Source organism: Oryx dammah, unplaced genomic scaffold (assembly GCF_014754425.2).
Source record: "Oryx dammah isolate SB20612 unplaced genomic scaffold, SCBI_Odam_1.1 HiC_scaffold_14, whole genome shotgun sequence".
Classification (NCBI taxonomy): Eukaryota; Metazoa; Chordata; class Mammalia; order Artiodactyla; family Bovidae; genus Oryx; species Oryx dammah.
Genome location: NW_024070198.1, coordinates 37,543,986 through 37,616,074, shown reverse-complemented (window position 1 = coordinate 37,616,074; position 72,089 = coordinate 37,543,986).

Genomic DNA, 72,089 nt, shown 5'->3' with positions numbered 1-72,089 from the left:
AAAGTACTGGAGTGGGTTGTTATTTCTTTCTCCAGGGGATCTTCCCAACCCAGGGATCTAACCCACATCTTTTGAATAGGCTCATTGGCTCAAAGCATATACCCCAGGAAATTGCTTATGAATCTCAATCCCCAAGCTCAGATAAACCATTCAGAAAAAAGATTCCATTCAGTTCAGTTCAGTTCAGTCGCTCAGTCGTGTCTGACTCTTTGTGACCCCATGAATCGCAGCACACCAGGCCTCCCTGTCCATCACCAACTCCCGGAGTTCACTCAAACTCACGTCCATCGAGTCGGTGATGCCATCCAGCCATCTCATCCTCTGTCATCCCCTTCTCCTCCTGCTCCCAAGCCCTCCCAGCATCAGAGTCGATTCCATTAGGCCAGTGGAATAATGGGGGGTTGGGGGGGTGGTCTATCCAAGCCATGCCAGGTCTTGAGCAAGATCATGACCATGGGCTTTGGGGTCAGATGAAGCAGGCTTGATATTTGTTTGGCAGCTTACAAGTCGTGTGACCTAGACCCATCCAGTTACCTCCATATTGGTTTTCTCACCTGTGAAAGGGGTAAAATCTTATGCACTTACGGGTTTTCTGGATAATTCTACATGATAATGAGTGCAAAGGGATTTGCCCTGGGGCTGGCACTCAGGAGGCTCTTGGGAACAGAAATTGTGACCAGACATCCGGGGAGAAGAGGGCTGCACTCCAGGTCTGGGTATGCAGACATGATGAGGTGGGAAAACCCAATGGGGGTGAGAAAAACTTGAGGGCAGAGGCATTTCTGACAGAAGAAACAGCAAAGCGAAGGCATGGATAAACATGAAGTTGGGTGCGAGGTGTTGGAAGCCTCCCCACAGAAGAGCCTCTTGGGGAATTTTCTAGATCTCAGGGACAGGTCTGGGCTTGGAAGCCTCAGCTTACTCTCCAGCCTCTGCACGGCTCCTGGTTAAATCCAGGCCCCTTTAGAATGTCAACAGAGCCAGGTCTAGATTAGATGGTGAACACTGCCTGCTGGCCTTGTGGATTTTGGGCACATCCACGCTGCTGCCATCCATATCATCTCCTTGATATGATGTCAGTGATAAATGCCAAGTTTGATTCTTGCATTCTTTTAGTAGCAAACCACTGACTTTTTTTTTTTTTTTAAAGCAATGACAGGCTAAAATCACCTCAATGCACTCTCAGTTCAGTTCAGTTCAGTCGCTCAGTCGTGTCTTACTCTTCACGACCCCATGGACTGCAGCACTCTAGCTAGGATTTATTAAGCATCTACTGTGTGCCTGGTAGGACTTGCCTGGTGGCTCAGATGGTAAAGCATCTGTCTATAATGCGGGAGACCTGGGTTCGATCCCTGGGTCAGGAAGATCCCCTGGAGAAGGAAACGGCAATCCACTTCAGTACTACTGCCTGGAGAATCCCATGGACAGAGGAGCCTGGTAGGCTACAGTCCAAGGGGTTGCAAAGAGTCGGACACGACTGAGCGAATTCACTTTCATGTACCTGGTGGGCTTCCCTGGTGGCTCATTGGTAAAGAACCTGCCTGCCAATGACTTAGCGTTGGAGTGTGCACAGGCACACATGTGCCTAGTATTGTATCTTAGACTGTGATAGGTGGGCTTAATTTATTCATGTTTCAGTTTATTCATCTCTTAAATCAAGCTGGAACTAAACAGCCTCTGAAGGCTTTTTTTTTTCCCCCCTCAGTTCTAAACTTAGAGGAAGTCCTTAAAGAGCTCAGAATTTTGCTGGATGGATAATTTTACTTTTGCTATGAGAAAAATTATATAAAACAAAATATGAATCTAACCGAAAAGACCCTGATGCTGGCAAAGATTCAGGGTGGAAGGAAAGGGGGTGGCAGAGTATGAGATGGTTGGATGGCATCACCGACTCAATGGACACGAGTTTGAGCAAACTCCAGGAGATGGTGAAGGACAGAGAAGCCTGGTGTGCTGCAGTCCATGGGGTTGCAAAGGGTCAGACACAACTTAGCAACTGAAGAACAAACAAATGAATCTAACCAAGTAAGTATGGGATACTAATAATTAGCTAAATTCTGAGTTCATAATCATAGCTGTTAAGCAGAGGTCAATAAGTCTGGTCACAGTATCATCTGAGTACCTAGCATGGAAAAACATTCTAGAATTGGGCTGCAAAGACAGCAGCTCCAATTCAGACCTCAAATCACACACCACTCTGAACTGTGAGAGGAGAGAACGTTGAGATGCCACTTTCCCTTTGAGAATCTGTGAACCTAGCATTTGCTCGACTTGAAATTATTAAAGGCGAGGTTTTTCTATGTCAGGTCTGATGGGAAGATTTCTATGTTTGGCGACTGTAATCACAGATGGATTGAGACGATTCGTTCCTGTTCTGCTGCTTATGAACAAGCACAATTAGAAGTTGACAGCAAACACGTTTCACAAAAATTATCACATTTAGTGTGATTCCCATAATAAAAACAGGAGTAGGCACAGGAGTCTTTTCAATTTACACAAAGAGCCCTGGGGTCTCTTGACAGTCACTGCCGCTCCAATGTTTCTAAGTAAACTTTATTAGGAAAACAGATTGAAAACTCCTGAGGTTTGGTTAAATCTTGGTTTAAAAAACACACGTGTGCGCGCACACACACACACATCATGCTTGCCCTCACACCTTATGTATTCTCTTTCTTTAGCCAAAGCATTCCCATTAATACCACCCAGGTATTAGAAGGGGTTTGGAGGGTTCTATTGTCCACATCTTATATGCCAAGTCTTGAAGGGACTCCCTAGACACAACCGGCTTCTAATCTCATTGTAATTAACAACACTTATTTGTATTCTTTTGTACTTTAAGAAACCTATTATATATGTTATCTGATTCAATCCTCATAACAAACCTGAGAGCTATAGATAGAGGAAGCATCTTCCATGTTTTAAAAAATTTTTTTCATCTATGTTGTTTTACAGGGAAAAATGGATGTTCAGAGAGGAGAAAGTAACTTCCAAATAACTCTATTAGGTGCTGGGGTGAATCTTGAATCCTGGGTTGGACCTTGCCTCCATATTCATGTCCTTGACTCTTTAAGCATCAGAAAAACAAGAAATGGACACATAAATTATGTATTCATTCTAAAACATTTGTGAGAGCCTTTGTTGTTGCTGCCTACTAGGTGGTCAATTCAGTGCAGTTGGAGTGGTGCTTATTACTGCCTTTTGTCTCATCATCACCCTTTGGGAAACTGCCCCTCACCCATTCCGTAAGAGTACTGTTCTCTCAGCTAGGTTTGATCAAGGCTGACTCTACTCTCCTACCACAAAGGAAGGGAGTGTCTGTCCTTGACTGGCCAATTAAAATACTCCACACACGCACGCCACTTGTGATTGGCTCAGACATAACATGTGACTTCAAGTGGGCCAATCAGAATCTGCCATAAGACTTTTCACCAGTGGTTTCAGGAAAACAGTTTACTTCTTTCTCTGAAACTTCCAGGGAACACCTTGTCTCCGTGGGGAGAAAAAGTATTTAAGGATGGAGGAAAGAAGAAGCAAATAGAGCTGAGAGATAGGGTACAAGAGTCCTGATGGTTTCCTTTGAGCTCTGGATTCAGCAATGCCAACCTAGACTTTCCAATCATTGAGGTAACACAGGCCCTGTTCTGGGCTTCCCAGGGGGTGCTAGTGGTAAGGAACCCACCTGCCAGTGCAGGAGACATAAGTGATGTGGATTTGATTCCTGGGTTGGGAAGAGCCCCTGGAGGAGGGCATGGCAAACCACTCCAGCATTCTTGCCTGGAGAATCTCATGGACAGAGAAGCCTGGGGAGCCATAGTCCATTGGGCCACACAGAGTTGAACATGACTGAAGCAACTTAGCAAGAATGCTGGCAGGCCCTGTTCTAAAATTTAATATAATTAGAGTGATTCAGGTGATGGACAAGACAGAGAGGACTCCTCCATTCTATTGGATAGAAGACTGGCAACAAACCAATAAAAGAAGTAATTTTATATATATATAAAATTTCAAAATGTGATATGTATTATGAAGGTAAACACAGGCAGAAAGCTTTGATTTGGACAAAAATGCTATAGCCAGAGGAAGGAACAGAAGGTACAGTCCAAGAAGGAACATGTAAGATTTGTTAGTGTCACTTACGTTGAAATTTGAATAATAGGAATAATAATGATGATAATGATCTTGACAATAACCATGACCTCAACAATTGTAACAGTTAATATTTATCGACTCAGTATATCTTAAATTATTTCATCTAATTCCCACAAATCCTGCAAGGTAGGAATTACTGTATCTGTGTTTTACTGATGAGGAAATGAGAACAAGACCAGTGAAGTAGCTTGCTTGAGGCCCATAGCTGGTAAACTGCATAGCCAGACTTGAGCTGAAGACTGACTCCCAAGCCCCTGGTTTTTAATTTCTATGGTGTGTTGCCAGCAAAGAGGGGAGTCACGTTCCAGATGGCAGGTACAATCCAGAAATTTTCCCTGAGAGGAACAGAAGGGGAAATCTAGGAATATACTGGGGCTTACATCAGCGCTGTTCTTTAATATCTTAGTATACATCTGTTGACACAAGCGTTTATCAACTGCTGGCACATGCCTGGCACTGGAATGCTGAGTACACAAGGCTCAGCCCCTGCCCACGGGAGCTCACCCCTCACCATCTGGAGAGAACCCAAACAATTGAACCCACATGCAACACTGGGCCGAATATAAGTTTAATTTCCCAACGGCGCTCCATATTCAGTCTTCTCCTCTGCTCTCTTTCCTCTTCATCACCCCTTATTTCTCATTTCTTACATCTTATTTCTCTTTCTGACTGGAGCTAAGTTGGAAATGGAACTTTAGTGGTGGACAATTAGACAGTAAATCCCCTTCGCTTATGTGCCACTCGATCCATCACCTGCTATTTTGCTTTCTGTGAGTTACTACGTGTGAATTACATATGGGCTCGATGTGAAAATCCAGCCCCATCAAATGCAGACCTTTCCCTGTTCACTTCCCTTCCCCCTTTGTTCCATTGGTCTTTATTCATTGCTACCCCTCACCGCCCCTCCTCCCCCAGGTTTGACAAAAGCAGATTCTTCAAAATTGTCCTTCTGGGACTGTCTATTTCATTTTGAGCTTGACACAAAATTACTATTTTTGACAGTTGAACTGTTCAGCATGCTTGATACAAATATTTTAATATCCTGTTACCTGAGCTGAGGGAGAGATAAAGTTTTACACCAGACACCTACAGTGGCAAGGGATTACGTTTTCTGGTGACTGATTTAAAGGTACAGTAATAGGAAAATGGTTAATGAGCTAACCATGCTTTTTAGGGCAAAGGTCAGCAGGGAAAGCAAGCCTGGTAACTCAGCCAGAGCTATGGGACTCACGTGAGGGAAGAAAAGTTGCCTGTCAGACAGTGTAACAGTTTTGCCCCAAGTTCATTCCCAAGAGGCTAGAAAGGGGAAAAAAAAAATCAGCTGACAAGTAGAATGTCTCCTGACTTACTCCAAGGGATGGAGGGCAGTTTGGGGAGAAAGTGGCTTGGGTGATAAGAAAGGAAGGTTCATGAGTGCTGGTGTGCTGGATGTGATGGAATGGCCATTGCTCTCTTTGAAGAAGTGTTGTGTGGTACGTCATTTGGGTAGAAGAATAGATATCAAAATATTGAATATTTATCTCAAGTCCATATGTTCAGCCAACCAAAAAAAGACGGAGAGTTAGGCGTGGGAAGGCAATGATGCTGGCAGGGCAGAGACTCTAAGAAACTAGAACTGATAAGCAAAGCTTCAGGAACCTTAAAGCAACTCTAGCCCATAGAACTTTCTGGAATGATGGAGATTTTTGTTTTCTACACTAAGTTGGTAACCATCCCTTAGTTATTGAGCCATTAGAATGTGCCTAGTATATCTGAGGAATTGAGTTTTTAACTTTATTTGACTTTAATTAACTTAACTTTAAATTTAGTCACCACTTGTGGCTAGCAGTTACCAGATTGGACTGGTGGGAACCTCAGAGGAACACTAAGATACTGGCTCAAGTCCCGTAATAGAACTCGGCTTCTCACAAGTTTCTTTTCTCTCTACTAATTGATGTCTTTGTTCTCTGTGACTCTTTTTTTTCCCACCCTTGTTTCTGCTCAATCCTAGCTTCTGCACCTTGATAATTCTGACTTACATGGACCATCTGCTCTTTATATTAACAGTATTAATTTTCTATTGTGGATAATGAAGTCACCCAAATCTTAGTGGCTTTAAATAATATCCATTGATCATCTCGTGATTTCCACAGCGCAGGAATCCAGGTAAGGTTTACCATGTCCTCTGCTTTAGGGCCTCGCAAAGCTGCAGCCTCATCTGCGGTTTGACTGGGGAAGGTTCAGCTTCTAAATGAATATGCTTGTTGGAAGAGTTTGATATGTAATGGGCTGTTGGACTGAGAAACTCGGTTTCTTGCTGGCTATTGGCTGGAGATTGCCCTCAGCTTCTTGCCTTCTGGGCTTTCCCAAAGGGTTGCTTGCTTCTTCAAAGACAGTAAGACAGAAGTCTCCTCCCAGGCTGGGTAGTGCAACCTCATGTAACGTAATCATGTGTGCACACACATACACACAATCACACACGGCTTGTCACGTTTGCTGTATTCTGTTGACTAGAAGCAAGTCACAGATCCTGCCCACGCTCAACGGGATGGGACTACACAAAGGCAGAAGTGCCAGGCGGCAGCATCCTGGGGCTACCCTGCAGCTGGTCCCCCACACCATTTCCAGCCTAAACTCATATTGCATTTGGCTTATTATCGTGGAGTTTCTGTGTTCAAGTTCCGGAAAGAAAGAAATAATTGACCTGGCTTATTCCTTTGCACCTGGCTATCTTACACATTCTAGCCTCAGGTTGGGTGGCCCACCTTGTTGGGTCAATCTGCCCTGACCAGGGGTGAGGTTACACACGGTGGGCATGACTGGGTCAGGCAATGACTGAGTCCCTTGTACAGAAAGTCAAATGGGGCCATGCCCAGCAATGTGGGTCCGTGGTGAGGTCACACCCTGCACGTGTAAAAGGCATATGAACTTCTACTCCTCAAGACTGATAGAGGCAAAGAGGTTTTCTTTATTCTCTTTTTGCTCACAGCCTTTATCTGAGGTCCAGGGAGAAGAGAGCTAGAGGAAAAGGGACCCTTTGAAACTGGATTTAGTTACATTTTAGACAAATGAAAGGAAATGCTACTTTACAGAGTAGAAAGTAACCTCACTGGAATGCCTCATTCCAAAACCAAAGAGGACTAGAAATATACATGGATGAAAAGATATAAATGACATTGTCATAAATTATGTCTATGAAAATAATCCAAATGATTAGCAGTATGGGAACAGTTAAACAAATTACAGCAAATTAACATCACGGAATGTTACACAACTTGTAAGAATGATTATATGGAAACTAAAACAATGTAGGAAAGTGTTTTTGATCCAAAGTTGTAAGAAATAATGCAGAATACAAAAATTTAAATATGAGAAATTATGACTTTGTAAAATTACATCTGCATGGAATGGAACATGGAAAATGTTTGATTAGAGAGTAGAAGTGTCTTTTTTCTCTAAGTATCCTTTATTGTCATTATAAAGCTTACTATGAAAAAAGGTTTAGAAGTAAATGATTAAGAATAATAGCTAACATTATTTGATGTGACTCTGTGCTAAATACTTTCCATGCTTTTAGCAAGGTGGTCCCAGTTATTACCTCTAATTTGCAGATGAGGAAACTGAGGCTCCAAGAGATCAAATAGCTTGCTCAGCCAGATGGAGGGACTTGAACCCAGGCTGACTGGCTGTTGAACAAGGGCTGTTTTAATCAATTTGAAATATTATGGGCAAAGCATGTGAGCCTGTAAACTCTTCAATGACCTGTAGAATATTTGAAACTTAACAAAGCAAAGCAGTGCATTTGGTCCAACTTCAAAGTCAACACTTACTAAATGCAGGATGACATGTCCATAGAACAGAATATTGTATTAACATGAATGTAAAGTTTAGGATTCACAACAATTAAAGTTTTTCATTTTGCAGGAATTCCTGATTGCCTGTGCAGTTGATTGTTGTAACATGCTAGCCAGTGATAGATCAAGTGAGTTGCTTTTGGCTACATGATTTCACCAGTAACAGAAAAATTATTCCCCAAATTTTTGCAGGGAGTATAGGGTGTGGTAAGTCTTCCCTGGTGACTCAACGGTAAAGAATCTGCCTGCAGTGCAGGAGATATGGGTTTGATTCCTGGGCCAGGAAGATCCCCTGGAGGAGGGCATGGCAACCCACTCCAATATTCTTGCCTGGAAAATTCCATGGACGGAGGAGCCTGGAGGGATACAGTCCATAGAGTTGCAGAGTCGGACACGACTGAAGTGACTGAGCATACTCACACGGTGCGGGTACAGTGAGAGATATTTGATATGGTGTGGGATCTAGAACCTGTGAAAGTCTAAGAACAGACCTGTCCGGAGCCCATGCTATCAATCAGCTTTTGTCTGTTCTGCCTCTTACCTACCCAGGCATGGCCCTTTGAGGAAGCGGGAGAAGTGGAGAAGGCATGGCAAAGACCTCGGAAGAGAGTGGGGGGAGGGACAGGAGGGGAAAGAGGCAGGAGAGGGGAGAGACAGCTCTCATCCTAAGAAAGTACCTTCCGTTCATCCCGGAGCTGACTCTTTAGGATAGAACACCTAAGTTTTTCTTCTGTTCTAGTGTGAGTACAAGCTTTGCATATGTGTGTGTGCATGTGTGTGTGTGTGTATGTACACACATGTGCACACACACATGCACATGTGGTATTTGTGTGTGTTGCTCAGGGGCTGTGTCCATGGCAGAAGCACTAGAGGTCGGGTACCCCTACCTTTCTCTGCAATGACAACTTTATGGGTCTTCATTTTTTAAGAGGTTGCAAACCCAAACTGTAGCACTCTCCAGAGCCAATCGTGTGATTTAGGGGAAACTGAATTGTGCACTGTCTCTAAATAACAAGCTGCCAGTTAACAGGCCAACCTGCCACGCTCCTGAGTGAGTGCTTAGTAAACTACGAGAACTAGCTTTAATCTTTGCAGCTTATCATACCCATGTTTGAAAGCAAGTTGTAACCCAGGCTTCGCTCTCTATGGAAACCACATTAAGGGGGATTTGAAGGGCTCATCCCAGCAGCATCCTCAGTTTTGGGGGTGCCCATCAGGCCACTAATGCTCTTTCCTAAAGCAAGTGACCCACAGGGCTTTGAATGTCAAGTTGCTTGAAATGTCATTAATAGGTTTTCCTCCCCCTTCCTTATCCTTCCCCCAGACTTCTTTCTCTACCAAATATCATTCTTGATTTACAGGTAGCCTTTGAATATAACTTTTCATTAAGTCACTGGAAGCGAGTGTATGAGAGGAGGCCTCTCTGCCCCAACTGTGAGTCATCTAGGGATCGAAGATAACATCTGGGGACTGGGGCCTCTTACATTTCTAGCCTTGCAAACTCATTTTTGATGACACCTTTTAAATAACATTAATGGCCATTTTTTTCCTTTCTGAGCAAGCACTGGGATCTCGCTGTGATAACTGCAAGCCGTATGTTACTTGATCAGGGTAATGTAGAATAATTACCGGCCATTGCACTTCATTACACCACTGTGATCAATGGCGGGTCGATGTTTCAGCTACAGCTGCTCTGAGATTTGAGCTGACATGGGTACTGTGATAGGTTAGATAGGGTGGGGGAGAGGAGAGTGGAGGCCCATGCAAATGGCAGAAATTAGCATCCGGCCAGTAGATTCTGAAATGCAATATGCAGCTCAGCCCAGGACACCTGCTTTGTGTCTCTCATTTTCTCTTGGATACAATGTGATGATCATGGGATAAATGAGTCCTTCAACTTGTACTATGCCTCATAAAAGGTCATGGAAATGCCAGAGAATGTTAAATACTACGGAAATGTTCGGAGAATAATTCCATGGCACATCATCCAATTGTTTTTGATGGTCAGTTTCGTGGGCTCAGTTGACACCCTGCTTCAGTCTAGATCAGTCTGTAGATGGCTTTTTAAAAACATTTGCCTGGTATAAAACAATGATCAACCATCCAGAGTGGCAAAAGAACTTTGGAATTACCATATCCTTTATCATCTGAAATAGGGCACTTTAGAGAACAGAACAGAGTGATACTCATAATTACTCTGGGACAGGGGCATGAACTTGGACTGTTCCCAGGAAAATGAGGCTTATGGCAGCCAAGACATAGGGCACAGCTGTGATCTTTGTTCACCACCCTTTCCCTTACAGCCAAAGCTAGTGTTACCTGGAGATGACAAAGGTTATGAGCTTGGCCCTTCTCCATCCTGGCTGGGTGAGAAACATCCCAGTGGCCCTTTGAGTTCAGCAAGGCTATATTAACATAGGCCTGGAGCTTCTGAGAGAAATCTAGGATAAATATAGAGATGAAAGAGTCACCCCTGCCTGTGGATATATAGGGACCCTTCATGGGAAAGCCCCACTTTGAAAAATATCATTATGGAAGTCATGGACTAAAGAAGGGGAGCCATGAAGGCAGGAGAGGGAAGAGTCTAGAGAAGGGAGGGAGGGCCAGTGCAGTGCAGGATTAATCGTGGGAGGTGAGAGAAGGGTGGACAGGCGTTCACTGGATCTGGCAAGAGGAGGGTATGGCAGCCAGCGCCCCCAGGTGGCCTCCGATGGTCCTGCCTTCAGGTATTCATGTCCTGTGTGGTCTCTCCCACACCACTAGGGACGACCTGTGTAACCACTAGGATGTTGCTGAAATGATGGAGTGTGGCTTTTGAAACTAGGTCGTTGAAGACATTGCAGCTTCCCCCATCATTCACATGCCATGAAGATGTTCAGGCTGTCCTGTGGTGGGGTCCTGGTGGGGTCTTGGTGGTGGTCCTGGTGAGGGCTCCTGCCGAGAACTGTGTAAGTGAGTCATTTTGGAGACAATGTGATTGCAAAGAGTATGTTCCTTTTAGATTTCCCACAAGCAATGTCCACCCGCTTCTTTTCAAGGAGACAATATTATAAGATGCCACTAAAAATATGATTTAAGACACTGTGTGCAAAAACCTGCTTTTTTACTTTATAGCCACGCTTTTTGTTTTCTAAGGAAATAGTTTGAGCCTCTTAACTTTTCGTCCTCCCTCCACATTTTTCTATAGATAAGTTTTATGGCATAGGATAACCCATATAAAATGTATCCACAGGAATTTCTCTAAGTGGGTCAGCTTGTTCAGCCCACCTGGGATTACTGGATGATGTCCAAAGGGCATAAACCTTTTCTGAAAGACAACTGCAGTGTCATGGTGTGACCTGAATCTGTTTGAAAAAAAGAGAAAAATGGAGGTGTGGCCGCGTGGCCCTGCCAGAGTGTCCTGACAATTCACTTCCTTTGAAGAGTAAAACTGTGCTTGGCATTTGCAGAGTGAGCTGAGTTTTCTCTATTAGCTTCGTCCAGACTCAGAGCCTCTCTTTGCCCTGTGCTTCCCTGGCTAAACCACATCCCTGATCTACTCTAAGTCATGAATTAATAAAGAACCCACCAACTGCCCTATCTGGAGGAACCTGTTTAATCTTTCATGGTTCCAGGAAGAATGCCCTTTGGATGGCTATTAAGAAATAGCCATTTTTTCCTTCATCCTCCTGAAGAGTTGATCAAAACAAATGATGTCTCTTTCTCTCTTTTAAAGGTAATTTAAAAACTACTTGGTTTTACGAAATGAGAAAGGAGGGAAGGAAAGGGAGCATTCGGGGCTGCTACGTACAGCTGTCTAGGTTGTGCACTGTGCGAGATGTACAGCAAAGGAGAGGAGAGTGGCTAAACTCCAGACCACACTTCACTTGCTCAAACGTGGGCCCTGGCCAGGAGGCGTATTCACTGAGAGGAGAGGCACCTTTTGGTGAGACACTCGGAGGCCTGTCTCGGCTAACACCTGTCCTACCAACATCATTTCTCTCCTCCTTCTTCTCTTTGTCTTCTCTCCTCACGTTAGCACAAATCCTATATGAAGTCTCTTGTAATTTGTTTTTCTCCCCGAGGAAAGGTTAATTCTTACAGCTGTAATTCATTTACAGGATGTTAGACACAAGAGTAGTTGAATGCCTGAGATAATTTGAAAAGCCCCTTTGAAGCTCTTTCTTTCAGGTTTGCTAAAGGGCCTTTCCCCAGCCTGAATTCCTGCTGAGGCCCCAAGGCATCACACAAGTGGGATCCCTGCGGTGAGACTGATATCCAAGGAGGGGCTGACTGAGGCAGGACAGCCATATTAGGACGTTTGGGGGAAACTAGACAGAACTGGGGTTTAGAATCTACTCTTCTCAGAATTCCCTGCTCTTCTCATCTACAAACAATTCCTTCCAAGGGTTTTTTTTTTTTTTTTTAGTGTTTGTGACTATATATGCCCAAACCTGAACTTTATTTCATTTTATTTAAAAAAAATTCATTTATTGGCCACACTAGGTCTTAGTTGATATACGTGGGATCTTCTTTGTGGCCTGCAAACTCTTAGTCTGTGGCATCTAGTTTCCTGACCAGGGATTGAACCCAGATACCCTGCACTGGGAGCTCAGAGTCTTAGCCCCTGAACCACCAGAGAAGTACCTCCAAGGGCTTTAATCAAGCTTTTTAATGTTTGATGTCAGCCCAAGATGTTGGGTCTTTTTTCATATTCATTTGGCATCCCTGTCTCCGGGTGGTCTGAACACCTGGGACAGAGTTCTGAAATCCACAGATCATTCTAAAGTACTTGATGAAAGAAAGTTTTCATTTTCTCTCTCCTAAATTTTTTAATCAGAGCAGACACAAGCCATGGAAATGATACGTTTGAGTTTTATCCTGGTCATTTTCCATCTCTTGCCATGGTGAGCGCCATGGGCTAATTTAGGAGGGTTGCTATGTTTTCTTGTCTTTGTGACATTTTGCTTTCTTCTCCTAAGGGCGGTATCATGTAGGATGGGCTGGAGTCAGTTCCTCATTTTAATTTCTCTTAAAGGCTTGGAAATGCAAAGAAGCTTGACAGTGACCAGGTGACAGACGCCAGTAGCTCCCAAATGGGAATCCAGGCCTGCCTCTCTCCTAAGTCTAGCCCTGATCTTGTCACCAAGCAGAAAGCAGACTCGAAACCCCTGGTGGTGGTGCTGTATTTTGTGTGTTTAGTCAGCCCCTTTCTTCCACTCTCCTGTTTTCCCCTTTGTGACCAGAATAGCTCTGAAGACAGGACCGCCTTCATGACGTCCTCACTGTCCTTCACAACACGGACAGCAATAGTGATGAATGACTTATCGAAGGTTGGACTGGGTCCAAAACTTGCTTTTGGGGCTAGCATTATGAGTTTCTCATCTCTTTTCTAAACTGGAGGGGAAATTATTCTTACAAGTTCTCAAGGACATCCAGACAATGGAGTTTTATTCAGTTTTATACAGCACAGAGGCACTTTGTGGGCTGTAGTCCAAGGTGGTCTCAAAGAGTCGGACACGACTGAGCAACTAACACCTAGAGTGTGTAATACCAACAGTGAATCCTAATGTAAACTTTATGAACTTTGAGTGATTATGAGATATCAATATTGATTCATTGTTTGGTTAAAAAAAAGTGTAACCTATTGGTGAATGGTCTGACAATGGACCACACTACATGTGTGCAGGTGGAGGTGTATAGGAAAGCTCTGCACCTTCCTCTTCGTTTTATAGTAAGCCTAGAACTACTCCATAATTTTGTCTTAAAAGTATTCAAGGAACTACAGCCGAAGGCCTTCTCCGCTGGAACTCAGCCGCGTTTGGGTATATGATGACAGAAGTAAGTGCCCGTATCCACAAAACGCTCATAGAAACTTGACTCATAAGAGCCAAACGCTGGAAACAATCCAAATGTCCACTGACAACAACAAATTGTGCTTGATGTGCCATGGAATACCACACAGCAGTGAAAAAGAACAGATCACAGCTATAACCAGCAATGTGGAAATGTCTTGCAGACACACTGTTGAGCAAAATCAAACAGACACTGAAGAGTCTACATCATATAATTCCATGTGTATAACATTCTAAAGCGGAGAAGGCAACAGCACCCCACTCCAGTACTCTCGCCTGGAAAATCCCATGGACAGAGGAGCCTAGTAGGCTGCAGTCCATGGGGTTGCTAGGGGTTGGACACGACTGAGTGACTTCACTTTCACTTTTCACTTTCATGCATTGGAGAAGGAAATGGCAACCCACTCCAGTGTTCTTGCCTGGAGAATCCCAGAGACGGGGGAACCTGGTGGGCTGCCGTTTCTGGGGTCGCACAGAGTCGGACATGACTGAGGCGACTTAGCAGCAGCAGCAGCAACAGCAACATTCAGAAGCAGATTGAAATGATGAATGATGGTTCAGCTCAGTTCAGTTGCTCAGTCATGTCCGACTCTTTGCGAGCCCATGAACCGCAGCACACCAGGCCTCCCTGTCCATCACCAACTCCAGGAGTCCACCCAGACCCATGTCCATTGAGTCAGTGATGCCATCCAACCATTTCATCCTCTGTCATCCCCTTCTCCTCCTGCTCTCAATGTTTCCCAGCATCAGGGTCTTTTCAGATGAGTCAGCTTTCTGCATCAGGTGGCCAAAGTATTGGAGTTTCAGCTTCAACATCAGTCCCTCCAAAGAACACCCGGGACTAATCTCCTTTAGGATGGGCTGGTTGGATCTCCTTGCAGTCCAAGGGACTCTCAAGAGTCTTCTCCAACACCACAGTTCAAAAGCATCAATTCTTCGGCGCTCAGCTTTCTTTATAGTCCAACTCTCACATCCATACATGACCACTGAAAAAACCATAGCTTTGGCTAGATGGACCTTTGTTGGCAAAGTAATGTCTTTGCTTTTTAATATGCTGTCTAGGTTGGTCATAAGTTTCCTTCCAAGGAGTAAGCGTCTTTTAATTTCATGGCTACAATCACAATCTGCAGTGATTTTGGAGCCCAGAAAAATAAAGTCAGCCACTGTTTCCCCATGTATTTGCCATGAAGTGATGGGACCAGATGCCATGATCTTACTTTTCTGAATGTTGAGCTTTAAGCCAACTTTTTCACTCTCCTCTTTGACTTTCATCCAGATGCTCTTTAGTTCTTCTTCACTTTCTGCCATAAGGGTGGTGTCATCTGCATATCTGAGGTTACTGATATTTCTCCCAGCAATCTTGATTCCAGCTTGTGCTTCTTCCAGCCCAGCGTTTCTCATGATGTACTCTGCATATAAGTTAAATAAGCAGGGTGACAATATACAGCCTTGACGTACTCCTTTTCCTATTTGGAACCAGTCTGTTGTTCCATGTCTAGTTCTAACTGTTGCTTCCTGACCTGCATACAGATTTCTCAAGAGGCAGGTCAGGTGGTCTGGTATTCCCATCTCTTTCATAATTTTCCATGCAAAGGGCACGAGGGAGACTACAGGGTGCTGGGGATGTTCTACATCTTGATCGGATGGTGGTTACATACATGCACATACGTGTAAAACTCCATCACGTAAGGTGTGCACTTTATGTACATTATACTTCAATTTTAAAATTTAATTAACCCCCCCTCCCCAAACCACTCAAGGACGTGGGGTTGTTGGGAGTGGATGCTGGTCCTGCTAGTTGGCCAAGGTCTCTGAGGCTGCCCATTGCAGAGCCCTTCCGCTGTGTTGTTTATCCCTTGGTCCATCAGGAAAGTATGGAACCAGTCACAAGGCTCGGGGTCCAGGACCTGGAGTGTCTGTGGCTCGGTCTTGGTATCTTCATGCCCACTGACTCCTTCCATGCTGCTCATGTCCTCTTTTCTCATGAGCAGACTCCCAGTGGGCTTGTTGCTTTGCCTTGCACTTGAGCCTTCTTGAGGCACTGATGCCATCCCTTTCTGTTACCAGCATCTTTCTCCCAGGGCTCTGTGTCCCATTTTCCACACCCACAGTCATGGGGCATCTTATGGGCTGGTCTTCTTGAATCATGTTGGTGGGACCTGCCTCTAGAACTCCCCTTACCTGGAGCCTCTTATTGTCATGTCCATTGTTTGATGGACCCTCTGATTATTGGCAGGCCCCTCTGACACCATATGTCCGTATATTGGACTTCTGGGCCTCTGAAGAAGCAGCCCTATAGTTGAGTCACTTCATCTGTATACTGTCCCCAGCTTCCTCTCATTCCCCTCAGTCCGTCTCATTCGGGGTCATATGGATAAGCCCCTAACCACACAGCACACTCCTGCAACTCAGGATGGGATAATTTACTAGCCTTAGCTGCTGTGTTTCTAATATGCCCGTATCATTCAGAGTACTAAAGAAAACCCAGATCTTTCTTTAAACACCGTAAGACCCAGAGTGTACAATGAAATGTATACTGACACTTTCTTTTGAGCTCTTTCTTGTGGCATTTCTTTAGAGAGGAAAAGCTCCTTTGTAACTGCCCATTAACCACGAATGATTTGAGGCACGATGAGAGAAAGGATAAAGGAGAAAAAGATAAAAGGATAATGCCCGAGAGAGAGTCCACCAGCAAGGTTCACCACGACGTGAATGGTTTCAAACGGGTTCGATCTGTCTCTATCATTTTGTTATTCATGAGACATAAAGGGAGAGAGAGAGCAAAGTAAACACCGCCACTTAGGAAATGGATGGAGCACACAAAGAGAAATGAAGCCACAAAACACAGCAAAAGAGTAGAGCAGTATAGGCGAAAAAATTACATCTGGATTATTCTGCTTAAATAGAAGAAACATAAATCACACCGAGAGGCTCAGGGCAATGTGCACTGGTGTGATAATGAACAGAACAGCCCCGTCTGCCTTCTCTCTTCCTCGCTGAGTCGAATCTTACCCCTCCTGTGTGATCCTGCAGAAATCCCAGGCGCCAGCCATGCCCCCAATTCTCCTGCTTGGTCCTGCCCAGTCCTGTCCCATCCAGCCCTGTCCACTGTGGTCTTGCCCCTGCTCTGTGCCCCATCACCGGGTATTTCTGCCTCTGCTATTATACTTCCCTACTAATTCCATTGGTTATCTGCCTTTGTCTTTGCTTCTCAGACTGTCAAGCCTCTTGACACTCCTTGTGTCTTTGTACCTTTCATCAGTGCCCTGGGCTAAAATTCTTCCTTGTAACAGGTACACAATATATTTGTTTGCCTAAGCATCCTCATATATTGGTGGGTAAGTTAATTTCAAATGCTGGTGACTAAATTTTTTCTGCAGTCGGGACTGTGAGCAGAAATTCTGTATGCACAGAAGTTTTGGAGGCAGATGGTTAATTATCACTGAGCCATCCACTATAGGACCCTATTTGGATAAACATGTCCATTTATAGCAGCTTGAAATGCCTTCAATAGATTGACAAAAACAATGCAACAGGCTCAAAGATTTTATTTCTCTTGTTATTGGAGTATAATGTGTTGTTAGTTTCTGCTCTACAGCAAAGTGAATCAGCTATATCAATACATATATCCCCTCTTTTTTTCAACTTTCTTCCCATAGATTTCTCCAATTATATATTTTTGGAGAGTCACTGAGATTTGAGAACCAATGTCTTTTATCCAAGAAGGACATCAGAAAATTAGTGATCTGTCTGTTTACTCAACTAATGTTTTTGAAATGTTTCAGTTCCCTTTGAATAAGAAATAGCAGAAAGGCCAAACTGTGTGTATATCCTATTCTGGGTTCTCTGTGTGCGTTCGTGCTCAGGCACTTAAGTTGTGTCTCTCTGCAACTTCATGGGTGGTAGCCCACCAGGCTCCTCTGTCCATGGAATTTTTCAGGCAAGAATACTGGAGTGAGTTGCCATTTTCCTCCTCCCAGGGGATCTTCCCAACCCGGGGATCAAATCAGCATCTCTTGCATCTCCTGCATTGGCAGGCATATTCTTTACCACTATTGCCAACTAGGAAGCCCATTCTGGGTTCTAAAATCATCATAAATCAGAAATATCCAATATTCCTCCGTGGCCTACAAAATTTGCATTTATCCACTTTTCAGTATGAATTGTCAGTGATACCTAGAGGGAAATGTGCATTTTAGAAATTCTAGACTGAGTTGCACATTGTGTTCATCTCATGTGTATGCGGCAGCGAGTATAGAACATTTTCGGCACCTGTGTTTCCTCATTTATAAAATGAGGATAACAGAACTAACATCAAAGTGTTGTTAGCAGTGTTAAATTAGTCAACATGTGTAATATGTAGTCTTAGATGAATGACTGACGTGGTAGGTACTATGTAGGTGTTTACTGAAAAAATAAACTTAACTCTCATAGCAATGCTGTGTGGTCAGTGCTTTCCAAAGTACTTCTGCCAAAAATAGTTAAAACCTAGCTGATTCATTTATTTTCTGTCCTTAGATTTACAAACAGTGGATATCACCAAGCAATCTTCTCTAACCCTTGGCTGCAATTATTTGTATAGTCTCGCTGTCTCACCTTTATTTGTTTTGAATAAATAAATATAATTATAATGGTTCTCAAAGCCAGTAGAAATGTTTTTCTGATGCCAAGAGTGAAAAGATACACTGCATCTGGTTTTGTAACTGACTAAGTCAGTTTCACACATGGCAAAGGAGAAGCTTAGCAGAGCGGGAAAATGTCTTGAAATATTAATTATGAATTACTGAGTTTCATAAATTTTTTAATTTTTCTGAAAGGCACTAATAACAAGAGCCTTTCCCTTAATGACTCAAGGGAAATGACACATTTGCATTTTATTAGTTAAAGTAAGTGCAGTAATACTCTAGTTACCTGATTGTTACTGAAAAACGGGTCATTTAATGTGTGTGCACTTTCCAGACAACAATATCTTGTTCCTTCAATTGTAAAAACTGATCATTTTAACTTTAAAAAAAATGATGGGAATAATCACTCACCTTTTACCATTCAGATCTTACAGGAAAATACGCAAGATACTAAACATAATGTTAGTTTTTTGTATGGGAAACAAGGGTCATCATTTATTTTACTAAATAGTGTTATAGTAACATGTTCAGATAGAGCTTCCCTGGTGGCTCAGTGGTAAAGATTCTGCCTGCCAATGCAGGAGACATGGGTTCAACCCCTGAGTTGGAAACACAACCTAGAGAAGGAAATGGCAACCCACTCCAGTATTCTTGCCTGGAAAGTTCCGTGGACAGAGAAGGCTGGATACAACTTAGCAGCTGAACTACAACATCATGTTCAGATATCTTGAGACATGAGAGAACTCTTTGCCTTTGCACTAAATGGCCACTGCTGATGCCCTATTAAATGCCGTGTTGGGATTTTGTTTTTATTAGTTCACAGAGCACTGTGAGGCTATTGGGTTTCACTTGTAAGGCATCAGCTATTGAAAATAATCAAAACTAGTTTCTGGGGATTAAGAAAAAGAGAAAGCATATTGAGCAGGTATTATAAGGATGTATACTTGTAATCATCTGCTCAACAGCAAGAGTAGGTGCTGTTGGTAAAAAGAAGGCAGGGGCTTCCCTGGCAGTCCAATGATTAAGACTCCGTGTTTCCACTGCAGGGGATGGGGGTTCGATTCCTGGTTGAGGGACTTAAGATACATGTGCCATGTGGTGCTGGCAAAAAAAAAGAAAAAAAAAGTTTTTTAGAAAGAGACGGAAGATAAGAGGGAAAAGAGGAGAGAGAAGGAGGAGGAAAGGCAAAGAGTATCTGGAAACTTCTCTTTTCTACCTGTGACTGATATAACATGGAGGCTGAGCCTGCTCCCAAGCTGGGAGGTTGGATGGAGACAGAGAAGGGTTTTGAAGAGCCTGGAGCCAAAGAGGTACCACGGCCAGACTCAGTTCCAAAGAACACGTTCTGGCTGCAGGTGGGTGCACCCATTCACCCTTCCCTGGTGACACCATACAGATTAGGAAAATGAGGCTACTTTAGCCCTCCATCTGGAAAGGAATCCAAGCCATTTTAGACATTGTAGAAATGTTTTCATCAAAAGGAATAATCTTGTTCAGAAAAGTCAAATTCTGCCAACCTTCTAACACAGTTACTCACAAACGCTGTTTATTGATCAGGCTGCATTATAAAAGTTAAGGGCACTGAGCTTTTCGAGTTTGAAAAGAAACAGGTACAAATAAATGTGTAAGGAACTCACAGACATTACTGGTGCCCCACGAGCATCTAAAGGAAATCAGTCCTGAATATTCATTGGAAGGACTGATGCTGAAACGAAACTCCAGTACTTTGGCCACCTGATGCAAAAGACCCTGATGCTGGGAAAGATTGAAGGCAGGAGGAGAAGGGGACAACAGAGGAAGAGATAGTTGGATGGCATCACCGACTTGATGGACATGGGTTTGGGTGAACTCCAGGAGTCGGTGATGGACAGGGAGGCCTGGCGTGCTGCGGTTCATGGGGCCGCAAAGCTCAGACACGACTGAGCGACTGAACTGAATGCTGATGGCTAAGATCTGCTGACGCACTTGGTAGCAGATGAGGCTCTGAGCATTAAGTAAAAGAAAGTGAAGTTGCTCGGTCGTGTCTGACTGTGCGACCCCATGGACTGTAGCCTACCCGGTTCCTCCGTCCATGGAATTTTCCAGGCAAGAGTACTGGAGTGGGCTGTCATTTCCTTCTCCAGGGGATCTTCCCAGCCCAGGGGCTGAACCCGGGTCTCCCGCACTGCAGACAAACGCAGAGCTCAGAGCTTCCCTTGTAGCTCTGAGCATTGGATATGCATTAATTCACCAAGTGCTCCGAGGTGCTGGTGTTGCCCCATCCCAGGAGAGGAATGGAACCCAGAGCAAGCAAGCAGCTTGCCTCGGGGGGCCCAGAAGACCCTAGACCTGCCCTCCTGCTGCCTCGCCATCCTGCCTATTAGGAGTTGACCTGTATCTCAAAGTCAAGTCCAAAACAGAGGTGAGAACCCAACAGCAAGTAAAAATTACCTAGGTGAGGGCAGGGGTGATGCATAGAGTGTATTAAACTTCATACACTTCACTCCATGTCTATAAATCTTGTAACCTTGTGCTTTGCTGAGTCAGGCATGCAAGACAAAGTGGATTGTGGGATGACCCTGCAAGGGCAGGAATTTTGAATGAAAACAATGTAAACATGAAAGAAGCCAGTCACAAAGGACCCTATATCGTATGATTCCATTTATATGAAATGTCCAGAACAGGCAAATCCATAGCAACAGGAAGTGTGTTAGCCGTTGCCAGGGGTTGGAGGGAAGAGATGGGAAATGTGGAGTATCTGCTGGGATGGGGATTATGAGTTTCTCTGGAGGATGATGAAAATATTATAAAATTGATTGTGGTGATGGTTGTACAGCTCTATGAATATACTAAAAGCCATTAGAGTGTATGCCTTAACTGGCTGAATTGTATGGGATCTGAATTATATCTTAATCAAGTAGTTATTACTAATAAAAAACTCTCCAAGTGTTGTCTCCCAAGTGTCTCAAGCCAGAGAGAGCTCAGGAGAACTCAGGCATACATGGATTTCATAGCATTTGCTTATTAGAGGGAGAAATGGCCAATTAATTAAATTTATATAAATAATTTATGTTGATCATGAAAAATTAAAAGCAGCCATAATCTTGACACTTAGAAATAATCATTGTTAACATTTTCAGGCTTATCCTTGAGGATTTCTTTCTATGCATATTTAAGGTGCATAGTGATAGTGCATTTTGCTACCTGCACTCTTTTGGAATTTGCTTTTCTCACTAAGCAACACATTATCATAGGGACCCTCAAAGTGTGATGTCTGGGCCATCAGCATCAACATCACCTGGGCATTCAGAATGCAGACCCGAGGGCCCCATCACAGGCTCACAGAACGAGAGACTGGGGGCAGGGCTATCCATCTTGTTTTAAGATGCCCTCCTGCTCACCCTGATGTATACTCCAGTTTGAGATGCCCTGCCCTACCATGACTGTGAAAAGAAAGATGGTGAATTCACTCAGTCGTGTGCCTGTAAATACATGTGGCTGTCTGCCATAACTTTTAGTGACTAATATTCCATTCTTTGGCTGCTGTAAGTAATGCTACAAAGATCATCCTTCTACTGTCCTTGTGCAGATGTTTATTTCCTCCGATACACTCCCAGAAATGTATTTACTCAGCCTAAGGTTTAGGATACCTACTCCCAAACTGTACCCCAAAAGACCTTCGTAATTTATGTTCCTACCTACAATGTATGAGAATGCCGATATATTGTTCTACGTTTTTGATAACTCTGGTTATTCATTTTTTGAAGTAAATAATAACACAGTAAGTAAAAAAGGTAGACCTTTGGGTTTTAGCTTATGTTTACTTTGACTACTGGTGATATTGAACGTTTGTATGTGGCTACCCACTCCAGTATTCTTGCCTGGAGAATCCCAGGGACGGGGGAGCCTGCTGGGCCGCCATCTCTGGGGTTGCACAGAGTTGGACACGACTGAAACTACTTAGCAGCAGCAGCAGCATTGAGTATTTACTCCTTGGAAGAAAAGTTATGACCAACCTAGATAGCATATTGAAAAGCAGAGACATTCCTTTGCCAACAAAGGTCCGTCTAGCCAAGGCTATGGTTTTTCCATTGGTCATGTATGGATGCGAGAGTTGGACTGCGAAGAAAGCTGAGCACCAAAGAATTGATGCTTTTGAACTGTGGTGCTGGAGAAGACTCTTCAGAGTCCCTTGGACTGCAAGGAGATCCAACCAGTCCATTCTGAAGGAGATCAACCCTGCGATTTCTTTGGAAGGAATGATGCTAAAGCTGAAGCTCCAGTAATTTGGCCGCCTCATGCAAAGAGTTGACTCATTGGAAAAGACTCTGATGCTGGGAGGGATTGGGGGCAGGAAGAGAAGGGGATGACAGAGGATGAGATGGCTGGATGGCATCACCGACTCAATGGATGTGAGTTTGAGTGAACTCTGGGAGATGGTGATAGACAGGGAGGCCTGGCATGCTGCAATTCACGGGGTTGTGAAGAGTCGGACACAACTGAGCAACTGAACTGAACTGATTTCTATTTCTTCATTTGTGAATATCTTGTTTATATCCCATAAGCAAATTTCTATTTGACTTTTTAGACATACATTTCTGGTGAAATTTAATATATCTTTAATTAGTGAGAATACTAATCCCTGAATATCACATTTATTAAAAATATATCACCTGGTTTTTTCCTTATAACTTTTTCTTTTGCCGTTTAGAATAAGTTTTACATTTTAATGTCATAAAGTTTTATTTTGGTGCTACTCTTTCAAAGGGATTTCTCATCAAGCTTTATAAAAATATCTTAGCAAAAACATCTTTTTTGCTGGTACTTTTATATTAAATTGCATAATCGATGTGGAATTTATGTTGGTGTGAATTGTCCCTTTTCCCCAAATGATTACCCCTAGATCCTGTATTGAATAGTTCTAATTTCATGCTTAATCTGAAATTCTAACTTAATTATATATAAATTTTTAAAAATGTGTTTGGGTCTGCTTCTGAATTTTCTATTTAATTAATCTGTCTCTTTTGGAGTCAGTTTTCATTATCAGAATTTTAATACACGGTAGTAAATGCTCTTTCATTAGTCTTTTTCATTTTCTCAGTCTTTCTTTTTCTGGTTCTTCTCACACACCACAGTCTTGAAATAACCTTTGTTTTGACTTGGATTATATTAAATTCAGCACGATTTGCCAATATCAATATTTTAAAATATTAAGTCTTTCCATCATGAAAGTTGGTATATTTTCTACAATCATTCATATATCCTTTTGTATTCCTGAGTAGAGGTTTATGGTTCTTATCATACAGGTTGTAATCATTTTTTGATAAGCTCCTTTTAGGCATTACATTTTTATTACTGTTATTAAGTGTGGCTCTTCTAAATGGTTATAGACACGTTATTGTTTTCCATAAACTAAGTTTATAACTACCGACCTCATTGAAGCCTCTTATTAGTTCTAATATGTCCTCTGGGGTTTTCCAAGTAGATGATGGTAATTTTTGTCTTCAGTTTTCAGCTGTTATTCCTGCTGTCTCATGTTCTTTTCTATTAGTTGGTGCTTCTAGAACAATGTTAAACTGTCATAATGACTAAGTATCTTTGTTTTTTTCCTTCCTTTGAATGGCAGTGTCTTCCTTTCAAAGTTAATCATGATGCTGGCTATTAGTTTGAAAAAAAAACAAATTATAGATAAATGTATATGTGTATATACTTTCCGGGTGGCTCAGAGGTTAAGAATCTGCCTGCTGATGTAGGAGACTCAAGAGATGCAGGTTTGATCCCTGGGTTGGGAAGATCCCCTGGAGGAGTGGCAACCCACTCCTGTATTCTTGCCTGGAAAAAAAAAAAACCCATGAACAGAGGGCCTGGTGGGCTGCAGTCCATGAGGTCACAAAGAATTGGACATGACTGATCAACTGAGTACAGGCGATGTCCACACACGCACACACACACACACGCACACACCCATCCATCCGTTCATCATATCTGCTAATAGCTTACGTTTTTGGTTGACTAAGAGTTTATTTTGGAAAAACATTAAAATGTAACTCACATTACATTTATCAAAAGCCCTTCGGGGTCTATTGAGGTGGTAATCTGTTTTGTTTTCATTCCGTTGTTCAGCACATTTTCAGTTCAACATTTGTTTGCTGTCTACTCTGTTACTAGTCATTTGTTTCCTCCTCTTAGCAAATCAGAAACTGCCGAAGAGAAATCAGGTTGACTGTCCAGGAAATGCTGAAGGACCCCGTGAAACATGAATCTCCTTGGCTCTCATTCTGGCCACTCCCTGGTGAAATTTGGAGAATCTTTTTTTAAAAAAAAACCAAAAAACGATGTCCAAGACCATTAAATCAGTATGTGTGTTTTGAGGTGAGGTATAAATTAGGCATGTGATTGATAAACAATGCAGGTAAAATGACAGTGCAATTTAATGGACTAGTGTCCTCGGCTTCCCTGCAGTGAATGCTATTAGCTAGTTGTTTTGCAAAACTGGGATGGCTAAAGTCTGCTCAGTGATATTAGTATTATTTTTATTATTGCTATCATTATTACAATTAGACTAGATTATCCATCTGAAACTTCCAGTTTTATAGGTAAAATATGGCTAATTATCAGTAATTTCATGTGATCCAACCTAACATTATTAATAATGACCATTTAAAGAATTGATGCTTTTGAATTGTGGTGCTGGGAAAGACTTGTGAGTCCCTTAGACAAGGAAGGAGCTCAAACCAGTCAATCCTAAAGGAAACCAACCCTGAATATTCATTGGAAGGACTGATGCTGAAGCTGAAGCTCCAATGCTTTGGCCACCTGATGCAAAGAGCCGACTCATTGGAAAAGATGTTGATGCTGGGAAAGATTGAGGGCAAGAGGAGAAGGGACAGCAGAGGATGAGATGGTTGGATGGCATCACCGACTCAATGGACATGAGTTTGAACAAACTCCGGGAGATAGTGAAGGACAGGGAAGCCTGTTGTGCTGCAGTTCATGCTGTCACAGAGTTGGAGATGACTTAGTAGCTGAACAGCAACGATTATCTATTATATCCCAGCAACAGTAGTAGTATTTTCTACAGGTCATGTTATTCCATTTCTGTAACAACTCCATGAAGTAGGAACTATCATTCCAATCTACAGGTGAGACAGCTAACTCAGGGAAGTTAAGGAAGTCAGTAAAGTCATACAGCTAGTAAGTAGTAGAGCCCAGAGGCAGACTTAGATATGTCTGACTCCAAATCTTATATTTTTCTTTTTGATAAAGGACAGACTTGGGTCTGCTTCACTCATTGGCTTTTACTAATAGGAAACTGACCCAGGAAGGGGAGTGAAGTTTGCTAGGTGCTCATTTTAGGGTTCAGTCCCAGGTTGGAGAAGGGGTGTACACACTCCCTTCTCACCAATTTTAATTTCACAGTTTCCACTCTACAGAGCAGGGGCTGTCAAAATGTGGTCCGCAGACCAACAGGGTCAATTGGGAACATAGACGTGTATGTCCTCCCCCAACCCCATACTCACTGAATCAGAGACTCTAGGGAGTCCAGCAATCTTGGTTTAAGCAGGTCTCCTGATAATCAGAATGCAGGTTCTCATTTGCAAACCACTGCCCTCTGTAACAATTGTGGTTATTTGGTCGCCAAGTCATGACCGACTATTTTGCGACCCCATGGACTGTAGCCCACCAGGCTCCTCTATCTGTGAGATGTCTCAGGCAAGAATGCTGGAGTTGGTTGCCATTCCTTCTCTAGGGGATCTTCCCCAGCCCGGGATGGAATCTTGTCTCCTGCACTGGCAGGTGGCTTCTTTACCACTGAGCCCTCAGGGAAGCCCTGTGTAACAGTAATGACTGCTAACTTGTGTGAGTGCTCGATCTGCACCAGATATGACCTCGGGTCCTTACAAGGCAAGGTTTTGTGTGTGTGTGTGTGGTGAATCACTTCAATCGTATCCGACTCTTTGTGACCCGCTGTGAGCCTGCCAGGCTCCTCTGTCCATGGGATTCTCCAGGCAAGAATACTGGAGTGGGTTGCCATGCCCTCCTCTAGGAGATCTGCCTGACCCAGGGATCAAACCTATGTCTGCTGTGGCTCATGCATTGCAGGCAGATTCTTTTCACCTGAGCCACCAGGGAAGCCCCAGGGATTTACAGTCATCCTGATCCCTATTTGCACAGAAGCAGCTTTGGAGCCTGACAGAAGGTGAATGCATTGTCTGAGGGAGCAACTGGTGGGGTCTGGGTTTGAACTTGGCTCTGAAGGGGTGAGTTGAAGGCCTCAACCACTATGCTAAACCACCTTCTGTATGGAAAGTCTGGGACATCTCATTCTCCGTGGAGAGTCTCCAGTAAAGGCTGGAAGGAAAGCGACAATAGCAGACGAGAGCTTTGGAGGAGAAGAAACCACTCATCTACCATGGGCATCCTTAAGATGGGGAAGAAAGGGAGCCATGGTTTTAGAATAAAAGTTTCTATTTAGGAGGCTGGGGCATTCCAGATAAGCGACCCTCTTTTCTTTCCCACAGGCTAGATGCCTTACTTCAGGCACTTTTCAGTGATTGCACTTCGTCTGCGGAATGCAGCAGTGTGAGTTGGGGGCTTTGTATATTGAGGGTCTTACTGGGGATTATCGCAAGGCGAGAATAATGGTGATATTGTTTGCAGAGCCAAGGTGGAAAATCAGACCAGGGTGGAGGATTTATTTTTCTTCCATGAAGCTGATGGGGGGTGGGGCGGGGAGGCGCTCTTCAAAAGTTCACTGACTGTGGCGCTGAAGTCGGTCCATTTGGAAGCACTCCTGGATGGCATGGGCAGATTCCCGGCTAATACTGTGCACGCCCTTCTATCGCCAGGCATCCAATTCCCAGCGAATTTTGCAATATAGTGACAGTAATGGAAAGCAAAATGATCTCTAAATAATGGTTTAAGATGGCTACTTGATAAAGGGCACTGCAATAATTATGATCAATGGAGCATGGATTCAATATATATTGCCCATTTAGATGTACCAGATTAGCTTAACAGCTTTCTTTAATGTTCTGAGTATTGTGTGTGTGTGTGTGTGTGTGTGTGTGTGTGTAAGAGAAGGGAGACGAGAAGCAGAGGGAGGGAAAGGAGAGGCAGCCTGCAAGCTGCTGGGAGCATTACTAAGCTCCATCGTGATCAGTGTGGTCGAGGTGACTCGGTGCTGAGAAAGGAAATTGAGATTCCGGGGCTCTGTGATCCATCACCAAGAGCCTGCGCTTATGTCTGGGTCCTGTGTTTCAGACAGGGGCTTTGTGGAGGGAGGAGGGAGCAGGGGAAGGGGCAGAGGAGGGAGACACCTGATATGAGTTTAGTCATTTTGCAGCGGGCACTTTCTGGATGACGGTTTGGTGTAATCATGCAAATTAGGCAGGCAGGCAGCTGGCCAAAGGAATCCCTCAATATCCCCAAACGCAAGCGCCATAAGCTAAGTGAGCTGGACAGGACTCATTTTTTGGAAAGCCGAGTTAGCCATGGAAATGTGTTTTACCAGGCGGGGGGAAATGATTTACTTGACGTTGGTCCTAATCCTCCCCTCCCCAGTCATCCCTCCTGCCCCCCCACCCTCCGGAAGGAAATTTTCCATGACAGCCTGTCTAGAAATCTGGGTCTGTTCCCTACCTTTTATGTTACTGGGTTGATCCCAGGTAACAACAGGGTCTGTGATCAGCGTGTAATGATGAGGGCAGTGTGCCATATGGGCTGAAATTCCTTGGATAATGAGGATGAAATGATTGCAGTCTTAGTCCTGACTTGCTTTGATTTGTCAGTTAAAATAAAGGCCCCCGTCTCCACCCTTTCATGAAAAGACATTGGGAGGAAGTGTCACTGTTCACAGGAGGAGAAGCCAGTCCCCTAAACCCGATAATCTGTGCTGATGTCCCTGCTGATTGTGAGTGGGTGAGGGGCTAATTGTCTCCGTGGTTTTTAGGCCTGGAAAGGCAGCTGGCATTTAGACGACAATAGTAGCAGCTCATGTTTACTGAGGGCCTTCCCAGGTGGCACTGAGGTAAAGAATCTGACTGCCAGTGTAGGAGACGCAAGAGACGCAGTTTTCATCCGTGGGTCGGGAAGATCCTCCAGAGGAGGAAATGGCAACCCATGTCCAGTATTCTTGCCTGGAAAATGCTATGGACAGAGGAGCCTGGTGGACTGCAGTCCATGGAGCCACCAAGAGTCAGACATGACTGAGGGTGTGCATGTATGTGCGTGTGCATGTGCGCACACACACACACAAACACACACACACACACACAGCGTTTACTGAGCGTTTATTCTGTGCTGGGTGTGAAGAGCTGACTCATTTGAAAAGACCCTGACACTGGGAAAGATTGAAGGCGGGAGGAGAAGGGGACGACAGAAGATGAGATGGTTGGATGGCATCACTGACTCAATGGACATGAGTTTGAGTAAACTCCGGGAGTTGGTGATGGACAGGGAGCCCTGGCGTGCTGCAGTGATGGGGTCACAAAGAGTCGGACACGAATGAGCGACTGAACTGAACTGAGCTGGGTGCTTTGCTGCAGTGCTTCTGAAACTTTGCAAACTTGCATCACCCAGGGAGCTCATTAAAACACAGAATTTTACATAAACATTTTGTTTAATATAATTATAAAATATAGTAAAAGTAACTCTTTATATCAAATTATCTATACATATACTTTTTTACTTTGAAAATTGATTATAATTCCAATGAAAAAGATAGATTATTGAAGAACATAAATTGATACAGTGTAGATTCTGATCCAGTAGGTCTGAGGTGGAGCCTGGAGGTCCACATTTCTAGTAGGATCTGAGATGTGCCTGGGATACTGGTTGACATGCCACACTTTTGAATAACCTCATTGGATTCTTCCATGAGCCCTATGAAGCGGGTGCTGAGGAATCCCGCTTGGCAGAGGAAGAAACAAATTGACATTTCAGAGGTCAAGGGTCCTCAGAATATGGCACAGCTCTTCCAGGACAAGTCTGAGATTCAAAACTATGCATTCCATCCTGGCTACCTTCCCTCCCCTCTGCAGCGGCCTCTGGAGATACACTTAGTGTGGCAGGGTGGGAAGATGGGAGCTGCCCGGATTCCTGAGTGGGTAGAGGAGAGTCGTCTGGCCGAGCCGTCCGACTCAGAGGACATGAGGAATAAACACAGTGGTGTCAAGCCACTGAGATGCCAAGGCTCCGTTGCAGCAGCCAGCGCTAGTTCATTATCCTGACAAGCACCATCAGCCTCTTAACCACTCACCGTGCCTTTCACAATTCCCATTTTCCCCGGGTCACTAGGCATCCAGATCTGTCCAGAGCATCACGCTGTGAACCAACCACCAATTCCGATCATGAAGAAAATGGATGGAAAGGAGGCCCTGCTCAGAGTCCTGGGGGTGGGGGAAGCTGACGGCTGAGTTACTTTTGAGCTTTCAGAGTAGTTAATGCCAGGGCTGGGCTGCAGGGTGTCACTCAGAGCTCATCAACACCTCAGACCAATTTTCAAATGCTCTAGACTTGATTAAACCCTGGGCACAGTTTGCCAAGTGCTTCCTCCCCCACCTTAATTGTTTAGATTGTGTAGAATTTGAGTAAAATTTAATCCAGATGTTTCTGATTCGCGTAAGTTTAAATCACCAGAAAATGCTCTTAGGTTGCTATTTGATGTTGAAGAGGTTTTTCAAGCTTTTCCCCCCTACTTAATAGGAGAGGTCACATTTGGGTAGGGGTAAAGCCGTCCCATGCACCCCGAGGTTTTATCTGATTTGATTTGAAAACCCATTCTTGTGAAATCTGAGTCAGAACTCAATTTTACTTTGACCTCCCCTTTAAATCCCCACCATGAGCATCTGTGAGAGAGAGAGAGAGAGTGAGCTGGAGTAATTTGCATGCAGCCGATATCAGGGATTCTTGTTTGAAAAAAATGTTACCCCTGGCCCTGGCTTCTCCAGCCTCATGACCTGATTGGAGCTGGCAAGTGGCCACTCCCTTCCTGAACTACAGGAGAAGCCACTGGGCCAGGTAAGCACACCCATTTCATAGTGCTTCACTATCTGGACACTTGCTAAGCTGAAGTCAGTTGGTCCAGCCCCAAGTGTCTGAGAGTTGATAGATGATGATGACCTTATGCAAGGTCATCAGCCATAGTCTAGGGCAGGGGTTCTCAAAATGTGGTCCCTGAGCAGCAGCAGCAGCGCCACCTGGGAACTTGTTCATTTTCCTTTTAGTCATTCAGTTGTGTCTGACTGATTGTGGCCCCGTGGACTTTAATCTGACAGGTTCCTCTGTCCATGGAATTTCCCAGGCAAGAATACTGGAATGGGTAGCCATTTCCTACTCCAGGGGGTCTTCCCCACCCAGGGATTGAACCCAGGTCTCCCGTATTGCAGGCAGATTCTTCACCGAACTTGTTAGAAATGTGCATTTATGAGCCGAGTCCTAGACATACCAAATTAGAAACTCCTGAGTGGGGTGTCCAGCAGTCGTGTTTGAAGATGCCTTCCAGGGGGTTCTGATGCACCCTGAAATTTGAGAACCTCTAGTCTAGGCCCTCGGTAACACTCATTATCTTACTCTTAGAACTTTGTAGGGATTAATGAGATAACATGGTCACATGACTCAAGACATTCAGACCCAGGCTATATTTACCCAGGGCTCTACAAGTGATCTTTGTGATTGAATTGGAAGGCAAAAGAAATCAGAAAACCACTTAACTTTTTCCTGCTCCGAATTAGTTTTTTTTTTTTTTTTTTTTTTTAAACAGTGTCTTCATTGACTGCTGTTTTGGGGGCAGTGCAGACACAGCCAAGGGCCTGTTTTAACAGCAGCACCCCCCCCCCCCACAAGTAGGAATTCTTCTGCATACCACTGTCAGTTTCTGGAGCTTAAAAAATGCAATTGCCTGAACCTGCAGACTTTTAGGATGTGCGCTCTGAGGGCTCTCTGGAGTTGGCAGATTGATATGGTAGGATCTTCCTCCCACCCTGAGTTCTTTCATCCAGTCTTACATTTGTCAAATGTAGCCCGGTTTCTGCTATATTCTGGTTCTGTCCTGGCTGGTCTTGGGGATTCCCACCAGAGGTCAAGCTCTTAACCACTGTGCTTAACCAAAAGGTTCCTTGATGAAAGGTTGACTAGAACAAGTAGACACAGCCCTCTAAGGAGCATTTCCCAGCAAGAGTGGGAGTGAAGGGCATCCTGGGGAGGGTGGAGGAGTGGTCCTTCAGGACTGCCTGGAGAAGGTGATCCCTGGGTCTTAGAGGGAAAGATGCTCTGGGAAGGTGGGGGAGGTGCAGGGAGAGGCCTGGAATCAGAAGGGCAACTGCAAGCGTTTCGGAACGTCTGGGGCATGGGGGACCCAAGGGATCAGTGAAGCTGGAGACGGTGGGGCCAGTTTATGAATCGTCTCCCGTGATATAGTAAGTTCCTCCTGTTTCTTGGAATCCTGTTTAAACCTATCTTTTTGTAAAAATTAAAAAAAATATATATATTTATTTTTAGTTGTGCAGAATCTAAACACACTGCTCTCTGGTTGCAGTGTGCTCACTTCTCACTGTTCTCACAGTCCTTCTCCTGTTGTGGAGCACGGGCTCCGGGGCTCATGGGCATCAGTAATTGTGGTGCACGAGCTCAGTCGCCCCGAGATATGTGGGATCTTCTCAGACCAGGTGCCAAACCGGTGTCCCTTGCTTTGCAAAGCAGATTCTTAACCTGGAAGGGAAGCCCTTTTTAAGATTTTTTGATGTAGACCATTTTAAAACTCTTTATTGAATTTGTTACAGCATTGCTTCTGTTCTGTGTTTTGGTTTTTTGGCCACGAGGCATGTGGAATCTTAGCTCCCTGACCAGGGATTGAACCCGCACCCCCTGCATTGGAAGGTGAAGTCTTAACCACTGGACCACCAGGGAAGTCCCTGTTTAAATGTCTTGCAAAGAGCATCTGTGGTGTCTGCATCACCAGTCCTTCATCTCTCTTGGGCTCTCCCAGCACTCTTGGTACATGGAAAGGCAATGAGATGTGATGGAAAGGAACAAGGTTCAGAGTCAGAGACTCGAAGCAAAGAAGTGCCCTGGACACATCATCCTCTGTGGTGTTGGGGTGCTGCCGCTGCTGTAATCCTGTTTAGGCACCCACAGGTTTGAGGCCCAAATCTTTTGCTTAGCATCTGATACACTTGTTCTTATTTCCTGCTGGCATCACCATTCACCAGCAGACTGACTGTTCCTCTCTACTTCTGCGTTCATTTCCACCCTTCCCCCTGTTCGTGTGACCCCTCCTGCCCATCCCAGAACATATCACGTCCATGAATCTTCTTATCGTTCAGCTGCTAAGTCATGTCCAGCTCTTTACGACCCCATGAACTGCAGCACACCAGGTACCTTTGTCGTTCATTATCTCCCAGAGTTTGCTCAAATTCATGTCTATTGAGTTGGTGATGCCAGCCAACCATCTCATTCTCTGTAGTCCCCCTCTCTTTTAGCCCTCAATCTTTCCCAGCATCAGGGTCTTTTCCAATGAGTCAGCTCTTTGCATCAGGTGGCCAAAGTATTGGAGCTTCAGCTTCAGCATCAGTCCTTCCAATGTGTATTCAGGATTGATTTCCTTTAGGATGGACTGGTTTTATCTCCTTGCAGTCCAAGGGACTCCCAAGAGTCTTCTCCAGTACCACAGTTCAAAAGCATCAGTTCTTCAGTGCTCAGCCTTCTTTATAGTCCAACTCTCACATCTGTACATGACTACTGGAAAAAACATGAAAAGAAAATGAAGTCGCTCAGTCATGTCCAACTCTTTGTGACCCCCATGGACTGTACCTACCAGGCTCCATCAGTCCATGGAAATTTTCCAGACAAGAGTGCTGGAGTGGGTTGCCATTTCCTTCCCCAGGGGATCTTCCTGACCCAGGGATCAAACCCGGGTTTCCTGCATTGCAGGCAGACGCTTTATTATCTGAGCCACCAGGGAAAACCCATAACTTTGATTATACAGATCTTTGTTGGCAGAGTGATGTCTCTGCTTTTTAAAACACTGTCTAGGCACTGTTCTATTTGAAAATTTTTTTTTTTAACTGCCTTATGACCCAGCAATCCCACTGCTGGGCATACACACTGAGGAAACCAGAATTGAAAGAGACACATGTACCCCAATGTTCATCACAGCACTGTTTATAATAGCCAGGACATGGAAACAACCTAGATGTCCATCAGCAGATGAATGGATAAGAAAGCTGTGGTACATATACACAATGGAGTATTACTCAGCCGTTAAAAAGAATACATTTGAATCAGTTCTGATGAGATGGATGAAACTGGAGCCAATTATACAGAGTGAAGTAAGCCAGAAAGAAAAACACCAATACAGTATACTAACACATATATATGGAATTTAGAAAGATGGCAATGATGACCCTGTATGCAGGACAGTAAAAAAGACACAGATGGGTATAGCGGACTTTTGGACTCAGTGGGAGAGGGAGAGGATGAGATGATTTGGGAGAATGGCATTGAAACATGTATAATATCATGTAAGAATCGAATTGCCAGTCTATGTCCGATGCAGGATATGGCACGCTTGGGGCTGGTATGCGGGGATGACCCAGAGAGATGTTGTGGGGAGGGGGGTGGGAGGGGGGTTCATGTTTGGGAACGCATGTACACCCGTGGTGGATTCATGTCAATGTATGGCAAAACCAATACAGAATTGTAAAGTAAAATAAAAAATAAATTAAAAAAAATAAAAAAATAAAGATAGGTCCTATATTTAGACATTTAAAAAAGAAAAAAATAAAAAGAAATAAAACACTGTCTAGGTTTGTTATAGTTTTTCTTCTAAGGAATAATTGTCTTTTAACTTTGTGGCTGCAATCAGCATCCACAGTGATTTTGGAGCCTAAGAAAAAATCTGCCACTGTTTCTACTTCTTCCCTTCTATTTGCCAAGAAGTGATGGGACTGAGTGCCATGATCTTAGTTTTTTGGATGTTGAGTTTTAAGCCAGCTTTTTCACTCTCTTCTTTCATCCTCATCAAGAGGCTCTTTAGTTCCTCTTTATTTTCTGCCGTTAGAGTGCTATCATCTGCATATCTGAGGTTGTTGATATTTCTCCCAGCAATCTTGATTCCAGCTTGTGAGTCCATCCCAGAATTTTGCATGATGTACTCTGCACGCAAGTTAAATGAGGGTGACAATATACCGCCTTGACATACTCCTTTCCCATTTTGGAACCAGTCTGTTGTTCCATGTGTGGTTCTAACAATTCTTGACCTGAATACAAGTTTCTCAGGAGGCAGGTAAGGTGGTCTGGTATTCCCATCTCTTTAAGAATTTTCAACAGTTTGTTGTGATCCACACAGTCAAAGGGTTTAGCATAGTCAATGAAGCAAGAGTAGATGTTTTTCTGGAACTCTCTTCCTTCCTTCCTCTATGATCCAAGAGATATTGGCAGTGTAATCTCTGATTCCTCTACCTTTTCTAAATCCAGCTTATACATTTGGAAGTTCTTAAACCACCTCAATACATGGCAGCCAGCCATCTCATGATCTTTCAGAACTTCCTATCTGTCCCTTAATCATCTGGGATTTCAGGTCTTAGGTATATTTGGATCTTATTGGCTTATATATTTTTCTGCTGCTTGAGAGAAGTGTCCTTCCCATAGACTCTAAGGAAGGTGTATGCCCTGCATAAATACTCAAATCCAGGCATGGTAGCCTGAGAAGTGGAGTGTCCTGCTGCAGCTTTGGCAAGGGTTATACAAAGGGTTCAATTTTATTTTTCTCAGGGACAATAAATTACCAATCATTGGGGTGCAGTAACCACATGAACCATAAACCATTAGGACTTAAATTTTGTTGTTATTGTTGGTATAGTAGAGAGGGGTTTGTGTATTTCCAGAATGTAAATCTGATGTCGACTCCTCTGATTGAAACTTCGATATCTCCACATTCCTCCAGGATGAAATTCAAGCGCCTTCTTGTGGCTTCAAGTCCTGCACACAGTCTGGGCTCGTCAGCTCTCTAACCTCCCCTCCAGCCCTGGGCCCTCGTGGTCCATGCTCCTACCATCCGTAAGGGCTCCTAGGGACCCACGGTGGGCATTTTCACTCACCACTGCTCCTGCGAGCAAGATCTTCTCTTCAACTTTCAGCTTCTGCCCTCTCCTTGGTCACTTGCTTACTCTTAACTCCGTAACTCAGATGCTTATGCCTCACTTCCGGCAGGAAGTGGTTCCCTGATCCTCTTCGTCTGAACTCAGTCCCTCTGACGGGATCTTACATAGTCCTCCCTTCTCATTGCACCCATCCCCTTTTTATTCACCTTGTCCTTAACCTCCCTAGACGATACATTCCTGAGGGCAGGGACTGATTCTAGCTCGTGGTGGATGGGTTGGAGTCTCTCGATGTTGGGTTCTACCAAGGAGCAATGAATGAATGGATACTTAGCTGAAAGTGTGGCAACGAGGGTTGCCGGGCAGAACAGAGTTCATTATACAGCCCTCGTTAAGTCAGATCCCTGCTGGAGATGGTCAGCGGCTTTGGGGCCAGAGCCAGGAGTGCCACATTTGTACCCGTCATAAAAACATCATTTACTAAGGTTTCCAGCAAATCCTCTTAAATGACTCCGTTTCTCCGCCTTGATTGACATATGTTGCTTTTCTTGAAGATGTGTCATGACAATTTCACATTTCAAGTGCTGCAAGAATGTGCCTAGGTTGAAACTTTCTGCTCTTTGCCAGGATGTCAAGTTTTATTCCTGGATGCATCATCTTTTTTTTCCCCAGCCGGCTTTTCTGTACCTGATAATGGAGGGTTAGCTGCGAGTGGTGAGCATCACCATTACAATACAGTTGATCGTTACCTGAAGCCAATGGAATGATTCCTGGCTGAACAGAAGAAGCGATTTGGAGCGGGTGATAATGCATGGCATGCTAAAGAACTGCATTGTTCCCCCTACTTAGGAGTGGAAGAATTACAATAAAGAAGCGGAACCACACCATTCTTTCTTTCAAAGTGCCTCTAAACAGTCCTAATATTAGCTGTGGTCTCTGAACTTTTAATGACACTGAGAAAGGGCTTTCTGCAAATGTTTGCAAAGCACATGGATACAAAAATTCCCAAAGAATTTGCCGCAAAATTAACCTGCCAGCCGAACATTTGCCAAAGATACTAATTCGTTACATTGACAACAACACTCTCTGGCCAAGAAATGGGCTGAGGATTTTTGAGATGATAGAAGTGGTGATATACAAATATTTTGGGTGAGACGTAATCAGTTAATTGGTTTATTAAATTATAAAACCATTGTTTGTCCGAAAGAGCAATAAAACTAACTAAATGAATAGTCACCTCTTTGAAGACTTCTTACGTTAATTATGTTTATGCATCAGTCGCAGCCGCCGTGTTAGACAAAGGGCTCTTTATCTGTACATGCCATAGCTACAATGTATTGTGGTTCAGATGATGGCCTCGACTTTATGTCTACATAATTACAGAAATCTTATCCCTTTTGTGTTTGCACATCATTTTCGGTTTTTTGGAATAGTTAAACTCCATTTTACTTTTTAATAACATTTTAGAAATCATTGTGATTCAGGTAAACAGAATTTGATTGCTTTGATGGATTGAAAATGGTTAGCTCAGCCCGAGTTTATTTGATTTGTTTCTTTAGGGATTACAAAGAATAGGATTTTATCTCCAGACTGACAAAAGAGACAAACTCTGCATTTTTGCCTGTGGAGTGGCAGAGTTGCTGAGCCACACAGCTCCTCCACCAGGGAGAAGCATTAGGCAGGAGCTGGGATTTTATCCACCATCTGAGTTTTCATTCCCTCAGACAGTGGTGGTGGTGGTAGGGCAGGAAGGAAGGAGAGGCATGCCTTATTCTTATTTTACTTAGAATTCTTAAGTGAGAGGAAACCTGGGGGTGGCCTGGCACTAAATACAGCAAATCCCATGGAGGTAACCTGGTGAATCGACCCTGTCCTTCTCAGCCATAGTCCACTTAGGCATAGGCCTCTCTGCTAATTGAATGCGTTTTCGAAGGCAATGTGCCAGTTACTTGCCGGGTTCACCTTGAGACCCCTCCGCGGGGATTTCCCGCAAGATATTCTGATCAAAGACCCTGGCAGATTGTGTGGTGTTTCTGACACTGCTCTTCATTTTATCCGGTGTGACCTGACATTTGTATGGCAGGAAGAGACCAGGAAAACATCAGGGACAACGCAGAGGAAAGTAACAATGCGTTGCAAGATTACCTGTTTTTGACACAGTCCTCTTGCTCGGGAGGGTTAATTAAGACCCCTTAATTCCTGGTTCTTCAGAAGATCATGAACCTTCTTAGTCTGCCCAAACTTCTTTAAGCTCTGACTTCTTGGGGGACACAGGGTTGTGGAGCCATGTAGCTAGCCAACTTTGAGTTGTTGGGTTTCAACTATTGTTTAGTCGCTAAGTTGTGCCTAGCTCTTGTGACCTCAAGGACTGTAGCCCTCCAGTCTCCTCTGGCCGTGGGATTTCCCAGGCAGGAATACTGGAGTGGGTTGCCATTTCCTCCTCCAGAGGATCTTCCTGACCCAGAGATCGAACCCGTGTCTCTTGTGTCTCTTGCTTTGGCAGGTGGATTCTTTACCACTGAGCTGCCAGGGTAAACCCCACCGTGTGTAGTAACAACGTGCGGGGAGAGAAAAGAGTAGCGATTTATAGAAAACCTGGATTCAGACTCCAATCCTGTCTCATCACCTGTGGACCTTAGACAGATTCCCAAACCTCATTCACCTTGGTCTTCCCAGGGGAGGTGGGGTTCAGTGGAAGGAGTGCATTAGTCCACACGAGCCCCTGGCACAGGGCTTGGTGTGGAGCAGATGTCCAGAGAAAGCTTGTTGATGTTCCTCATTGTCTATGGAAAACATGGCTATCACCATGAGGCACTTGCTTTGTGGTTGAGAAGGCCATACACAGATGATGACCAGATATTTTAAGCACAATGGCACCTTTTTGCCCTAAGAGTCCCTAATGAGGGATAGCGTTTTAAAACAACACGTATAGAGTTACAGGAAACCTTGTTACATCGTGATGGGGTCTTTTGATTGTGACTGAAACAGGCCAATTTCATACAGATTCCATGCTATGAACAATCACAAACGTTCGGCAAATAACCACATGCAAATACCTACCAGGTCAAATCTCATTACAATAAATCTAGCTGTTAAAAAGTAAAGAGCAACCTCTGAAAAAAAGTGTCTTTAATGGCACTAAAGTGTTCCTAGTCTTATTTGCTGGTTAATTGATTTAAGAAAGGAACTGATGCAATAAAAATAATAGCTTGGGTAATGCTTTGAAATTTTATACAGTGCCATTTGGTTTTAATAAAAACTTAATCCTGGATATATGCAGAGTAAACTCATCATCAGAATTAGGAGATATTAATCAGCGAAGGCGCTCAGGTGGAGGTGTTGTTTTCTGTTTGTTTGCTTTTGTTTTTGTTTGTTTTTGGAAAGGCGAGGAAAGATGAGATTGAGAAAGTTCTCTCTACAAAAGGCAGGGATAATCAAAATCGTGGTGAAAAGAAAGGTCAGCAATCTGACAGGGGAGGAGAAAGGCTGGCTGAGGGTTAAAAAAATGACTCCCAGGCCAAGGACTCTAAGAGATGGGGTGAGTCTGGGGGCTGAAAATGAGAATGGTATTGGAGGAAAGTCAGGATTTACTGAACACTCAAGAAACTGGCCACTCAAATGGTTTTCCACTGCCTTGAAAGCTTTTAATATACCACAGGTCCCCAACACTCCCAGATAAAATGAGTTCTTTTAGCATCACTTGCAAGGAGTTGAAACTGTCTTGCAGATATTGGCACATGGAATCATTCTCTTTTTCTTACTGTTTGCACCATGATGTGTCTGCCTTGGGGTTGAGGCTATACATGTGGGTAAGTCCATGTTGGCATGGCTGCAGTCTTCCTTCTCTAATCTCCTTCTCTCCACTGGGAGTTCTTTGGGAACATCACCAAGCAGCAGGAGCCTTGGGGCAGGCGGACTGGGCAGAGGAATTGAGGAAATGGGGTGAGGCTTGGGGTGGGGATGGACCACATCAAGGAGCACTGGAATTGACAGCAGAGCTTTCCAGTCTCCATGGCCACAAAAGACATTCCTGGATGTGCCTCCAGGTGATAACATGACAATCCTGAGTCCTGAGGAACTGCACTGTAAGACTGAGAATTGTGCCAGAAGCCAGAGAGCCCGCAGACAAAGATCAGATGGGTTGGAAGCCCAGGCAGGCCGACTGGTGAGGTCAAGGCCAGCAGAGGTCTGCACTGAAGGTGACTGGTGTCATAGACGTGAAGATGTGCCACCTAGTGCCACCTCGAAGAAGGATTTGCTGCCCAGCCACAGGGAGCAGGGTCAGAAGACAGCTTCCACCCATGAGCGTGTTCAGGATCACCCGAGACAATGCCTTGCCTGGGGTCCCACCCTTCCTTAGGGAAGCTCATATCCAATGACTGGATCATCCAGGCAGGGATATAATGGCCTGGCCATTTTGCTGTAATACGGGCAATTCTACAGGTCGGTGTTCCTCCCAGAGCTTCTGCCATCTTGGTGGAGTTTTAGGACTGCATGACTTACTCTTCCTTCTTTCCTAATTCCTCCCCTTCCTTTCACAGCTATTGAGCCCAACAAACATCTTGCAACCCAAACTCCATCACACGTCAGCTTCCAGAAAACTCAACCCATGCCAGGAGGGGAGGACTGTGACCCTGCCAAGAGGGAGAGCAAGGGAACTTTGCAGATAACAGGTGCTCACATTTCAGTGGCAGAGAATTAAGGAGTCCACAGGCATCCACTGGGCAGGAGAACAAGCGGAATTCTGGAGCCTCAGGAAGACAAGATAAGCGTGGGCAACCAGATGGGGCAATGAGCCCGATACGATGCCACTAGGTGCCCCTAACCTGCTCCCTGGGGCAGGATGTCAGGTCCGGTGTGGGCAGCTGAAGCCAGTAGGTGAGAGGGCAGGTGAGTAGTCTCCTCTGACAAAAAAGAGGGATGCATGAAGAGATGAAAGTGCAGAAGCTAAGTTCCACTGATGTCTTGAGAAAGCCAAAGCATCTCCTGGTAGGTGCCACATATCTGTGTGCTTGCATGTATGACTGGAGTATAAACCCATGAACAAGGCATGGGCGGAGTGCCTGCAGTCTGACCAGCAAGCAGTGGAGGTTGGCACAGCCTAGGTTCTTGGAGATTGTGCATACTGGTTGCTATGGAAGAAGGGGGTTTGTTTTTGCAGTGCCCGGCCTTATCTATGGCTCTGAATACCTTTCAGCATTCAGGCCTCTGGTACAGAAAGCAATGGCTGACAGGCACGTTTCCAGCCAATTTACGTGTATGTAAAACTATTTAACTTGGTACTGATTTCTTTGCTTGTCACACATTCTCTCTAGAGTTGGCATGCAGTGTAAAATGCTGCATTCTTTTTGTCAGTCTGCTGTTGCAATCCACTTCACCAACTGTCCCAGAAATGTTTTTCAGAAACGATGGATGACCAATGGTACAGAAGAGTGTCTTTGTAAAGGGACGAGTACCTTGAGCATCCACCCTCCACTGGGATAACCTTGTGTTTGAACCTTGCTGGAGGGGAAGATACACATTTAGGTTTTGAGGAAGAAAAATGACTTCTCTTCAAGGACAAAGTTCTGGAATTTATATATAGTAGCACCCAAGGCAATCACAGCTGATGATTAATTCCTAATGAAAGCTAAACTTAGAGCAATTTTCCTTGATGGTTCCATTTCTCATTTGCCTTCACTGTAATTTTAAAGGGATAGTGAGCATTTGGGAAGCCTGGAGAGGGTATTTCACGTAAAAAATTATAAGATTCAATTTATCCCCCAGATGAAACTTTCTGGTGATGCGAGGTAGAAAGGTCCTCTGATTTTCATTTCATAGGTAAATATGTTTGTGATCGATAGAAGGGGAATTCTTTACAGAGTGTGAAGTATGGTTCATTATGCTATTTGTATATAGCTTTCAGATTCTGAGATATCTTTGAATTATGACCTCTGAGGAAGCTACAGACAAGCAAAATCAAGGACAATGGCACACGTTGCCATACATCAAGGTAGCAAATTGATTCTACAAGAGTCTCAGCTCACAGCAGACAGTGTGGTCTAAAGAGTTTTACCTGCTTTTCTTGCACTGGCCTGCATCTTAACTGGTAAGTATTTGCTGATGGGAAACCTCACTCTCCATTTTAGACAAGGCCGTTTTCTGACTTCAGTCTTATTTCTTTGAATTTCTGGCCCATCCTCCCTCAGATTTCAATCCTACGGGCAGGTGGCAGCCCGAGAACTTCATGAGGCACATTTCTTAGTGCCCCTTGGGCCAGGTCAGAGATTGAGCACAGAACCAAGGCAGATGTCTTGTGTCTTTCCTTGATGGGTAATGGGATGCCTCACAGACTTATTCCAGGTGTCTTACTGAGGAGCAGAATCTAATTCTTTGGTTTGTCATCGAATGAGTGGTAAAACTGTTCATGTAGCTCTGCTTACTTCCCTGATGGGATGCTCTGACTGCCCTAAGAATATATCATCGATCTTTCTTTCTTGATACCTGTCTTCCTAGCCAGCAAAAGAATTTCTGCTTAGTCAGAAATGATGACTCCCCATTGTGAAGTCCTGATAATGGAAACAATAGCAGCCATTTGCTGAGCATCTACTACGTGCAAAAACCTTTATACGTCTGTCATTTTATTTCCCCAATAATGTTAAGGAGAAGGACATGACTATCCCCACTGACAACGGAGAGAACTGGGGGCTAGAGAGATTATGTGATTGTTGGAGGACACAAAGTGATAGAGTCCCCAGGTTTGCCTGACCCTAAAATCCATGCTTGTAATCACCATTGCTGAGCTCTGTCAAAAGTATGATGGGACCTCCAGGGTACCGGGGGGAGGGGTGGGAGGTAGTTTACTGCACAATTATGTCCCATCAGTCTCACTACTGCCAACTCCTGGTGCATATGTGCAAAAATTCATTAGACCCAGAAGAGCTTGGCAGAACAGAATATATGTCACTAGCCTGATTAGTTGGAGAAGGCAATGGCACCCCACTCCAGTACTCTTGCCTGGAAAATCCCATGGACAGAGGAGCCTGGAAGGCTGCAGTCCATGGGCTTGCAAAGAGTTGGACATGACTGAGTGACTTCTTTCACTTTTCACTTTCCTGCACTGGAGAAGGAAATGGCAACCCACTCCAGTGTTCTTGCCTGGAGAATCCCAGGGATGGCAGAGCCTGGTGGGCTGCCATCTCTGGGGTCGCACAGGGTCGAACACGACTGAAGTGACTTAGCAGCAGCAGCAGCCTGATTGCTTAGATACTAAATATGTAAATTATATACTTACCAGATATTCACCAATTATTAGACAATGTTAATTAGATATTAATTGGGTATTTATAATTAATTAGTGAATATTAAATAGCAATTGTGTCCGTTTCAACTTCCACAAGCAAGATAGAGAATACCTTCTCCACATCCTTGTCTACATCTGGACCTGGTATTGCCAGCTTAAAAAAAAATGTTCACTATGATGGGTAGTGAAATTCCATCTCACAGAGTTTTGATTTGCATTTCCTTCATTACTGATAGGTTGTGTTCCGTATTGGCCATTTGGGTTTCTTCTTCTCTGAATTGCCAGTTCAAGTATTTTTCTTTTTTTTCTACTAGATATTTATCTGTTAAGAATTGATTTACAGGAATTCTTATAGCCTGGATACTAAGATTTCATTGATCATATTGTGTGTGCTGCAAATATTTTCTTCTAATCTTCTCTGTTAGCTTTAAGGTGATTTTTGCCAAAGTTTTATACAGTATAATTGCATGCATTAATCTTTGTCTTTGTTTTCTAGGTACTTTTGCATATCACGTAGGTAGTCTATGTTTTTTTCTAAAGTTTATTATTTTTTTGTTTATTTTCACACCAAGGCATATAGTACATCTGAAATGTATTATTTTTCTTTGGTTTGGGGTATTCTCTAAATTTATTTTGTAAAAAAGAATAACCAGTTTTCCCAGGAGCCTTTATTATGATTGCATCCTTTCTACTCTGGTTTATAATACTCTTCTCCCCTACATCAAGTTTCTATGTGTTTGTAGGTTTGCTTCTGAACTTGTCTAACCTTGTGTTGATATTGATATATTAGTATATCTTGATAAAAAGCAAGTCATGCTTCTTTATTCTTCTTCAGATGGCGTATTGTTATTCTTCGTCATATGGATTTTAGCCTAGGCATGCCAGTAATCTACTAAAAAATTAACTTATTGTCTGACTAACGAAATACACTGATCTTTGGGGGTATTCAAGGATTTGATTATACAGTATGCTGGCTTTCATCCTCCAGGTGAATTCATTCATTAAAAAAAAAAAAAAATTCATCTGCAACTCACCTGAGCTAGCTTTAAACCTGAATGTTGAGACACATTTTTAAATCCCCAGTCTGTGTTTAATTAAATAAAAGTCAGGATTTCAGCCAATTTAATTAGAAAACTAAATCTGAGGTCTACAGGTCAGAAGATAGCAGCTTTGGGACACGGTAATTGTAGATAAGAATTACATAAAATCATCTGAAAAAGGAAGACAGTCATTGCTGCTTACAATGTATCCTTTCGGTTGCATTTCATAAAGCTAGCCACCAGAGGGCAGAATGAGCATGAGAGTCCAGCTGATAACCTCTGGAAAAAGAAGATAAATGCGTCCTTCTCAGTTCCCACTAGGACTACGGCATGTTCAGTTTGTCCAGAGGTTAGAACGCTCATTGAGGGGGAGATCTTTTCCAACTGCTATTCAAGATGACATCTGCTGCTGTCTTATCTCAGTTGAAGCATTTTTTTCCCCAGCATGGTAAAAAAAAAAGTTCACTTCCTAATTGTTGAAATCAGACCTTTGACTTCTGCCACAAGGAAATGCTGTTTAACGAAATTTAAAAGGAAAAACCTCACTCCAACCACTTATCATAATCTCAAACACCCTAATGCAATGTCAAGCGACCCACCAAATGAAATGTTTCCAATGGGGCTATTTTCTAGCTGACCACATTATTGTGTTCCTACTGATAAAGGGTCTAGTTTATTTAAATTGAAAGGTGATGGGTGTATATTTCACAGTCTGGGCACATTTTGGTGGTAACCAGTCCACATTTGCTTGTATTGCCAACACAAATAGCATGCTTTTCTAGAGTACTGATTTCTCATAAATAGAATAACACATGGTATAATTCTCTTTGCCAAAGGAAACAAGCCAAGAGACGAATGTACTTTTTCCATCTAGGCTACACAGAAGGAAAAAGGCGCTGAGCCTTCAGTAGGGCGTACCTTCAGTTCAGCATGGCTTGCCGAATGCCTGTTAGGTGTTCTTCTTTATTTGAGATATCATGGGGGCCCCTGTCTTGCCTTTAATTAAATGAATCTCATTTGGGAGTGATGTCTTCAAATTGGGGATAGTCATTCAAACATCTAGAAGATAGGATTATTTAATGAAGAAAAAATGATGTTTAACATGGATCTTGAATTTGACTAAATACATGGTAGCTAAGAGGATTCTGATGACTGTGATTGTTATTTGGTTCAAAACTTCTTATTGGTGCTCCAAGAAATTATCCCCTATTTGTGTTCAGGGCAAACCCGAGCTGGAACCTCAGCTCCAGTGTTCCCTCCTCTGGAATGCTTCCCCAGGGAGCGGCAGCTCTCCTTTCCCTAGGTTTCCCTGGCCCTTCCTTACCACTGGTCAGGCCAACACTGATTTGCATGTTTATGTTCCTGTTAGAGCACAAAGCCATGGAGAACAGAGACCACGGGCTGCTGGTCATCTTTGGGTCCCAAGCACCAGCACGGGTTTGCATATACAACATAAACCAATCAATATTTGCTGAAGGAAAGGAAAGGTCACTCCTGTCTCCCCAGCCCTGGTGCTACTTTTTCAGAAGGCACCGCCAAACTTTCACCTGACCATCACGGTGAAAACCAGCGTGCTGCTCTGATGCTGGAGCTTCAGCCACAGGGCTCAGCTCTGCACTAGCATCCCGGTTGTGTGTGTTCTCCAGAGTCCCACGCTATCTGAAAGCTGATTTACGCTAGCTTAAATCCAAAGCTTTTGACACTTCAAAAAGTTGAATCTTTCATTCTACATAATAAATAACTTTCCTGTGCCCAGGAGTTTAAGGTCTGTGGCCTGGGAGGGTGAGGAAGGGTAATGAAAAGAACGTAGCCCTTCTGGATTGGTAATAAACACTCAGGTATTCTCTGCATAAGTGGAAAAAATGAACAACTGATTCATAGGGTTGGAGATATTGAATATACTAAGAACAATGCATGTAGTAAGTGTTTACTGTGGGCTTCCCGATGGCGCTAGTGGTAAAGAACCTGCTTGACCATGCAGGAGACATACGAGACGCGGCTTTGATCCTTGGGTTGGGGAGATTCCCCAGGAGGAGGACGCAATGACCCATTCCAGTATTCTTGCCTGGAGAATCGCATGGACAAAAGAGCCTGGCGGGCTATGGTCCATAGCGTCGAGAAGAGTTGGACATGACTGAAGCGGCTGAGCATGCTCACATGCAAGTGTTTAATGTATGCTGGGATCTATGCAAGTGATTGCTTTAAAGTTTTATCTTGTTTAATCTTCAAAGGTCTTGAAGTGAGTGCGCTTAGCTCCATTTTATAGATAAGAAAACTGAAGCTCAGAGCGGGTAAATATCTCACTGCCACACAGCTAGTGATTCTGGACCAAGATTTGAACCCAGGTGTTTTGACTCCAGAACCTGTGCTTTTAACCCCTGAATGTGCAGCAGAATTCCTGGCATGTGGAACACATTAGATAAATAACAGATGAACTCCCCACTCCTGATCTTGCTGCGCTGTCTCCAAAGGCTTTCAACAAAACTATTATGGAGTAATGAAGGCCTGAAGAATGTTATGTATATTTCTCTTCAACTCCTGGCCCGTCTGATCTTTCTCTAGTAAGGAAATGTCTGGAAGTCACTGTGTGTTCAGTGAAGACAGGACCCCCAGGTCTCCAAGGCAGTGGGCCTCCTGAAGCTGAGTTGTCGTTCAGTTGCTAAGTCGTGCCTGACTCTTAGTGACTCCATGGACTGCAGCACACCAGCCTTCCCGGTCCTTCACCATCCCCTGGAATTTGCTCAGACTCAAGTCCATGGTGTTGATGATGCTGACAATCTCATCTTCTGTCGCCCTAGTCTCCTGCCCTCAATCTTTCCCAGCATCAGGGTCTTTTCTAATGAAGCTGGGATAAGACTCCAAAGCCTGTGAGTCTGTCAAGGAGAGAACCATGGTTCAGCCATCACAGTGACATTCCTCTTTTTTTCCAAAAGCATCAGAATCACCTTTAAGATACCCAGTTGGGAACAACTTCAACTGGGGGAGAGAAGTGGGGAGTGTCACTGGGGATGGGACACAAGCCAGGATTTGCCCTGCTAAATCTGGCCCAAGCGATAGAAGGCATCTTTGGCCTGAAGAAGTGTAATACAAAGAAAATCCTAATTGCTACAGCTAAGTAATTAGAAGATCCAACCTATAAATCATAGTGCGGGCAACCCCTTTAATTACGTGCACGATTAAATAGGTGACTAACGTGCATTCTTCCCTAGATGAACATATTTAATATCCTGCAATAGCAACAAGTTTCCAGCCGATTTATCATCATTTTGTTTGGTCAGATGATTTTTCTGCATTTTAATGTGTTTTGTGGTTACATATTTGCTGTGAACAAACAATGCTTTTCCCAGGTAGCGTGCTGTAAAGGACTGGCTGCATGATTTGTTTACAATTCTTTTAGGCCTCTCAGAAATCAAACAACATTATGTACTTATTTTTAAGTAGCTGCACTAAAATCTTAAACAGCCTCCTTAGAGTCTTTCTTTCTCTGCTGGTTTGTACACACACAATAATACAATATTTGAAAAATGGTCAATTTCCTTGAGTCTTCTTTTTAACACGTGGAGGTGCCATTTTGCTATGAAACAACTGTCCAATCAGAAGCATCTATTAACTCCAAAATGGTATCTTAATTGAAAGGAGCTAAAGTCAGTCCATTGGAGTGTGCACATAGTATTACATTAGGCATGTCACTGAAATTTGAAAGAGTGATGATAATAATATGACAGGAAATTTTAAACATACCCTCTAAATCTTCCCTGGAGAAGGGAATCGCAACCCACTCCAGTGTTCTTGTCTGCAGAATTCTATGGACAGAGGAGCCTGGAGGACTACAGTCCATGGGGTCATAAAGAATTGGGCACAACTGAGCGACTTTCACTTCACTTCACTTCTAAAAGCTTATGTTTAGGTTCATTGGACTGGTGGTGGGAGGATTTCAGGCATTAGAATCAGGTAGATTTGGGTTCCAATCCCAACTCTGCCTCTCATTGGTCTGATGAAGTTATTTATGTTCATTGAAATGGAATTCCAGGAAAGAAAAGATAATCCCACCTGCTTTACAGAGTTGCTGTGAGAACTGAAGACACTGCATGTTAGATCCCAGCGAGGCACCTGGGGTCCAGTAGGTTCTCAGTACATGCTAGCTGCTACTGCAGTTGTAACCCGAATAAATCTGGGGCTTCCCGCTCACAGGATCCAAAAGAAACTCAAATCAGACTCCAAAAGCCTTGAGGATAATTTGTATATCCCTACACAACCCTTTCTTGCCCTCAGGCAGCAGAGGGAAGATTGTAGACACAGCACAGCCAAATTTCTTAAATTCCATCTTTGTTCACCTTTCTCCCCAAAGTTCCTCAAATCATTGTTCTCCTTGTCCTCCCCATCACGCTCCAGCCAATATCATTTCCTTGGCATACCTCTGCTCCCTTGGGGTCCCTCTCCCAGCTTCCCGGGTGCTTGCTTTCCTCCAGGTGACTGAGCTTTCCTGACGCAAGGAGATCCCTGTGCTTTTAGCTTCCTCTGATCTGGGCTCCCGGCTGTTGCCTCAGTCAGCAGAGCCAGGCCCAGAAGCCAAGCACTGAGGAAACTCTCCTCCTTAAGAGGGAGGAAGAGGGCTAAAAATCCTGATCCTCTCATGTTTTTCTCTGCCCATGAAACACTGTCAAGTTGCCATGTGTGACAGACATCATTTATAACAGGTAGGTAGGATATTAGAGTTTATGTTTTTTTTTTTTGTGGAGTGGATGGTAGAGGATGATTTGGAAGTCATAAAATTGTCTTCTGGAAGCAAAGGTGAAAAGTGAAAGTGAAAATCACTCAGTCGTGTCCAACTCTTTGCCGACCCCGGGGACTATACAGTCCATGGAATCCTCCAGCCCAGAATCCTGGAGTGAGGAGCTGTTCCCTTCTCCAGGGCATCTTCCCACCCCAGGGATCAAACCCAGGTTTCCTGCACTGCAGGCGGATTCTTTACCAGCTGAGACGCCAGGGAAGGAGAGAAGGTAGGGGAAGTCAGCACGCATGATGATAGAAGGACTGGAGCAGCGAGGGTCAGAAGAGAAGAGAAGAGGGACTTTTACAGTCTGGGAGCCCACAGCTGTGCCTTCTGCAGTGTGGCAATCCACAACTAATGTGTATGGAGCATTCATCACTGTCTCAGCCCCCATGTGTGTACTGATGAATTCTCCTGGCCCTCAGAGGTAGGAACCTTACTGACCCATACTGCAGATGAGTCAGTTGAGGCCCAGCAGGTCTAAGTGACTTGTCTGAGGTCACAAAGCCAGAGCTCAGAATACAGGCAGCCTGGCTCTTACCCCCTTGATATCCAGTCCCATGTTTGCAGAGCTGGGTACTCAAGGAAATTTCCACACTGAAGATTAGTCTGCAGCAAACAAAGGCTTTTAGAAGAGAAGAAACGAGGTCTTAAGCTGCACAATGGTGGCCCCAGTGCCTAAAACTCTGCGGAAGCATGGTAGATAAACATCTGGGAACAGGTGTCCACGGTGTAGGGGATAAACACGCTCCTCTCTCAGTAGGGGAGAGAGGCAGGGATCTCTCTGCAACCAGGCAATTGAGAATTCTCCCACTGACAGACTCCAGATTCAGGGGGCCAATACTAGGGTTTCATGTCACAAAATAACCAGAGATCCAGAGAGACTCAAAACTATTAAAAGTTTGAAAGGCTGCCATGATGGTGGGAGTAGGGGGGGTGAGCAGAAACTGCTCTTTCATTTTTTTCTTTAAAAATATGGCCTGGCAGTCCAGTGGTTATTACTCCACACTTTCACTGCCGAGGGCATGGGTTCAATCCCTGGGTGGGGAACCAAGATCCCACAAGCTGTGTGGTGCAGCTGGGAAAAAAAGAAAAAAAAAGAAAAATACTGGCCTGGGAGCATAAGGAGTATATCCTTTGAATAAGCCCTCCTCCCAAAAGTATAAAGGATGAGGGGAGAGTGGAAGCATTGGGGATGGTACCTGGCAAAGGAACACCATCCCCCAAGCAGGACAAGGCAGAGGAAAAGAGCGGAGACATATGTAGGTAGTTACTATTGTTTGCCTCTTGTTGTAAGATGATTCATTGAAGGGAAGGAAGACATTTCTAGGGTCCTGGCTTATGGGTCCCATTTAAACAAATGCCTTTCTAACCCAGTAACACTAACCCTAAGTCAGCTGCAGCCTCAGGGAACCCCTCTGCCTCTGTGGACGTGAAAATTGTCACTGTATTTCTTGATGGGACTGAAAATGAAAGCAGAGGAATCAACACAGAAGGTCGATTTCAAAAAGATTTTCTAATGTGGTTTTTCATACTTGGTGCGAGGCTTTGGATTAGCATCCAAAAATGAAGGTTATTCCTTTCTACCCAGCTCTAATTCTGAATCCGTCGAGGGCTACCCGTCCTATTTAGTGCAAAGAATTTCACAGGAGGTAAACAGCATCTGGGCATCACTTACCTCCTTTGATGTTTAACACAATTTACAATGAAAGCTTTGGGAGACATTTAAAACCGTGCAAGGTCCTAAATCATTAAAGGAATGTGGTGCTAGACTTAAAAAATGATAATTGAATGCATTCAACAATAAAGCTGCCAAATTTTAGTGGCCTGTTTGCTAGAGGCTCTTTTGGAGAAACTGAGCTAGATTTTAAAAAAAATAAAAAAGCACAAGGCAGAATTTCTCAAGTAAAAACTTAGTGTTATATAAATTAAATGTGGATGGATGCAGGTAAAAATGAAAATAAAAATAGATTAGCTAATGATATAAAAATGCTAAAGGATCAGAACGGAATCCTTCTGGACAATTTTCGGAGTGTTTGACTGGTCTGTCACCCGTATCTCTGGGCCCCTATAACCATGGTTGAACCATTTGCCTTGGACAGTCCCAGTTTATATCTGCTAGCCTGATGTAAAGGCTTCCCAGGTAGCACCAGTGGTAAAGAATTTGCCTGCCAGTGCAGGAGTTTCAGGAGACTCGGGTTCGATCCCTGGGTCAGGAAGATCCCCTGGAGAAGAAAATGGCAACCCACTCCAGTATTCTTGCCTGGATAATTCCATGGGCAGAGGAGCCTGGTAGGCTACAGTCCGCGGGTTCACAAAGAATCAGGCATGACTGAGCGGCTGAGCACACAGGCACACACACACATCCTGATGTGAAAATTTCAAGTATTCCTTATGGAGATCTTCCAAAATATATAAAAAATATACAGAATAGAATAATAAAGCCCCCTGCATCCTTATTTCTTCTTCTGTACTATTTTAAAACAAATTCCAGTTATCATAATTATATAAGAGAACCTAAAAAAAGACCCAATCACAATACCATTCTCACACCTAAAATAATGAACCTGTAATTCCCTCATACAGGCAAATATCAAGTCAGTGATAAAATTTCTAGCCTCCTACCCAGTTTTTGTTTGTTTGAACTGAGATTCAAATAACTGTGTGCATTGCGGTATTTTACTATAGCTATTAAGTCTCTTTCTTGAGAGTCCCTTGGACTGCAAGGAGATCCAGCCAGTCCATTCTGAAGGAGATCAGCCCTGGGTGTTCTTTGGAAGGAATGATGCTGAAGCAGAAATTCCAGTACTGTGGCCACCTCATGCGAAGAGTTGACTCATTGGAAAAGACTCTGATGCTGGGAGGGATTGGGGGCAGGAGGAAAAGGGGACGACAGAGGATGAGATGGCTGGATGGCATCACTGACTCGATGGACGTGAGTCTGATTAGACTCCGGGAGTTGGTGATGGACAGGGAGGCCTGGCGTGCTGCGATTCATGGGGTCACAAAGAGTCGGACACGATTGAGCGACTGAACTGAACTGAACTGATTAAGTCTCTTTCCATATAGTTTTCCTATCTCTTTTCCCTTCAATTGATTATTTTTATATTAATTCCCAAATTTAAGTTTACTTATTTGTTTCAATTCATTACAGTTATTATCGTTATTGATACTCAAATTGTCCTATGTTTGGCTGGTGGGAACTTCTGCAAGTTGGCTCTTGAGTTCTTTGACAAGATCCCAATAGTCTTTGATAACGTTCTTGCTTCTCATATAGCAAGAGTTTTCAGGTTCACCTTGTACACTTCCTGCTGCAGTGCTGGGATCAGTTATTGCTTTGAGAAGCCCTGTGTCCTTTTAATGGGACACAGTATTTAGAAACCACAATCTGGGCCCTGGGGTGCTCATTCCTTTCACTTGATCATGGCTTATAGGCATTTTCAGTTGATACAACTAGGAACAATTTATTTCTTATTTTAAAAATTATTTATTTTTGGCCGTGTGGCTCTTTGTCACTGTGTGTGGGCTTTCTCTGGGTGTGGCTAAGTGAGGACTACTCTCTAGTTGTGACGCCTAGGCATCTTATCCTGTGGGAGTCTCTTGTGGAGCACGGGCTAGAGGGCACTCAGGTTTCAGAGCTGCGGTGCACAGGTTTAGCTGCCCCATGGCATGTGGAATCTTCCCAGACCTGGGATCAAACCGATGTCCCCTGAATTGGTAGGTGGATTCTTAACCACTGGACCATCAGGGAGGTCCAGGACAAATTTAAAGATAGAGCATAAGTTTATGCTGATACTTCCAATTCAAGTTTGGCGATTACAAGATTTTTACTTAAAACTTTGTTTTACATTTGTGTCTCCAGTTTTGCTTACCAAGCATACAGAATCACCATTTTGATCATATTGTTATCTAGTAGATTGCTTGGGAAGAGCTCAGGAGAAAATCACCTCGGGTTCTTTCATGTTCATAACATTTTATCTGAAGTATTTATATTTCAATGTTAATTTGACCAGCTAAAAATACATAAAGGCACATTTTTTGCCCTTTATTATGTTAAAGTATCATTCCATTGTCTTCTGGCCTAAAGCACGGCTATGGAGAAACCTGATGATAATCTTAGTTTCTTTCTAAGTGATTTGGTTTGTTTTTGGATGTCCAAAGGATTTTCTTTTTCTTCAAGTCCATTCATTTTCCAAGACTGTTGCAATATTGGTCTTTCTGAGTTATCTTTCCTTCCTTCATTCTTTTCTCCCTCCCTTCCCACCTCCCCTCTCCCTACCACCCTCCTTCCTTTCCTTCCTTCTTCTTTCTTTTTATTGCCCACGGTATGCCCTTTCAATATATGGTTTCAAATGATTTTCATTTCAGGAAACTGTTCTTAAATTTTACTTTTCAGTACTTGTTCTGCTCTACAAGTTTGGTTTCTGTCTTTGAGTAGGAAGGGAAACTCCTATTATACACACGTTGCTTCTTTTTTTTTTTAACCTATCTCATGTATCTGCCATTTTCCTTTGAATCTTTTTTATCTCTTTATTTCCTTTTAATTGAAAAAAAAATCTTGTCACTTTGCCTTTACCTTGTAAGGCATTATATGCTGTCTACTCATTTATTTCTTATAACTTTGTCTTTATTTATGAAATAATTTATTGTTTTACTTCTAAATTTTCCCTAAACTTATTGCTAAATTTTTCTAAATAATCTCATGTCTGAGTTTGAAAAATTCTGACGTAGGATTTTCTTTCATATTTTCCATATCTTTATGCCATCTTTGTTATTTCTTTTAGCTCATTTTAAGATATTGCTTGCATTTCTTACGCATTTTGGGGGCATGTCTTTCTGATATGCTGTTATTCTCTTTTTTAAAAATGATAACTTCATCTAGGATTCAACTGCAATCATATTTTGTTGGTTGTGTTAGTCACTCAGTTGTGTCCGACTCTTTGTGACCCCATGGACTGTAACCCATCAGGCTCCTCTGTCCGTGGAATTCTCCAGGCAGGAATACTGGAGTGGGTTGCCATTGCCTCCTCCTGGGGACCTTCCCAACCCAGGGATTAAACCCTAGTCTCCTGCATTGAGGGTGAATGCTTTACTGTCTGAGCTGCTAGGGAAGCCCTATTTTGTTTGTTATTATCATGTAAAATGAAATTTCCTTTACTTTTAGGCAAGGAGGAGTTAGAACATTTTCCCCCTAACTTTAGATCTCTTTTTTGTCTTTTTCTCTACAGAGTGATACAAAATATAGCTTATACTCTGGAGAACCACCTCCTTCATTACCTACCCACAGTTTTATCTGGATCTGACTGTTTCCTTTGCTGTCCCTGCCCTACTCTGCGTTATACTCCCAGAGAGGACATTTGTTCTGGAAGGAAAGTTTGATTTGTTTCTTTGAGAGTTCATAGGGCCCACACTACTGCTGTCCCTTAAGATAGGGATTCCTGGGCTTCCCTGGTGACTCAGGGATAAAGCATCCACCTGCCAATATAGGGGACATGGGTTGAATCCCTGGTCTGGGAAGATCCCACATGCTTCTGGGACATCTAAGTCTGTGTTCCACAATTACTGAGCCCATGCTCTGAAACTGCTGAAGCTTGGGTGCTTATAGCCTGTGCTCTACAAGAGAAACCACTGCAATGAGATGCCTGCGCACCACACCTAGAAAGTAGCCTCTGCTTGCTGCAACTGGAGAAAGCCCGCATGCAGCAACAAAGATCCAGCACAGTCATAACTAACTAGTCAAATAAATACATCTTAAAAAAAGAGAAGGGTCCCCAACATCTGAGGTCCAACATCTGATGACTGGAGGAGGAGCTGATGTAAAAATAATAGAAAAGTGCACAATAAATGTAATGCCATTGAATCATCCCCAAGCCATCCCCACCTCCTGCCCCAGTTCATGGAAAAACTGTCTTCCATGAAACCAGTCCCTGTGCCAAAAAAGCTGGGTACTGCCATCTTAAGATATTTTCAGAAGCCTTTGCACTCATCTGAAAATTGGATTGTGCAAAAATCTCTCCGTTTCAGTTGCTGTTTTCAGAGTGTCCTGCCATGTTTCTAGTATGGACTCATCAGGGATTTGGGGTGGGGGTTCTCTTGTTTTCAAGTTCATTCAATCTCCCCTAGCTTCCTTTTTCTTCCTCCTTCACAGTTGATAAATACATAACTCTTGTAGCTCTTAAATATTCGATTGCTTTTTGGAGTTAGTGGGGCTACCTACCACTTAGTTTTTGTGGTAGATATTACTCATGGGTTTTGCTTTTGCTGCCCTAGTTGCTCTGACTATGATTGTGGGAGGGTTGTAGAGATTATAAATGGACACTTCCACGCTGCATATTCCAATACAATTCCTAATAGCATTCCCTTTACTCTCAGAAGTGAAGTTTGAACAATAAATTACATGGTTACCCTACTTATCCTCAATCAGAAGTCCAAATGACTCTGAAAATTGAAAGATTTTCCAACTCATTTGGGGCAAATTCAAACCTGACCTGCATTTATTTGATAGCAAAAGCTGACCTGGTCTAACTTAGAGCTGTTTATAACTTTTATATGCTCCATGTATTATGAATATCAGTACTGTTTTTTTTTTTTTTTGCAGAAGTGTTCATGTTTTGAATCTTGGAATATGGCCCAGGACCCAGTGATGATGTTATGTAACATATAGTGTATGAGCTACATTACACTTTAAACTATGAAAAGTTGTAAAATCTGAAACATCTTCAGATCTATAAATTTCAGACAAGGAATTATAGACCTTTAAGGGACTTTGCCCTCATTGCCATTAAAAGTTGCAGTAGAGTGGGGCTTCCCTGGTGGCTCAGTGGTAAAGAATCCACCTGCCATTGGAAACACAGGTTTGATCCCTGGTCCGGGAAGATCCCACTTGCCGCTGAGCAACCAAGTCCGTGTACCGCAACTATTGAGCCTGTGCTCGAGAGCCTGGGAGCCGCAACTATTGAGTCCATGTACTACAACCTCTGAGGCCCAGGCACCCTAGAGCCTGAAACACCCTAGCACCCGAAACAGAGGAGCAACTAGAGAATGGGCCCTACTATCAGCAATTAGAGAAAGGACCTTGCAGGAATGGAGACCCAGCACTGCTGCTGCTGCTGCTAAGTCACTTCAGTCGTGTCCAACTCTGTGCGACCCCATAGACAGCTGCCCACCAGGCTCCTCTGTCCCTGGGATTCTCCAGGCAAGAACACTGGAGTGGGTTGCCATTGCCTTCTCCAATGCATGCATGCAAGTCGCTTCAGTCATGTCTGACTCTGTGCGACCCTGTGGACAGCAGCCCACAAGGCTCCTCTGTCCACAGGATTCTCTAGGCAAGAATACTGGAGTGGGTTGCCATTTCCTTCTCCAAGACCCAGCACAGCTGTAAGTAAATAAATAATTACAGTAGGGTGAATTTTTGTCCCAAGTCAACTGCAGGTTTTCCTCTCCCTGGTGTTAGGCATGATTGACCAAATCGTGGGTGATCGATTTAATCTTCAGCCCCACTCTCCTCCCAGGAGGCTTTGGGGGTTGGATTGAAGGTTCTAGTCCTCTAATCACTTGGTTGCTTCCCCAGGCAACCAGCGCCTTGTCCTTAGATACTATCCCAAAGTTCCCTCATTAGCATAATAAAAGACACTTTTGCGGATCTCCTCAGAAAATTCCAAAGATTTTAAGAACTCTGTGAAGAAATGGGGACAAAGACCAAATATTTATTTATTTTTATAACACCGAAGGCAGGGTGGAATCTGGATATCTGGGGAAGGCATTGCTGAAATTCAAGGAGAGGAAGCTGGTCCTAGCAGGTGGCTTGGAGGTGGGTTTTTTGCTCAGGACCATGTGTGTTCTTCCAAAAGAATATACCATATACTCTTCTGGAAGTTTTAAGTGTGCTATTTTTATGATAATTACGTGTTGCAGGTTTATAGGCGTCCCGTGTTTGATGTAGTGATTTATGAAACAATGACACCATTTCACACCTGTCATCCTAGGGTTTTGAAGAGGATGACACATTTTCTCCTCTGAGGAAGCCAATTAATTAACCTGATTTCACCCTTCCTACAAAGGAGGGTGTTGCACACCCATTTCAGAGTTATTAAACTGAGGCCAGGCTGCACCCTTAGCTCTCTCAATTCTTCCCTGTGCAATAAGGGAACAGAAATTCAATCTCAGAATATCCTCCTCCATACCTTTTTGAACCTTTGGAGCTTATGTGTAGGTAGAAATGAGAATTATTCTGGAATAATTCTAGAATTTCATGATGAAGAAAGGGGCAGGAATTCTAAACAGATCGTTGAGCCCCCTTCCCAACTGTATTTGAAATGAAGATGCACTCTCAAACATGAGCAAATTCAGCTCTGGGCTTGGAGAGAAAAGGCAGAAAAGAGGAGGGCAGGCAGGTCATGTGTGTGTCCTCCTGTCTCTGCAGTTTGAGACCCCCCTCTTCTTGTGAGCATCTGCCAGAGGGAGACCGTGTCCTCAAAGAGTCCTAATCCCACCGTCCAGTCTCTTGCTTCTCTGAGGCTAATTCTTGGGTTAAAAGATTTGCATTATGCATTTCGTGGCATGAGTGGTAAAGATCCCACCTGCAGGAGAACTCCCAATGCAGGAGACGTAAGAGACTCGGATTCGATCCCTGGGTTGGGAAGATCCCCTGGAGGAGGGCATGGCAACCCACTCCAGTATTCTTGCCTGGAAAATCTCATGGACAGAGGGGCCTGGCGGGCTACAGTCCATTGGGTTGCAAAGAGTTGGACACGACTGAAGCGACCTTAACATGCAAGGCAAGCCAACTACTTCAGCTGATGCTCAACCGAAGTGAAGGCAATTTCTTCCAGGGCTAGGGGAGAAATGCCTCTACTAAATGGGCTGATGAGCCCCAGTGCCTTCAGGGGAGGTGTGATACAGCGCTGTGCTGATGGGGGACTTCACGCGTCTTCAAGAATTTTAGGATTTAACATTATTTCCATGGTCCACATTGACCATAGGTCCTAACCTCTGTGTGGCCCTCTCCTTCCTACTTCTCTGCTGTGGGTTCTGAGTCCGGACCCTTCAGAGTGGACCTGAGAAAGCACTGAACATTCTAGGATGGAACGACCCATTGTATGTGATTGCCACCGATTGTACTTGTTTGCCAAGAGGCAGTCAAGTTGACCTTGGCATTTTTCTTCCAAAGTCATGTTCATATGTAGTTTTGAGGGCTGAGGCACCTCTAGGAACTTAAGAATTTGAGGGTAGTCAAGAGTTCTTTGGATTCAGGGCACATTTAATCATCTTTCCTTGCTGAGTGTGAGGAACTGTTTCTCCTGTCTTTCTTGGTGGAGGAAGAAACAAAGCACCAGCCACATATGCGTGCGTGTCTTTTCTGATTGGTCTTGGTTTCAGCAACAGGCCAGCTGGCTGTTTAGGAAAAAAATCAAGAGCTCAGTGCACATTGCCTGCGTTGGTCTGAATTTCCCCACTCTGCCAAGGACTTAGAAGGGGCAGCATCTGCATCCACGGCTGTCATGGGCATTCAGGCTCTTGGATAACAAGATAAAGGGCAAAAGCTGAATTTTCTCGTGCCAAGAGAAGGAAGAGTATCAGAGCCAAGAAGATCAAACCAATGCTGCCGAGAGTGGCTAAATGGTACCCATTAACCTCTGTCAGTGCTGGAGTCCAGCAATGGGAATTTTGCCAGAAATCAGCCCCGAGTGGAAAGCAAGGTTTGGCTGGCTCCATATTACCATAGCGTGGAGGCATGGGGATTTCCAGAAAAAGCAGCTAAGTTGTTCCATTCCTCAGTCTGCAAGGAGGAACCCGGGGACGGAACCAAGCATTTTGTGAACTGATTGGATGCAGGTCCAGGCCTTGTCCTGTGGAAGAAGTGGACAAAGGCAGTTCTTCCTTGCTGTGGTCATGCTCCTGGCAGACAGCTGCTTCACAGGGAGAGCGTGTGTATCATCACGGGCCAGGCGTTGGCCCACGTTGAATATCTGTCTTCTGAGAACTGCTTCCATGTTTCCTGTTCCTGGAATCCAGGGGACTTGCAGTTTTCCACTGCTGCTCAGATTCCTTGGCTCTGCTCCTCAATGTGGCGAGGAGTAAAAACTCCTCGCCACATGTTAAATGATTTCATGCACTTTGCTCCAGAGAAGACTGGAGGCCCTGATCACCTGAGGGCATCATTGGAAAACCTGCAAGCAAATATCTAAAAGCCACCCCTGAGATTTCCCCTCCTCTTTCTTTGATAGGTTAGCATCCTGGCTTCTTTTCGTAGCAAAAACCACCTTTCTCTCAACTAATGATTCTGGATTAATGAATTTGGGTGTTTACTACAGTCACCTAAATGAGTCAAAACTCTGCCCTGAGTTTTATTGAACAGTTATTAACAAGTCATTTATTTCAGGCAGAGAAACCTCAAATTTGGCCAAGAGCCTGAAAAAGCATCTTTGCAGAACGGCACCCTCCTCTCATTTGAACAATTTGTGTTTCAGTTGTTGCTGATCAGAATTGCTCCTTCTGATCTCTTCTGGATCTTGTGTTAATTGGGTTTCTCTTTTTCCAGTCTTTCAAGCTTTTCTAGTCACTAACATTCAGGAAAAATGGATAACTTATTGCAAGAAATAATTTTGTTTCTATTAAATGTAGCAGGTCAGCAGAATTCTAGGCTTGGATGAGGAATCTTATTCACTTCTGTCTCTGGGACAGGGAGGTAGACTAGGAGCTTATTTGTAGAAAATCTTTATTAAAGGAAATCCCATAAGTCATTTTGGAGCAAATGTATTCTAGAACAGTGATTTAAAATGACAGGTTATAACTAAAAGTAGTTCATTACCAGTATTTTTTAAAAGTAAGTGAAACAGAATGGATCAGAGCATATCACACATAGGAAGGGTAGGGATCATTTCTCAAAAGTTTGTTTCAGTTGCTTGGGTATAAATGACTGGGTTACAATGGAAAATATATGGCATCCAGTGGTTTATAGTCAAGAAATTTTGAAAGTCACTGCTGGGTATATGAATCCTTGGGTTCCATCTGGTTCTGCTGCTGCCTCTATGACCTTGGGCAAGACATTGCTCTCTGATGGGCCTTGGTTTCTGATATGAAAAATGACAATTGTCTATAAGTGTCCTCAGTTCTGAAATCCAATGATTAAGTAAAATTCTCAAAGGAATCCATTTCAGCATTCAATTATTATCCATTTTAAAAAATCCTCCTGCATTGTCAACCTCTATCTTCCATATTTTGGAAAGGCATGACTTACCAAGTTGCTCCGAAGAGCACAGACCACAGAGAGGAACACAGCCCCCATGGAAGCTACTTCAATAGACTGGCTTGGCTCGAGGACAATCTCTTTGAGTTTCCTATAGATGTTTTATACCAGATTTCTCTAGTTACACTACAATTATATTTCAGCTACATTTGAAAATACATACAAATCCTCTTTTGGATGGTGGGAGTGGGTGGGTGGGGAAGGACAACTAATGGGTCAGGAAATGCTGAACTTAGTTAATTTGGAAAACCACTACCAGCCTAACGTTGAGCCTTGGGCCACTTACAGTTCCTGCTTTGTATTATGACTAATGGGATGTCAAAGAAGCCTTGATCTAATAAGAGCAACCAAGGAGACCGAGTAAGCCAGGGCTGGGAGGGGGTATTGGCAGGGTGCAGCAGTGACTGAGAGCTTTTTATATCTGGGCTGAGGTTCTTTCAAAACAGTCTTTTAAATTATTGATCCTGTCATTCATAAGTTCGTAACAGCCTAATTTGGAAGGCATCTCACACTATGACTTGGATCTCGTTATGCTTGTTGAGAATCACTCCTACAAATTAATATCCCCCTAAATTCACAAAGAGAAAAACCAAGGCATCTCAGGCACAACCAGAAATCAGCTGTGTTGTGGGAGTTAAAACATACAACTTTAGGAAGGGGCTCTACTATAGAGCTGGTATAAGTGTTCCAGGAATGAATGTGTCCTTCAGGTTCTTAAATCCTGGATCTGAATCTAACTTGTTTGCAGTAAGGAAGTGGCATAGAATCATTGCCGTCATCTGAATTCATTGTACTTAATTCCTTCAGTGAATTTTGTAGCCTCAGCAAAACATCAGAAGCAGAAGGAAGCCTGCAGATTATCTCAGTCGAGGTCCTTATTTTCAGGAGAGGAAAACGAGGCACTCTCTTCCAGCTAGCCTTTCTGTATGAGTTGACACGCAGTGCTTTTGTCTCTTTGCATAAATTTTAAGGCAATATTATTTTGCTTTTGAGGGTTGACTATCAGCAACCAGTTGGCTAATTGTGGATTAAGCTTTGCTTCACATGGACTTTCCTGATACTGAATTTCGGTAATTGGTAAGCACATTGCCTCTCAACTACCCTACAAAAATCTAACATCCTTGATTCACGACCCAGTCCTTTTCGAACTCAAAGCCAGAGACACCTTGACGTGTACAAGAAAAGTTGGGGAGGCTTTTATTAGCTTTGATTTTGACTCCATTCTTATAAATTATGCAAAATGTGTCACTTATATGAACAGCCCAGAAGAGCAGTTGCCAGTTGTAATATAAAAAATGATACCACGGAAACTGACACCCGGTTGTGGCAGATACCCTGTCAAAAGAATGATTTATAATCTGGAAATACAAGCAGCAAGAGAGGCCCACCAGCCAGGGCTGTATCATCTAAAGCAATCAAATCCCGCAAATATAAAGCAATTTTGTATTACCATTTCCAAGTGCTCCCCACAATAAGGACTCTTGTATGCCCAAGTTTAATATTCAGAGCAGAAACCACAAACTCTAGCAGCCGCTCCTGGTCAAGATAGTTAATAACAGTTCCCAGGCAAAGGCAGGCGGTAATAGCATTGCTCCAAGCAGCTGGGGATTTGCCTCGTATGTCAGCCTCTCTCTCTGAGAACTAGAAAACGATGGTAGGTCAGGCATCCATTTGCTTTATGTATTGATATAATTTCATCAGAATTTATGATGTGGGAATTATTGCACAGGCAAGAAATGTAATCTAACCTTCATCTCACACAATGCAGGAAAGATATTATGTTTTTGAGAAAAATATACTGACTTGTTGAATCAGATTACGCACGTGCAATCCTAATGGATTTCAATATTTCCTTGGACGAGTCATTGCTATTTGCATCATATGTATTAAATTGGCTTGTGTAGAAGATAGTTTTACAAATAAAGAATTCTAATGCTGTTTCTCCTTTCATTTTCTCAAGTTCTGGCATGTGAATTCATTACTGGTAAATTTTAAACATCTGTGTGTGTGTGTGTAATAGTTTATCCTAATTTCCCTAGCCTATATTTAGGTTTTTAATATCCAAATATTACAATAACATATATGATTCTCTTTCATCCTCACGAAGAGTTCCTTGAGCTTCAATTGTCAGATGCAGTAAATGCTGATAGTCTTCAAGAACTATGTCATAAATGATCATCTCAGTGAGTCTATATGTCCTGTTGTTTGGCCCTTGAAACCATTTGATTATCTTGAGTACGACAGTTTTCTTCCAATGGGAAAGGTAATATAAAATATGTTTAAGAATGAAGGGTTTTCAAAAGAAAAAAAAAAAGAATGAAGGGTTTTCAAGATCACACCTCACGTAAGAACTAAACATTTCTCGAATCAAAAAATTCTTTCCATTTATTTTTGAGAAAGAAAGAACAGCTTAGAAATGTCAGAGTAGTGCCTCAGATGTGTATGTCTGCAGAAGAGTCTTTATCTATGGCTAAAGACATGAGTATTGGACAGCAAGGAGATCAAACCAGTCAATCCTAAAGGAAATAAACCCTGAATATATATTGGAAGGACTGAAGCTGAAGCTGAAGCTCCCATAGTTTGGCCACCAGGTGCGAAAAGCAGACTCATTGAAAAAGACCTTAATGATGAGAAAGATTGAGTGCAGGAGGAGAAGGGGACGACAGAGGATGAGATGGTTGGATGGCGTCATCAACTCAATGGACATGAGTTTGAGCAATTTCTGGGAGATAGTGAAGGATAGGGAAGCCTGGTGTGCTGCAGTCCATAGGGTTGCAATGAGTCAGACACAACTGAGCAACTGAACAGTGTATATAAAAGATTATGATTAATCCAGACCACCCAAAACTGCTCTTAATTGCTCTATAATGGTTCTGTTGAATTGCAAATGCATTGTAGAGCTAAAATGTATACATTCCAGAACTTAATTTTTGAATATGTGTACCTAATAGAAGGCGTATTTTATCCAAATAGAAAAAAAACTCATGTTTTATTAGCTGGCATCTCCAAATAATAATAACAACTCTTCATTTTGTATCTATTGCCACAGACTCTACCAAGTGCCTAATGTATGTTATCTCTGATCTTTACCTCCCTTCCCATTCTGAGGTCACCATTATTACTCTCATCCTTCAAACGAAAAAAGGGTGTTCAGAAAGGTTAAATGCCTCGCTCAAGGACATTTATGTAGTGAGGGGTAGCGCTGGCATTTGAACCAAGGCTTGTCGGATTTCAGAGCCTGGATTCTTGTCTGTGCTTCCTGAGGCTATTCCTTCCAGAAAGCTGGCTGGGTTATGGGCTCCTCTCAACTGTTTTTTGACTACCCCAAAGCCGCTTCCACTTTCTTTTTCCTAATTATCTCCCACTAGTGGTTCAGATGGTAAAGAATTTGCCTGCATTGTGGGAGATCTGGATTCCATCCCTGGGTTGGGAATATCCCTTGGAGAATCCCTTGGACAAAGAAGACTGGCAGGCTACAGTCCATACTGTCGCAAAGAGTTGGACATGACTAAGTGACTAAGCACAGCACAGAGAAACTTGAAAGTCTTTTATAAGATATAACCAAGTCTGCTGAGGTGGCCAGGGTTTAGGAAGCCATTTGTTTCCTTAAGAAAAGTAGAATAGAGTTAGGGAGTTTGGGATGTACATATATACACTGCTATGTTAAAAATGGATAACCAGCAAGGATCTACTGTATAACACACAGAACTCTGCTCAGCGAGAGGGGATTTGGGGGAGAATGGGTACATGTATATGTATGGCTGTCCCTCCAATCCTGATGCCTTACTGATAGCTTCTAACTTTCAACCTTTGACTCTTTTCTGAGGATAGATGGACCAGAATCTCCCCTTACACACACACAATACACACACACACATCTTTCAAGACCTTCTTTGGAGGGCATTGTCCTCGTAGTTCCAACTAGTGTGGGAGAGGGAAATCAATCTCTCCTACGATAATGGTCATGGCAGATTTACTCCCACTACGATGATGAAACATTGTTCATTCATTTATTTATTGCAAACCGTGATGGAGCATATACTATATGCTAGACGCTGTAGGGAAAAATGAATAAGACATGGTGCTCAACTTTGAAAAGCCCACAATGAGTTGCAGAGATGGCTCAAAAGCCAATGATTATAATGCAGTGCGATCAATGTTAGTAGACAAATGGGCAATGGATCACAGGACCGGAGAAGGAAGGCCCCTGCATTTCCCAGGGACACGAGTGTCAGTGTCTCATGTGGCTGCTCTTCTTGTCCTCTGTCCAGATCTACTCTTCCTTACTGATTCTGTTTCCCACTGGCCTGTCACCTGCCTTGTGGATTCACGGTGTCAGTCTGGCATCTAGTCTGTGAATTCCCTGAGGACAGGCACCCAGTCCTTCATATTTGCCTCTCTCAGCTTCTCTGGCCCAATAAAGATCCTCAAAAATATTTACAGGGTAAGACATTGATGTGATTTTAAAGCAGAGCTTTTAAGAAATAGAGGGAGTGAGAGGATTATGTGGCTTTTATAGGGCTGTAGCACAAGTCAGTTGCTGAGCAACAATTAGAGATCACAGCATTGGAATTTATGGTCACTTGTCAAATTGGTAGAGTCAGGCAAAAGAGGTATAAACATAATTCCCAATTCCATCTGAAGTAGAACATCTTGGGACCTTTTCCTTCTAGTTACCCCGCAAACAGACCTGATGTATTGCAGTTAAGCATTCCTATACCATGCTTGTATAAATAATGGCAACATGGAAAGCCTTCTCTTCTGCAATGTGTCATCACATATCTTTTAGGGTCCCTGTTGTGGATTTTTTTTTTTTTTTTGCTGGCCAAGGCCTCTGCACTCTGTGTGTATTTGGAGAATCCCTCCTGCCTTTTTGACTGCTTTGTGGGTCTGTTTTTACTTAAGAGCATGCAGGAATGGAAATGTAGCTGCTAAGTTAATCTGGTCTTGGTGAAATAAGTCTGCTTTGCTAGTGAGATGACTGAAATTTACATTTTCATCACTCTTCAGAGCAGGCAGGCCTTTAACTCCTCTTTGCAAGATCTTTCCAAAACACATGTCAAGAGACCCACCTCCTCCAATAATGATGTCAGTGATGCTGGGCAATGGGAAAGGAAGAATTAACTCTATTATTATAGTTTACTTTTAACAATCAAGTAGGGAAGAGGGGTGAATGGTGGGCTTGCAACCCTGGTTGCCTCTCTCTCCTGCAGCTCAAGCCCTAAGTAGACTGTCATATTGCATTGTATTGCCTGGATGATGGGGGTACTTGCACAGAGAGAGCTGATGAAAAGGCTGAGAGAGGTTCTTTGGGCGAAATGTGTTCTCCTTACTTGTGCTCAAAACCAATTCTTGATTGTCATTCCTGCCCAAGAAAAGTGATAGCTGTGAGTCAGCGTTTTGAATTTGCTCAATATCAAATGGGTTGCATGACAGGATGATCCATTTATTCAGTGCATGCTGCAGCACATCTGATTTGAATGAAGTCAGTTAGAATGTATCTCATGGCCAACTTTTTTTTTCTGGTCTATTCCACTGTTAATCTAATCTAGGTCATATGGCTACAGACACAGTTCATTGCAAAGCTACCTAACTGTTCTGTGGCTGCCTGTCACTCCTCCTTATCCATCCTATACTTTAACTCCTGAAAGAAAGTGAAAGTATTAGTCACTCAGTAGTGTTCAACTTTTTTTGTAACCCCATGGACTGTAGCCCACCAGGCTCCTCTGTCCTTAGCATTCTCCAGGCAACAGTACTGGAGAGGGTTGCCATTCCCTTCTCCAGGGGATCTTCCCAATCCAGGGACCGAACCTAGGTCTTCCTCATTGCAGGCAGATTCTTTACCATCTGAGCCACCAGGGAAGCCCACTTTGACTCCTAGCCAGCCCTTTAAACGTTTCTCCTTTACACGGACACGTTTGGAAAGATGGTAGAATAAGATAACATGAGTGTTCTCTTTTAAGTTCCATCACTGAATCTTTAACATTATCTGAAATATAGGCCATTTTCAGAAGTTTCAGCAAAGTTTCAGTTCAGTTCAGTTCAGTCGCTCAGTCGTGTCTGACTCTTTGTGACTCCATGAATCACAGCACGCCAGGCCTCCCTGTCCATCGCCAACTCCTGGAGTTCACCCAAACTCATGTCCATCGAGTCGGTAAAGTTTAGTGGGTGAAATTTAAGAACACATTAGTAAACAGGTTTAAAAGTAGCTTTGAAAACATTTGAAACGTGAAAGAAGACTACATCTGAAATGGATGTTCATCAAAAGATCCAAAATATTTATGAGAATGGCTGGAATTTATATTCAAAGAGATAACGGAAGATGCAGAGTTACTAAACAGGCACAGCCTGATATGGGAAGAAAGAGAAACAAGGAAGGAAGGGGCTAAGGAGAGAGAAAAGAAGGAAAAGAAAAAAAAAAAGAAAGAAAGCCAGAGCACTGGCTTATCACTGAAAGTCATAAAAATCAGAATGAAAAGACTAAAATTAGATTAATTTAGAAGATAAACATATGTCATATAAGCTGAATATATAATACAGAAATTCCCTGGTACTTCCATGGCAGGGGACACAGGCTTGATCACTGGTCAGGGAACTAAGATCCCCCATGCTGCATGGAGCAGCCAGAAAAAAAAAAAAAAAAGGCAAATGAAAATTTAAGAAATAGTATAATAAGAGGTATGAATGACTTACATAAAGAAATCTTTATTGGGAAATACAAAAAGTTAAATGATCTAGAAAGGTTAGAATAGATGAGACATACAATAGTATTAATTTGTCCTAAAATTATATATGTCTTCCCAGGTAGCCCTGGTGGTAAAGAACCTGCATGCCAGTGCAGGAGACATAAGAGATGTGGGTTCTATCCCTGGCATCCTGGAGATCTCCTGGAGAAGGAAATGGCAGCCTACTCCAGTATTCTTGCCTGGAGAATCCGGTGGACAGAGGAGCCTGGCGGACCACAGTTCATGTGGTCACAATGAGTTGAACACGACTGAAGTGACTTAGAAAGTGAAGTCGCTCAGTCGTGTCCGACTCTGCGACCCGTGGACTGTAGCCCACCAAGCTCCTCTGTCCGTGGGATTCTCCAGGCAAGAGTACTGGAGTGGGTTGCCATTTCCTTCTCCAGGGGATCTTCCGGACCCAGGGATCGAACCCAGGTCTCCCACATTGCAGGCAGACGCTTTAACCTCTTAGGAATGTGAAAATTGCATTTCCCAGCGCCCCTCCCTTTTAAAGTTACATATAGGCTAAAGGAATCTCACTTGAAATTTCAGGTTATGTCAGAAAAAAAAAAAAAAGAATTTACAATTTTGTTTGGAAAAAATAAAAATATTATCAAAAAATAAAATTTACAAGTGTGACTGCCAAAAATGTTGTTTAAGAAAAAGCCGGTCCTATCAAACATAAAGCCACATTATAAAACAACAGTAGTAAAAAAGGAGAGTAGAAATCTGACAAATAAAATGGCTCAGTGGAATAGAATAGAATCCCATAAATTAAATAGAAAAATGTAGTGTATAATAAAGTGTCACAAGAAAGAAGGAAATGAAGAATTATTTCATATATATTGAGAGTGAGAAAAATTGCTTTATTCCTTCCTTCCTATAGAGCAAAAATAATCTCCATAAGGGAAAAAGATTAAGCTGAAAAACCAAATCAATGAAAATTAACCCCAAATAAAATAGCATCTCAGATATTTGGAAGAGTGAGAACTTTCTAAAGATTGAAGCAACTGAAGAATACAAAATAATAGTGAAGAAATTTCAAAATGCCTCTCCAGTGAAAATATAGAAACTAAAAATAAATCAGCCTGTTATAAAATGCATTAATATTAAAAATGACAAACTGTAGTACAATTATTTATACTATTTAAAGATCCCACCCATCTTTGTAAGAGTAATAAGTTAAGATTCCAATAAGGATATGGCCCAAAGCCTTCCTCTGACAATTTAAGTATGAAGAGATACATATAATTTGTTTTTAAAATGTTTAAATTAACTAGTAACAAAAATGCAAAAGAAAAGTACCATTTAGCTTTATTAAGTAAAAATTAAACCATCTAATAGCAGATAATTATAAGATTTTTAGTAAAACTGGCAAATAATAATTGTTGGCATTAGTAGAAGTTAGTACAACCTACTTGGAAAAGCATTTGGCAACACAATTCAGGACCTACAAAATATTCATACTCTTTAACACAGTATAATCACTCTTTGGAATTAATTCAAAAGAAATAATTAGAAAGCAAAACATGATATGTGGAGAAACATGTTTACTGAGGCGTTATTTATAATAACAAAATGCCCACAACAGCCTAAGAGGAAAAAAGGAACTAAAGAACAGTAATTACAAAAATAAATATTATGCAACAACAGAGAAAAGTTTTACAGGATAACTTTAAATAAAAAATAGCATGAAGCTCTATAACAGCTGTAGTAACAATTATATAAAATGATGATAGCAGCCCTTCCCACTCCCAAAGTAAGATGAAATTATAAGAGTGGTATCATGCTGAGATTATGAGTAATTTTCCCTGTTCATGTGTTACATAATTTTGTTAGGAAAACCATTTCAATCAGAGTGTGTGTGTGTGTGTGTGTATGTGGTGTGTAGGCATATAGTATAGTGTGAGTAATTATGTGACCTTCAACAGGTCACTGGAGATGTTTAAGCTTTAGTGTGTCCATTTGTAAAAAGGAGATAATAACAGGATTCATTTCATAGAGTTGTTATGACAGTTGAATGGTGTAATGCAAGTAAACACAAAGTGCTAATGCCCAGCACTGATGTCATGGGAAGTAACATTGACATTGGAAATGCTAATTTCGAGAATGGTGTCGTGGTTGTACCCTTGTTGGTGAATTTTCAGTGGTTCTCCACTATTTACAGAAAATTGTCCAAATTTCTAACCTTGCTCATTAAAAACCTCCGTCATTTTGCCCATCCCATCTATCTGATTTTATCTGCAACTCCCTCAGATGAGTATTCTGCTTTAGTCAGGCTAACCTCAGATTTTTATGTATAGTTACTTAAACATTCCAAACAGCAACAACTTACACATTCAGCCACTGAATAAATACTCTCGGAGAAACAGTCATGTTCAGGCCCTACCTTTGGTGTTGCGGGTACATTTTCATTATGGAGGAGGGAGACAGACAGTGGACAAGGGGAGCAAACAGAAGAACAAGAGGACCTGAACCATCCCAAGCTAAGCTGATACTAGACTGGTCTGCACTGTTCTGGTTGTGGTGGTTGTTGATGGATGTGGTGGCCTCTCTGACTGGTTATTATCTGCACCATTTGTATGGCTGATTCACTTCGCTGTGCAGCAGAAACCAGCATAACATTGTAAAGCAACTATCCTCCAAACATTTGTTCAAAAAGTCAGATTTATACATATTTTACTCTTGAAGGTATTTTCTTAAGATTTGGGTGTGTATATGTTCTTAATAGTTTTTCATTTTAGCTGTATTAAAATCCTTAAATTCGGTCCTTCAAATTGGCCAAGTGCCATTAATCCTAAAAAACCCCTGAAAAGTCTGCAGGATACCTTCTTCAGCTCTCCCACCCACTTCTCTTTCTCTAAACATTATTACCTGTTTCTACCCCTATTTCTCTAACTTGATAGGAAGCTCCCCAGGATAGAGAACTTGCCATGTTTTCCATTGATTGGTCGGTGGTCGTTTTTTTCCTACTCTTAAGAATTTCTAACAATATTTACCACAATGTTGAACATGGGATAGTCGTGAAAAGTGTGAAAGCATTAGTTTCTCAGTTGTGTCCAACTGTTTGTGACCCCATGGACTGTAGCCTGCCAGGCTTCTCTGTCCATGGAATTTTCCAGGCAAGAATATTGGAATGAGTAGCTATTCCCTTCTCCAGGGGAATCTTCCCAGCCCAGGGATTGAACTTGGGTCTCTTGCACTCTAGGCAAATTCTTTACTGTCTGAGCCACTATATATATTATTAAATATGTGTTTGAATCAGCAAAAACATTTAACTCAGGAAAGATCACTTATTTGTCATTATCCTGGGTTACTTCAAGAGGAAGTATCAAAATTGGCTCATTAATAAAAAGGAGTATTTCTGGGATTATTTTCCTTGAGTCTGAGACTGGTTCTGAGAGCTCACTGGTGTCTCTGGGCAGAAACAGTGACCAGTGTACAGCTATGGTACATCAGGGGATTTTCTTACAAACTAACCTGTATGTGAGCAACAGCTAAAATCTTGGAACTGTCTTGCCTCATTGAAGTGCCTTCTTTCTAAGGTGGTACCATGCTGCCGGTACCTAGATATCCAGCTTAGGGGGAAACGCAAGACTAAAGGTGATAGCTTGGTGTTCAGCTGGGAGAGAGATTCTAACTTAGAGAAAAAGTTGTGTCCTCATCTTGAAAGCGCCCCGTTGTAAAGAAATCAGTCAGCTTGATGCTGGCACTGCCCCAGCTCTGTATTAACTATCCAGATTAATGTCAGATCATACCCCAGGAATTATTCATGAAGCCCCTCTGTACAGTATAATTGCAGATTTTGGCATCCAGAGTGAAGCCTCATTGTTTTATAGATTAGCTTCCCTTCCTGTACTACGGAAGAGACAATGATCTGAAACAACTCAGTCTAAGGGGAAATGGAGTTCATGTATTTCACATGAAAAAGCGTTTGTCAAATGGGAGATCCCAGGTCTCACTTACACTCCACCTTCAGAGTGGGTACCTGCAGCCACACTGAGAAGGAGCTAGCTGATGTCTGCTCCAGGCCCATGAATGGCTACTTTCATTGTGGATCTTTCCCAAGTGAATGGAATGGCTCTTTATCTTTGCTTAAGAATTAGTTTTACCAAACTGTAGCTCCACTAATCTCTACTACAACATCACCAAATGTAATTTATGCATGTGGATGAAGAAACGTAGGTAGGTTTCAGTTCCAGGGAAGGGCACACATCAGCCAACTACCTCACTGCCGTGAATCATTAGAGACTATTCAATGCAATCAAAATATTAATACACTTTCAAAGAGGTTTAATATTTTACTGCAAATGTCAAGTTACCCTAGCAGTCAGCACACCTTAATTGTGAGATTTTAGACTCTAAGATCTTTCAGATTGTGACTTTTAAAGCTGAGGAAAAGGAGTTTATTTCTTGTTTAAATGGAGTTTGCTTATTTTATTATGTTCTTGAGCCGTTTTCCATGGGTCTAGTTGGTACATGAGTAATTTGCTTTCTGTGGGATAAATGTATGTGTGTGTTTATGCATGTATATCTACAGATATATATATGCATGTGTATATAATATATATGTGTACTACATAATAAGTTTATATAAAAATAAATATCTTCTTTTGCTTCTAATTAAAACCTGGGGAAATGTAACAAAGCATTAACCAAAATAGGTGACGTACTAACCTAACATGAACTTACATTTTTCTCCTCATTAAATTAAAGCTGTCAAGTAACCCCTATATCCCAGGTTAGCCATCAGGATTAGCAGGTTAATAGTTTTGCCTAATTATCAGGTTTCCCAGTTCTGCAAAATTTTTCTGTAAGAATAAGTCTCTGAAATACATTGTCTTTGAGTCAGTTTTCTCCCTGTTGTTTCCACGTAGCACACCAATTATCAGACCAAGCATTTTATTTCATTTAGCGGTTTGTTAGAGATTTTGTATATACGTATACATATCTATCCATCTATTCAGAGTATTAGGGAATCATCTGGATCATTGAACCCAATGATTTAGATGCTTGAACAATATCTTCTCATATGTATCTCATCTCAACTTGACTGTATGTTTATAGCTTTGATCTGAAAATGATTAGCTACTGAGGTAGAAAATTAAGGGAGTGAGAAAAATCAGCAAGAGCAGAAGGTGGGTTACTAAAAATAGGGGTTTCATACACACTGATGAAAATAGGTCAGCATCAAGGGCTTTTTCTGTGACACAAGGATGTTAACTGCAGGTTGATTCCTTCCATGGAAATCCATTAAATAAAGAAAAACACAATCTAATATACAGTAGATTCTAACAATAATTTAACTTATTTCAAGCAGCTATGATTTATCTTGCCCTGATGAACCATAGGCAATTAATTTCCCTCTCATATCTCTTCAGTTATTTGGAAATTATTTGATAAGTTTTGATAAGTTTTTATTCACTCTATATAGTATATACATCTGTATCTTATACCTACAGACGCTCCACTTCTTAGCAAAGAAAAACATCTCCTGGCAGATC